General features: G+C 55.3%; 3 protein-coding genes and 1 non-coding gene across 9 annotated transcripts; all 4 read left to right on the top strand.

Moving 5' to 3' along the window:
• Positions 1 to 1589: 1589 nt before the first annotated feature.
• Positions 1590 to 1693, top strand: LOC117999688. The gene has a single exon (XR_004676302.1). It is a non-coding gene; the product is annotated as a U6 spliceosomal RNA (small nuclear RNA).
• Positions 1694 to 3379: 1686 nt separating this feature from the next.
• ZP3 (zona pellucida glycoprotein 3) lies at positions 3380 to 11146 on the top strand. Its single transcript, XM_034988147.1, has 8 exons — positions 3380 to 3715; positions 5400 to 5518; positions 7150 to 7253; positions 7327 to 7504; positions 7601 to 7718; positions 10166 to 10257; positions 10432 to 10574; positions 10913 to 11146. The coding sequence occupies exons 1-8, from the start codon at positions 3410 to 3412 to the stop codon at positions 11131 to 11133; spliced, it is 1281 nt and encodes a 426-aa protein (XP_034844038.1). The 5' UTR covers positions 3380 to 3409; the 3' UTR covers positions 11134 to 11146.
• An 8905-nt stretch (positions 11147 to 20051) lies between these two features.
• DTX2 (deltex E3 ubiquitin ligase 2) lies at positions 20052 to 57097 on the top strand. Of its 6 annotated transcripts, none has more exons than XM_034988592.1 (11): positions 20145 to 20230; positions 21384 to 21548; positions 32904 to 33260; positions 35535 to 36171; positions 42821 to 42921; positions 47511 to 47651; positions 50541 to 50614; positions 52051 to 52209; positions 52822 to 52983; positions 54186 to 54275; positions 55371 to 57097. In XM_034988592.1, exons 3-11 carry the CDS (start codon positions 32993 to 32995, stop codon positions 55596 to 55598), a joined length of 1860 nt encoding a protein of 619 aa, XP_034844483.1. In that variant the 5' UTR covers positions 20145 to 20230; positions 21384 to 21548; positions 32904 to 32992; the 3' UTR covers positions 55599 to 57097. The 6 variants fall into 6 exon arrangements, with proteins under 6 accessions (XP_034844480.1, XP_034844483.1, XP_034844484.1 ...); XM_034988593.1 differs by lacking the exon at positions 20145 to 20230 and adding an exon at positions 20397 to 20471; XM_034988589.1 differs by lacking the exon at positions 21384 to 21548 and having other exon boundaries at positions 20052 to 20230.
• A 196-nt stretch (positions 57098 to 57293) lies between these two features.
• UPK3B (uroplakin 3B) lies at positions 57294 to 61643 on the top strand. Its single transcript, XM_034988595.1, is given in 7 exon segments — positions 57294 to 58031; positions 58033 to 58125; positions 58127 to 58316; positions 58560 to 58797; positions 60093 to 60172; positions 60648 to 60777; positions 61247 to 61643. Coding segments are annotated over 7 exon segments (996 nt in total). The 5' UTR covers positions 57294 to 57926; the 3' UTR covers positions 61407 to 61643.
• The last annotated feature ends 6670 nt before the right edge of the window (positions 61644 to 68313 follow it).

Raw genomic sequence — 68313 nt, 5'->3', positions numbered from 1 at the left:
TATCCTGAAGCCTTCTAGGAGGGGTTAGTCCCAGGGCACAGAGGGAGAGGGGATGGATCCCAAGGCTTCAAGGAGGCCCTCATTTGCAGTGCCCAGCCCAGCCCACCCTATTTCCAGCACAGTCCACAAACACAGCTGTGGGCTACAAGCACGGAGAGGCCCCTTCCCCAGAGGGCCCCCACTCCTAAGACAGAGTGTCTCCAACTAGCTGTTCTTTGGGGCCGCGGGCCCCAGCTGGCTCCCTCCCTCTGGACCTGGTAGGTAGGTTAAAAAGAAAACCACAGGCCCAAAAAGGCATCACTTGTGTTAAGGCCCCAAGTCAGTAAACCAAGATTTAATACCTAACCTAACTGTAGTTTCAACCCCTCAGAAATGTAACCTTTTTTTTTTTTAAAGATTTTATTTATTCACTTGAGACACAGATACAGAGAGAGAGCACGAGCAGGGGGAGAGGCCGGGGGAGAGAGAGAAGCAGGCTCCCTGCTGAGCCAGAAGCCCGAAGTGGGGCTCGATCCCAGGACCCTAGGATCATGACCTGAGCCAAAGGCAGACGCTTAACCGACTGAGCCACCCAGGTGCCCCGAAATGTAACCTTTTTAAAATATATTTATTTATTTATTTTTAAGACTTATTTATTTATTTTAGAGACAGTGAGAGAGACCGCAAGTGGGGGGGGGGCAGAGGGAGAGAGAGAGAATCTCAGGCAGACCTGAGTTGCAATCAAGAGTCAGACACCTAACTGACTGAGCCACCCAGGCACCCCAGAAATGTAACCTTTAACCAGCCAAATAGGAATTTCCTGCTCTAGGGTCAGCCCTAGGAAGTTTACTGAAAGATCCCTTCCATTCCCCTTAGGAGGGCGAACTTGCCTAAAACAATGAATTCTTTCTAATAATTTCCTTTGTTCTACTCCCTCTCTATTTTTAATTTTTTTAAGACTTTAATTATTTATTTGAGAGAAAGAGCAAGAGCTCGAGCATGAGCAGGGGAAGAGGCAGAGGGACAAGCAGACTCCCCACTGACCGCAGAGCCTAACTCAGAACTCAATTCCAGGACCCTGATATCATGACCCAAGCCAAAGTCAGACACTTAGCCCACTGAGCCACCCAGGTGCCCCTCCCTCTCTATTTTTAAAAAAACTTTCATTTCCTGTGGCCCTTTGGGGTTCCCCTTTACCTGTTAGATGGTGTGCTGCCTGATTCATGAACCAAATAATAAAGCCAATTAGCTCTTTCCTGGGTTGGGACGCCTGGCTGGTTCAGTCAGTGGAGCCTGTGATTTTTGATCTTGGGGTTGTGAGTTTGAGCCCCACGTTGGGTATGGACATTACTTAAATATAAAATCTTTGGGGCACCCAGGTGGCTCAGTCGGTTAAGCATCCGACTCGGTTTCGGCTCAGGTCATGATCTCATGGGTGGTGGGATCCAGCCCCTCATCAATCTCCACACTCAGAGGGGAATCCGCTTGAGATTCTCTCTCCCTCTGCCCCTCCCCTCGCCTCCACACGCGCGCATGATTACGAGTGCTCTCTTTCGCATAAATAAATCAATCTTTAAGAAATAAAATAAAAAATAAAATAAAATCTTTAAGTGCTTGCTTCAGCAGCACATATACTAAAATTGGAATAATACAGAGATTAGCATGGCCCCTGCACAAGGATGACATGAAAATTCGTGAAGCATTCCATGTTTAAAAAAAAAATTAGGGACGCCTGGGTGGCTCAGTCGGTTAAGCGTCTGCCTTCGGCTCAGGTCATGACCCCAGGGTCCTGGGATCGAGTCCCGCATCGGGCTCCCTGCTCCGCGGGGAGCCTGCTTCTCCCTCAGCCTCTGTCTCTCTCTCTGTGTCTCTCATGAATAAAAAAAAAAAAAAAAAAAATCTAAAAAAAAAATTAAAATCTTTAATAAATAAATAAAATTTACTGGGTTGAATTTTTTTTATCTAACACAGGGAACCCAGAGGGAAGGGTTTCCCACAGGGGTGGGCCACCCAGGTGAGCTTAGAGCTGCTTCTCTGAGCTGGCTGCCTCCACCCCCCACACCACCCCCCACCCACCCCTGTTGGTTAAGTCAAAGGAAGTTGTGGGGGTAATCTCTTCCCTCCACTTATTTATTTTCCCACAAGTAAACTAGAGTACATATTAAAAAAATATACCCTCCCCCCGCAAAAAAACCCACCAAGGGACTGTTCAAGCAACTTAAATCTATGGTTTGATTACTTCAGAAGCAAGCATTTGCAAGTGAGTCCACATTCTGTCCCTAGGAATTAGGTGCCATTAATTTTTTTTATTTTTTTATTTTTTAAAATTTATTTATTTGACAGAGAGAGCACAAGTAGGCAGAGTGGCAGGCAGAGGGAAAGGGAGAAGCAGGCTCTCCGCCGAGCAGGGAGCCTGATGCGGGGCTCGATCCCAGGACCCCGGGATCATGACCTGAGCCGGAGGCAGCCGCTTAACCGACTGAGCCACCCAGGCGCCCCTCTTTATTTTTAAGTACTCTTCACACCCAACGTAGGCTCGAACTCAAGACCCCAAGATCAAGAGTTGCACACTCCACCAACTGAGCCAGCCAGGCGCCCTGGTGCTGTTAATTTTTGTAGTTCGCCTCCCCTGCTTCCTGGCAGAGTAAATGTAAATGTCGACCCTGCCAATCCTTCTTCACCCTCTCCCACCAGGACTGGTACAGTAGCCACCTGACCCTCCTCTCTGGTCCTACCCCTTCCCAGCCAGAGACCCCCAGACCGCCCACCCACCTCCCCAGCCCCCTAAACTGTCACTCTTACCCCCCGGGGAACCGAGGCTCCAGCACCTCTGAGCTCCTGGGCTTTTCTCCCAAGCCCGCCCAATCCCCTCTCTTCCCCTCTGTTCACACGGCCACCTCTACCTAAACTGACCTCCCCTCCTACCTCCCATAAAATTGGGCAATGACCCCTAAAATTCCCTGGTCTCCTAATGAGGCCTCCTTCTGTTTTCTCACTTGGAATGACCTCCCTGCCTCCCCTGATCCATCCTCCTCACCCTCCAATCAAATTCTTTCTCCCCATCTCCCCCACAGACCTGGGCCCGCTCTTAACTCCCTCGCTGGGCCAGCAAAGGGCTGACACATGGGAGTGGGGGTAGAGAAGGGGCAAGACGGTATGACTGAATGGGCTGCCCGCCCATGCTTGTCAGATTTACCTCGAACACAAATCACTTGGGAAGAGAGCAAAACACCAGATTCTGACTCGGTAGGTCTGGGGTGGGGCGGAGAGTCTGCAGGTCTAACAAGCTCCCAGGTGATGCGAAGCTGCTAGATCGGGGACTGGCCCACTGATTGGTTGGGGAGCCCAGGTGCAGGTGGCATCATCCGGGGTATAAGACCGCTGGGTGGTGGCTACACAGGGGTTACCAGTGCGAGTGACTGGAGGAGCCATGGGGCTGAGCCATGGGCTCTTCATCTGCTTTCTGCTCTTGGGAGGCGTGGAGCTGTGCTACCCCCAGACCACTTCTCTGGGTGAGACCTACTACTCATTGCCATCTAGGCCCCCCGTGGTGGTGGAGTGTCTGGAGGCCCAGCTGGTGGTCACTGTCAGCAAAAACCTTTTTGGTACTGGGAAGCTCGTCAGACCTGCAGACCTCACCCTGGGCCCAGAGAACTGTGAACCCCTGGTCTCTATGGACACAGATGATGTGGTCAGGTTTGAGGTCGGGCTGCATGAGTGTGGCAACGGGATGCAGGTGAGACTTGGCCCCCTTGGTGGCCACGGGGAGTGTGGATGCAGGGCCAGGGAGAGGTGGGGCTGGGCCAGAGCCCTTTCACTTGCTGGGGACAGGGAGCAACTGAGGCCTGAAGCCTGGGATTGGCAACTTGGGGTGGTTGAAAGTGCTTGCCTCTGGTTGCCGGAATCAGGTAGACAGGGTGGAGTCCAGAGATGGCTCTGCACTCTGGGCCAGAGAGGGCATTCCCCACTCTGATTCCTGAGGGTTTGTGAACCCCTGGAGGGCATCCAGGAGAGATGTGGCTTTGAGGGAGGGGGCAAAGGGCTTCATGATCACCTCTGTGTTAACTTCAAGGCACAAACGGGATCCCTGGGGGTAGTCCCAAGTAGGGGGGGTGGGGACACTTAATGTGGGAGGCAGGTACCGAAGAGCTAAGTAATTCAGGCTACAAGGAGGGGATTCCAGCAAGGCAGGGCTGGACTGGGCACAGGACCCCTAGCTGGTCCATGGTTCCTTGGACTACTTCCTGTCACCCCACAGCCCATCTTCTCCTTTGTCCTGGGCTCTTGCCCACCAGGCCCTGGACTCACGGCTCAGCTTGGCTAGGGTGGGGGCAAGCTCAGTAAGCACCTGGAGCCTTCCTGGGGCTTTAATCTTCCATGCTGCCCCCCACCCCCGGGGCTTACCCTGAGGCCTCCTCTCCCTTGTTTCCCCAGGAAGAGGACAGCGAGCCCAGAGAACCCAAAGAGTTATTTGAGGAATCATTCTAGTTGAGTAACTCCCAAACTTTGGGCATTAGAACCGCCCGGCGAGCATTTAAAAATCCTGATTCCCTTTTCCTGTGCTAAATCAGATGGGCTGTGGGAGCCAACTAGCAGCATCCTTAAGGCCCCCGGGTGACTCCAATAGGCACAACCTGGCCGTGCCCTTTTCCGGGGTGGGGTTCACAATCCTGCCTGATAAGAATCACCTGGGGCCAGGCCCTGTGCTGTCCCACCAGCTGCAATTGGTTTAATGCCCTGAAATTCTGAACTTCTGAACAGGGCGACCCACAAATGTTGCTGCTGGTCCATCTGGGGCCCTAGCTAGTAGAAAGCTAGGACTCTCTCCTAAAGATGCAGTGGTTCGGGCATGGCCAGGCAGCAGCTCGGTCTCCTCCCGGGTGGCCCCTTGGAAGATGCAAGTATCCGGTAGCACCTGCCTGAGCTCTTCCTGCCTCTGGCAACCACTGACCCAGTATCCCCTTCCGTGATGTGGGTATGAGAAGAAGAGAAGGGAGGGCAAGTTGAGTCTTAACTGCTATGGCCATGAATTAAACTTCTTGGAACCTTCTGGGTTCAAGGTGGCTCTCTAGGTCCCAGGCCTTCCCTGCCCCCCCTTCCACCCCCAGAAGGAAACGGTGTTGGGATGGGGGTGGCAGCCTGAGAAGGGGAGCACATATCCAACACCCCTGGTCGCTGGGCACCACTTGGGGCCTGACACAGAGCTGATCCAGACCCCCTGCGGTGGTGTCACAATTTCAGGGGGGGGGCGGGAAACGGAGGTTCGAGGGTGGTACCTGTTCAGGCTTTCGCATGGGTCATCAGGAGGGTGGGCTTTGAGTCCAGGGTCTGGGTTCTCCCCGCCTCAGGTGGGCTGCCCTCCCTGCACCCTTTCGTGGGCAGGTGATGCTGTTGGGGTTAATCCCTCCCGTTCCGTTCAGGTGACGGACAGTGCTCTGGTGTACAGCACCTTCCTGCTCCACAGCCCCCGCCCTGCGGGAAACCTGTCCATCCTCCGGACTAACCGCGCCGAGGTTCCCATCGAGTGCCGCTATCCCAGGTCAGTGTGGCACAGGGCGTGTTGCTGCGCCTGGTGCAGAGGCCCCTCCCAGCATGCTCCGGCAGCTTGGTGGCTCGAAGTTGTGCGTACTTAGGTTGAGGTCACCGCCCTCCACTCCAGCGGGGAGTGGGGAGGCCGCTGAGTCTGCCCTGAGCCTCTGAAATGCATCGGGGCCGCAGCTGTCTCTCGGTGGAAGCTGCAGGGCTGCCCAGCCCAGGCCCGCCTTGAAGTTCGGAAAAACTCCGTGCAGGGGGAGGTTCTAGGCTTGGGCTAGCACAGCCTGCTCTTGGCCTCTGGCTTCCCCCGCAATGTGCACGCAGGTGGGGGAGACCCCTCAAGCCTTAGCACCAAACACGTGCCTGTGACCTTGGGCACTGGCGCGTGAGGAGGGGGTAACTATGGCTCATAATGACAAGGCCACAGTGCCGGGTCCTGTGTGGCTCCGCTGAATGCAGAGTGCACAGGCTGGGAGGAGGTAAGGGAGGTACCATGAAGGTATGGGCCTGGGTGGGGGGCGGTTCATGGTAGAGGCTCCCAGAACAAGATCCTGGGAGGGTGCCTCTAGGACGGGTGGGACTGAGACGGTCTGGGCAGAGCCACACACTCCCCAGGGGAGTGCAACGTACCACTAAGAGGGGCGCAGCCCAGGGGTCTGGAGCCCAGGGCCTGGTCAAGAAAGGGAAGGGGGAACAAAAAAGGGAAGGGAGACGGGGGGTTCTAAAGGCCCAACCAGATCCAGAGAAGGGGCGCAGGCTCACACCTTAGCGGGCGCCCCTCCCTAGAACCAAGCTGAATGGGTAAGGACGGGTTTCTCAACCCAGAAGGGCCTCGGGCAGATGGAATCGGTGAGACCAGCTGTGATGGTGTAGAATGAGTTCTGACCCACGGCAGCAGGGGTGGAGGGAGCCTGGAGCCTGAGCTGGTTGGGTGGCGGAAGATGGAAGAGCCAAGGGCAGGAAGGCCAGCCGCCCCTGTACTTGCTCCAGAGGCTGAAGCCCTCCTGGAACCATGGCTGCCTTGCTTTAGAAGATCTCTGCCTGGGACTGACCTGAGAATGTGGGCTTGCCTGGCCCGATGGCGGCAGGTGGTGCAGGTGGGCCTGCCCCAGGCTGGGATGCTCTATCCTAGCTCCAGTTCTCCCATGCATCACCGACACAGCCTCTCCCATGAGACCCGGTGAGGTCGGCAGGGCAGACCTCTGGAGACCTCCTACTGCTTCCAAGGACCTTCCCGTCCTGGTATAGGCCCAGACAGTCTCTGAGGCCCCTCAAGAACCAGAGGGGGTGCAGAGAGGGCTGGCTGCCTCAGGCCCAAAATCTGAGCCTCTGGGGTTAACCCTGATAAGCCCATCTGGGTCTAGAGACCAAACTGCGAACTCGGGTGTATCCCATTTTCATGCCTCAGCAATGTCCTCACAGCTAGAGGGAGGGGCCCACTCACAGATGTGGGGTTTGGGAGGGTCAAGGGGGAGGCTCAGACTTCGGGTGTCTGTTCAGTGGCCTTAGACTCACCACCTGGCTGGGCCCCAGCTGGGGTCTCTGCTGTGAGATAGGAACGAGAGACCCAACCCCTCCACTGAAGCCAGGTGGGATGAGCTCAGGACAGGTGTAGACAGCTGGTCTGCTCCATAGGCACAGCAACGTGAGCAGCCAGGCCGTCCTGCCCACCTGGGTGCCCTTTAGGACCACGATGCTCTCAGAGGAGAAGCTGGTTTTCTCTCTCCGCCTGATGGAGGGTAAGCAAGGAGGGCTTGGGTGGGTGCTGGCAGGGAGAGCTCGGGTGGTCTCACCCCTGACTGTGCCTTTCAGAGGACTGGGGCTCCGAGAAGCGGTCCCCCACCTTCCAGCTGGGAGACCTCGCCCACCTCCAGGCCGAAGTTCACACTGGTAGCCACGTGCCACTGCGGCTGTTCGTGGACCACTGCGTGGCCACGCTGACACCCACCCGGAACGCCTCCCCTCATCACACCATCGTGGACTTCCACGGGTGAGGGCTGGGCCACCTCTCTAGGGAGCCCTTGTAACTACCTGACCTCCACCACCTTTCTCAGCCCCTGACTCCATTGTCCACTCCTCTTCAAAGCTGTCTTGTGGATGGTCTCTCCGATGCCTCTTCTGCCTTCAAAAGCCCCAGACCCAGGCCAGAGACTCTGCAGTTCACAGTAGACATGTTCCACTTTGCTAATGACTCCAGAAACACGGTAATTGACCTTTAAAAAATAACTAGGGGGCACCTGGCTGGCTAAGTCAGTGGAGCGTGTGACACTTGGTCTCAGTGTGGAGCCTACTTCGGGGGTGGGGGAACTTGGAATAAGATTGAACTATAGGGTCAGGCTGACCAGGCTTACTGTCTGCTGTGGGTCACCAGGTATCTCCTTAAGCAACTTGATAGCTCTGTCCCTATCCCAAAACTCTGTGAATTCAGCTGATAAAGCCATGGCCTCTAGTGAGATCTTTAGGGAAGAAGCATGGGTAGCACAAACCCTTAGAGGTAGGTAGGAAGCCCATGACAGGTGGAGAGAATCCAGGGTCTTAGAAATAGAACCAACCAGGGGTAGAGCTGATGGCTCAGATGAGAGGAGGACCACCCACTGTGGCATCTGGTGGCCAGGTCACTAACCTGGTCTTTGCCACAGTGGGCAGGGCCAGAAGCCAGATGAAGGGTTGAATAAAGGGGTTGACAAAAACAGGTGTCACCCTTCCTGGAAGTTTTCTGGAAGGGCAAGAAAAGCAGGTATGAATTTCTCTTCCTACAGGGTAGGCTCTTGAACTTGATCCTAGGCTAGACTGGGGACTTTTTGAAGCTTGAGTGCATCAGCAGCATCTGGAGGGTTTATTGATCTAGGTTGGGCCCCATCCCCAGGATTTGGTTTTAGTAGGTCTAGAAGAGAGCCCAGCCTCTGCATTGCTAACCAGAAAGTGCTGGTAGAATTTTACAAATAAAAAATAGATCTTAAGTTTGCTGAACTAGGAGCAGGGGATGCAAAGTTTGGAATAGCTGCTCAGGAAGGGATTGTAGCAGGGATTTTTTTTTTTTAATTTTGGCTCTATGCTAATCACCTGGAAAGGTCCTATAATCCCCTATCTTTTCACTTAATTGGGATGGGGACAGCATCTCTTTTCTAACATTTTATCATGGAAATTCTCCTGTGATGAAAGAATTTCACAGCAAATACCTATATACCTATCATCTAGATTTCTACCATTAGACTAGTGAATGAATGACCATAAAATATGGTCTTTTTTACTTGGAAATCATCAAAAGCTACTTCAGCTCCTAGGGGGCTCTAATAAACAGCTGGGTTTACAAACCACTAAACCAAAGGCTCCTATGGCTGAGGGGCATTAAGGGGTTAGCACAGTGAATTTGTAGATGACACTGGAGCTACCTCCCCATGCCCAGCAGTTCTGTTCTGAGAACAGGAAGCTTGATACAGACTGGTCAATAAAAGGAGGGGTGTGAATCAAGGCTATTGGTGAGATGCCCTGAAGCTCCAGATGGGTCAGATGGGGCTGCGGATAAAGAACAGACTGAGAAAGGGTCCTGATCACCCAGATCAGTGACCTTGTGGGTCCTAGGGTAGAGGATCCTAGTTGGGGTAGGGAGTGCCACTGACCCTCAGAGGTGACCTGGTTGGGGGGGGGGAGAAAGGGATAAGGCTTCATACAGGTGGTGGTTATCAGCGCAGGTGCAACCTGAGCTGCTATCTGCCCCTCTAGGGATTTTGGGGGGGGTTGGGGGGGGTTGCGGACCAGAGACCAGAGGATGCTGCTGATCAGTGGAAGGTAGCCTGAGTTCTGGGAAGATTCTCCCTTAACAGTAAATGGGGTGGTTTGGCTGACCCTGTCCAAGGCACAGAGAAGTAAACCTTTTATTCAAGAGGAACAGAACCATTGTAGAGTCTTGGGCCCCAGTTAACATGAGAAAATGTACTGGGAAGAAGCTTGAGGATAAAAGCAGTGCTATCCTGAAATAGGGATTCTAAGGGATCCCAGAGCTCTCCTCTGCTGGGGCAGATAGAAGGCTGGTGGCCTGGGGCGCCTGGCTGGCTCAGTCAGCGGAGCATGTGACTCTTGATCTCGGGGTTGTGAGTTCAAGCCTCACATTGGGTGTAGAGATTACTTTAAGATCTTTAAAAAGAAAAAAGCCGCTGGCTAGAAGTGTATCCTCCCTTGTTTAAATTGGCTTCCCTGCTGGTGCACTCAGCCACTAGGTGGTGGCCAAGGTTTATGGCTCTGCAAAAGGCTTCAGAGAAGGTGGTAGAACTTCTACGCCCTTGTAGGGTTGGCAGGAGTTGCCAAAGCACTACCTGGAGTATGAAGGGGGGGCCTCTGCCTGGGGGTGCATCTGCCGAGTGGACCAGGGCTGACGTGAACCCTGGCTTCGTATCAAAATTTCCCCGATCCCAGGTGGCACGGTGGTAAGGGATTGGAGAGTTTGGGAAAGATTGGTGGGGGGTGGGGGGGGTATAAAGCTGGTGGGTTACAGTCTAGAATCTGATCTGCCACTTCAAGTCTTGGCTGACTTCACCTCTGACCCTCTACTATCTCTAAAATGAACTCCAAGGGTTCAGGTTAAAGAACTGGCTTACTCAAGTCCCTGGTACAGCTTAGAATTCCACCTCGTAACACCTGCTCTTACTTCTAGATCTATATCACTTGTCATCTGAAGGTCACTCCGGCTGACCAAGTCCCGGACCAGCTAAACAAAGCCTGTTCCTTCATCAAGTCTACCAAGAGGTGAGGGAACAGGTTAGACATGGCTGGGGCAGAAAGCCATGTCACCGGCCTCCCTGGGGTCCGTTCCCCTAGGATGTATACCAGCAGCAGGCTGGTTCCTGAGGGTAACACGGCCATCTGATCTTCTGGTCTTCTTCCCCGCACCCCCCCTTCCCCCCACCCCGACCTGCTCAGGTGGTACCCTGTAGAAGGCACTGCTGACGTCTGTCACTGTTGTAACAAAGGCAGCTGTGGCCTTCCAGGCCGTTCCAGGAGGCTGTCCCACCTAGAGAGAGGGCAGCGCAAGTCTGCTTCCCGAGCCCGAAGTCGAAGGCACGGTAGGTGTTAGGACCCCTCCAGGGCTCTTGCCCTTCCCTCCGTCTAGGGTACGTGCTGTCCCTGCAGGGTGACATTCCTCTTTGGTCTCCCACTCAAGGCTGCTCACCGCTGGGGGAATGCGGTTTTGGGCTTTCTTACATAGAAGACTTGGGGGCTAATAGGGGACTCTAAACCCCCACTCCAGCATCAGCCAGGGGCTCAGAGTAGGGCGTGATCAGGACTGTGGGGGAGATAACGCAGCTTCTAGAACAAAACCTGGTTAAATCTGAAATAGAGCAAAACCATCGGACCCCTGGTGCGGGACTAAGGTGACCCTTAGGTATCCTGTGTCTTTCAGTGACCGAAGAAGCAGAGATCACCGTGGGGCCTCTGATCTTCCTGGGAAAGGCTGGTGATCGTGGTGTGGAGGGGTCCACCTCTCCTCACACCTCTGTGATGCTGGGCTTAGGCCTGGCCACGGTGGTATCCCTGACTCTGGCTACCGTGGGCCTGGTCCTTGCCCGGAGGCACCGTACTGCTTCTCGCTTGGTGATATGCCCTGTGTCTGTTCCCCAATAAAAGAAGAAAGTGAGCTCTGGGGTGTGGCGCAGTGATGTCATATAGGGGTGAGGGGGAAGAGGGGGCAGACGGGAGAACAGTGCTGTGGGCTCAAGGAGCACCCTCCAGCATGGACTACTGCATCTCTAGCGTGGGGTGGTCTGTCCACAGCAGAGAGGCCAGACTGGGTTATGAAGGCAAGCCTGCATTTTCCTGGCTCTGGGCAACACGGCCTTCCTGGGAGAGGGGCTCATCTTCCCAGGCCACCATCCTCCCATGTCTCCAAGGAGGCCAAGATGTCAGCTATTGGGGGCAAAAAAGCAGGGTGGGCCCTGCCAGCCCCGCTTCTGGGCTAGCAGAGGGTCTGGTGTGTCTCTGGACCCGGTGCATCTGAAATCGGGGTGGGGGCAGGGAGGAAAGGATGGGGTCGGCTTCTCTAGGGGGCAGTAGACTTGAGGCCCAGAGGTGACCGGGTCCAGGGCGGAGGTCTGGACAGTGGTCACCCTGGGCCTGAGGCTGCTGTAGGGGAGCACGTCTGGGGTGTAGGGTGAGTGGGAGTGTGCTATGGCCAAGTCACCAACTCAGAGGTAGGCTCCTCAGAAGGGCTGAGCCCTGCTTGAAGCTTCCTGTCACTGGGGGGAGCTGCTTTCCCCCTCTGATAGAGCTGTCTTCCTCTCCTAAGCCCCAGGGGTGCCCAAGCAGCTTGTGACCCCCTCTCCAGGGCAGGGGGTCCCCCGCTCCCTCTGACAGCTGTGACACCCCCCCTCCCCCCAGGGGGCTGTGGCCCTTAGCTGGCTCCAACCTCACCCCAGACCCCAACGCCTCCTCCTGATTGGGTGAAGTTCCCCTTCACTGGGAATCCCAGGCTTGCCAGTTACTTTCTGTGAGCCTGAGGCTCCTCATGGGCAAAATGGGGCTGGTACCGGTTGGGCGGGCTTGTTGGACATAAATGGGATTGGAACCAGAAGGAGCTTAATTGTTGCATCTGGAATGGCTCCCTCCCTGCAGCCTGGGGCCTGGCTGAGGGCAGAGGCTTGGATGTGTTGACAGAGGCCTAGAGACAAATGTCTAAAGTACATTCAGGGGGCGCCTGGATGGCTCAGTTAAATGTCTGCCTTCGGCTCGGGTCATGATCTCAGCGTTCTGGGATCAAGCCCCGCATCAGGCTCCCTGCTCAGTGAGGAGCCTTCTTCCTCTCCCTCTGCCACTCCCCCTGCTTGCGCTCTCTTGCGCTTTGTCAAATAAAATTCTTTAAGTACATTCAGAGCAAGGTTTTGATTCTGGGTCTGCCTCGGTTCTTGCCCCTCTAAGGGTGGTCTGTGAACACTATTAGCATCACCTGGGGACTTGTGGAAAGGCAGAATTTGGGGCCCCATCCCAGCTCTAATCTGCATTTTAAAATCTCCAGGTGATTCAGGTGTGTTAAGGTGCCCTGGGCTAGGGGATTTGCAGCAAGAAGGAATCGCCCCCCCCGCCCCCACGCCAAGCAGGTCTGGCTGTGCTGTGGGCGGGAGTAAAAGGCTGGAGATAGGAGGGGTGGGCTTCCTGGAGCTGGTGATCCTGGAGCAAATCCTTGAAGAACCAGCAGGTCCTGGCTGGACAAAAAGGGAAAGGTGGGTGTGGAGGGAGGAAAGGAAGAGAGAACACTTTCTCCTGGAAGAATGGAGGGCCTGGGTGCCTAGAAGAGATGGGGTGGGTAGGGAGGGATGGAGGCCTCCTACCAGTTAGTCATTAACAATGTGAAAAGGAGCCACGGAATGGACAGTCTGTGTCAAGAAGACCCAGAGGAACAGCAGAACATGGCCTGGAGGCAGAATCAGCCTGGCTCCCTGCCTCTGCTGGCCTGGCAGTTCCCCCCATCTGTGAGGTATGCTGTCCAGAGACTGAGTGGAGTGCTTGATGGCCGCCTGGCTCATGCAGCAGGCCTCGGGGGGCCAGAGGGCCTGTGTCTCATCCCACCCAGCTCTACTCCTCACCGAGCCTGTTTCCTCCTCAGCATCATCACCTTTCAGATGGAGTTCTCCACTCTTCAGGGTTCTTGGGAAGAGTAACGCTGTACTTGGGGTCCAATGAAGGGGCTTAGGACAAGTCTCCCCAAAGTGTGTGGCTCGGCCTACAGCTCAAGGTAGGCCACATGCCAATGGAGACCCAACAGCTCAAGAGAAATTTTTGCCCCTCCCTTAACTAGAAGTATTGAATTTGGGGGGAGAGTGTCTTTCCCAGAATGGGAGTTTTTGCCACCAATTTTATCTGAGTGATCCATGGGGCGGGGGGGGGGGGGGGGGGAAACATCTGATTTTTTTTTTTTTTTTTTAAGATTTTTGTCAGCGCAAGCAGGGGAAGCGGCAGGCAGAGGGAGAATCAGGCTCCCCGCTTAGCAAGGAGCCCGGTGCTGGACTCGATCCCAGGACCCTGGGATCATGACCTGAGCAGAAGGCAGATGCTTAACCTACTGAGCGACCCAGGAGTCCCCAAACATCTGTGATTCTTGCCATTTGAATTGCCTTACATGGCCTACCCCCTTCCTTAGCTCAGGATGGCCTATATATTTCATGTCAGCTTTGTCTTTGGGAACGCACATACATGAACGGTTCATGACCCACAAAATTCGATCTGATTTTTGTCCTGTTAATCTGTCTCATGTTAACCTGTAATTTACCCATGTGAGTTTGCACCTCGGGAAGTCAAACTGCACCAGGTGGAGCAAATACGGAGATCACGGGGAATGGCTTCCAATACGCAGTGACCGATAAAGAGAGGGTTGGACGGGTTCCTTTTGTTTAGGGGTAGGATGACTAGATGAGGAAGCCTTGTCTTCCTGTGCAGAGGTGGGCATAAGGTGGTGCATGTGCCCGAAGGAAACATGCCTAGACCTACCTTGTAAGTTACATAAATGAGGCTGGGTGGAGATTTTAGTGCTCTAATGAGGTAAAAGTGATTGTGGATCATTCCAGAGGTCACTCCGTGGTCCATCACAGGTGTGAGGTTTCCACTCAGGGGTCTAGCTGGTGACAAAATTCTTTAGCCAGAGAGACTTTCTGGAGGAGAGAGAATTTTCACTCCCCACCACCCTCGTGTGTGGGGACAGAAGCGCTCCATAAGCTACGGCTACTTCCAGGACACGCCGCAGGGACTGTCCCCGCAACAACCACCCATCCTGTTATCTGCTCTCCTCTTTCGGGGGCTTGCAACATCCTGGGAACTCCTCTCATTCAACTTCTGCTGTCTTCAGCGGGAACAGGAAGTGGCTATATCTGGTGTGGGGAGGAAGTGTGACTAGAATGTGACCCTGGATGTTAGCCCCAGCTGGTTCCAGACGGGCCTCTGCACTGCGTGAAGCTGGCCTCCTTGGGAAGGGCCAGAGAGGCCACCTCCAGCAGTGAGGGCAGAGGGCCCCGCCTTGTAGACTCCACTGGAAGTTTGGGGGAAGTGAGGGAGATAGCCAGCAGCTGAGGGTTGTCTGGATTTCCATTGCTTACAGCCACCTGTTTCCCTGGTGTTTGGGGCAGCTTCTTATTACATGCTATGAAACTCTTGGTGGATCAGCACTTCATGGGTTTAAAACTTTGCCTTTGTGCTTCCTGGTGGCCAAGGGAAAAAGGGGGAGGCGGTGGTTAAAAAGGACAATGCGGGGCTGGGGGAGTAAAATCATGATCGCCCAAATACAAAATGAAAATGTGTCAAAGGTCTTGTTGTAACTCCTTCCTTGAGGGAAACCGCAGGATGTTAGAACTGGTTCAAAGGAGAATCCGAAGACTTACATAAAGGTAATCAGGAATGCAGAAATGAATTTGCTGATAGATGCAAACTTGGCTTCCTCCAAAGGGCAGAAATCAATTTCATCTCCACAGACAGACGGGAATCCTTGCAATCATTTGCATTACTACTGGCTTTCTACAATATACAGAATTGCAAAATATGTTAGGGGTGCCTGGGTGGCTCAATCGGATAAGAGTCTGCCTTTGGCTCGGGTGGTGATATCGGGGTCCTGGGATCAAGCCTTGAGTTCGGCTCCCTTCTGAGCAGGGAGTCTGCTTCTCCCTCTCCCTCTCCCCTTCTCCTCCCACCCCCTCCCCGTGCTCTCTCTCTCTCAAATCTTTGTTTTTTTAAAGATTTTATTTGAGAGAGAGAGAGAACACAAGTGGGGAGGGGGGGAGGGAGAAGCAGACTCCCCACTGAGTGGGAAGCCCGACATGGGGCTCAATCCTGGGACTCCAGGATCATGACCTGAGCCAAAGGCCGACGCCCAACCGACTGAGCCACCCAGGTGCCCCTCTCTCAAATCTTTAAAGAAAAAAAACTTAGTCAAAGACTAGGCAAGGCAGACTTTTATAGAACCAGATAATCTGGAAGGTTGCTAGAAGACATCCAGTTATCTTTTTGCCCATGTCTGAGACACTTTTGCCTGATAGGTGTTAGATTTACCAGGTATTTTTAGCAAGAGATTCTAAGCAGCTCCTAGGGACTAATGAAACTAAGGTTCAGGGGGAGGCTGGATACTACCAGGAAGATAACTCTGTCTCTCGGGGGGCCTCTTGCCCTTAGCCTTTAGGCTAGGAAACCTGGCTTGTCCACACGCCACACTGAGCCCTCTCTTGAGCAACTCCGGATCCCAAACCAGGATGCCAGAGTATTAATTTACAATGAGAACAACTGGGGTGGAGGGCATAGGTCGAGTGAGATTGCCTAGTGTTAAAACAAACTTCTCGGATGAATTAGCTGTGAGTACACATCAGTTATTTCAGACTTGCAGCAAGGGAACCAGCAAAAAGGACAAGCCAGTTCAAAACGTGTTCCAAGGGGCCGGAACTTACATAAGATAACGCTTTTAGGGGCTTTGCTCCTGGGGCTGCAAAGCCATCATGCTTTTGTTGGCTGTGTAGGTCACACCTGGGTCCTGAGTGGGCACCGTTGCCCAGAGATGCCAGGTGCTGTCTATTAATCAGAAATAATGAGCAAGGCAGCTGTGGCTTCTAATCAGACAATCCCTCCAGAGTGTCAGATGGAGGCCAATTAGCCGAGGCACCAAGCAACAAAATCCTGCCTTTCCAAGCAAAACATCAGAAAGTGCTCGAGCCCCTTAGTGGAGAGGCTGGGCCCCCGGGTCTAGCCTTTTCCCAGATTTACATTGATCTTTTCTTGCTCCCGGGTGAGCTGGGGCCGGTTCCAGGATCAGAACCTTCAGAAGCAGTAAACCTTGGCACCTGGAGTGGAGTCTAAGGACTTCTCGGAAAAAAATTAAGTTTCTTTGGCCACCATCGCTCCCCATTCCGTGGCCAACAGCCACATTCTTTCTTGGGCCACGTCATTCATTCTCAGTTGCTAGGGAGCCTTCTGAGGCCTGAGGTCGGCACAAACTCCAGCCTTTGAGACATTAAAAAAAACAAAACAAAACAAAAAACCAACAAAGCTTCCCTTCTGGGCAGAAGATTTTGTTAGGACAGAGGGTCAATGCCAGGGATGTGGCAGTTCCTTTCACTCCTAGGAGCACTTCGTGCCAGGCATACCTAACCCGCCCTACTGTGTGTGTGTGTGTGTGTGTATGGGTGGGGGGGCATTCTCACATTTTTCAAACCAACAACACAAAGAGGTGCACATTCTCTATGCTCTGCAAGTTCCTTTTTTCTTTTTCAAAGATTTTATTTATTTGACAGAGAGAGACACAGCGAGAGAGGGAACACAAGCATGGGGAGGGGCAGAGGGAGAGGGAGAAGCAGGCTTCCCACGGAGCAGGGAGCCCGATGAGGGGCTCGATCCCAGGACACTGGGATCATGACCTGAGCCGAAGGCAGACACTTATCGGCTGAGCCACCCAGGCGCCCGGTGCAAGTTCTTTTTTTACTTAATGATAGATCTTGGCCACTGCTCCATTAGCTCCTGTGAATCTTCCTCATTCTTCCTACTAGTGTTCCGAGGTCATTTAACCAGCTCCTTTCTGCTGGGCAGATGCTTCCGATTCTTTGCCACATACATTGGTTTATTTATTATTATTTTTTAAAGATTTTATTTATTTGAGAGAGAGAGACAGCGAGAGAGGGAAAACAAGCAGGGGGAGTGGGAAAGGGAGAAGCAGGCTTCCCGCTGAGCAGGGAGCCCGATGTGGGGCTCGATCCCAGGACCCTGGGATCATGACCTGAGCCAAAGGCAGACACTTATCGGCTGAGCCACCCAGGCACCCCCATACATTGGTGTAAAGTTCAGTTTGCAAGTGGCCGATCCTCTTTCCCTCCTTTCAGCTCCCTCAGGGGCGTCCTGCTGCAGCGTCAGAACACAGCACACTCACTCTCTCCTGCCTAAAAATTTAAAGTCCATCTCCCCCCCGCCATTCTCCTTCTTGCTGCTGCCCTATTTCTCTTCCTTTCACGACGAAAACTCTTTATTTTTCCCAAATAAAAATAGTCTTTCTTTTCAGGTTATAAAAAAGGAAACTATTCATTGGGACACACTCAAATGATGCAAGAAGAGTACAAAGAAAGTGAAATCACCTGCTATCCTGCTCGTCAGATGTTACTGTGTTGACCAGTGTCCTTCCAGGCACCCACAGCCACGGGCCACCTTATGTAAGTCGCCTCATTCCACACATGTGGGTTTACCCTCTTCCGCCCCATGCCCGGATGTGTGGAACACGAAGGTGGTTCTTGGAAGAGCGGTCTGCACTCCCAGACTGCAAAACCTTCACAACCACAGACATCTATGTGCATCTGTGTGCTCGAGCCCCTGCTTCTCTATGGAAACCACTTTGGTCACCAGTGGCCTCACTGTAGCGAAGTTGGAATTTTGGGGCATTTCCTGAAGACTGCAAGATGAGAGAGCCCGGAACTGGGAGGCAGGGGCCCTGGGTTCTGGGATAGGCACCCCTCCCAGCAGACCTCTAGGAAGTGTCTGTTGGGCCTCTAGGAAGTGTCTGTCACCACTGAGCACCACCTTCATGGGACACTCCTCTTGATTCTCTGCCACCATGCTCGCCCCGGGCTCCCCCAGTCCGGCCTCCTTTCCAGACACTTCTATCTCCTCTGTTCTTCAAAAGTCAGTGTTCCTTAGCCCTGGACTCCCCTTTTCTTATCTTCTGTGGTCTTTCCAGGTCATCTCAGTCTCGTTGCCTGTGATTCCCAAATCCCTATGTCTACCCAGATGTCTGGATTTGCTCGCCTTCCTACCTCACGCTCAACTTGTTGACTGAAATCCCCTCCTCCCCGCTTTCTAGTGTCTTCTACCTCATGGGAAGGCACTCCATGCACCCAGACTTCCAGGCTGTGTCCTACTTCCCGCCTCTGTGAAACTTCTCCACCCTGGCCTTCCCCCTGGCTCCCACACTGGCCCCCAACCTGGGCAGCCCCATCAAGCCTCCCTCAGAGCTCCAGCTCCTGCTCTCCGAGTTTAGATGTCCTCCCCTTTCCAGAGCCTAGGTTCCAGAACCTTTCCAGCCCAGCCTGCCACTATTGTTCTGTTTGAGCCTGTAGGTGTGTGTGAGTGCAGTGGGATTTTAAGGACAATAACTATCACTCAAGCATTTCACTGAGGAAAAAGGAAGCACTTAAGAGAACACCTTTTGAGGGTTGAAAGGCTTTTCTAATGCTTCAGACCATTTCATCTGCACCACCCTCCCCGCCCCCACCACTCCCCAGCGAGGCCAGTGATATGGGGCTGCTCAAGTCTGGAGTTAGACACAGCTTAGAAAGTCACCCTTCATTTCTAGAAAGAGGGCTGGCATCATTGGGAGAACCTAACTTTGGCGCTTCTCCAGACTCAAGGCCTATATCCTCTAAGTCAGGTTCTAGGTCATGAAGAGTCCTGGCCTAGGGTCCCAGAAGAGGGCCCACCACAGGCACTCCTTCCCCTGCTTCATCAACTTTGGGTTGATTAGTCCCCCTCTCTGGGCCTCAGCTTTCTTTTCTATAAAATAAAGTTTTGAACTGAGTGATGGGGGGAGGTGGGAGGTGTCTCTTTCTTAAATCCCTGATGAAGTATGAGTGACATTAGATTATGTAAAGACACTCAACTAGAGTCCCAGATTCAGAGAACTCCGAACCCTGTGAAACTGTGTGCAAGATTGTATGTGTGACCTGCATGTACATGTGTGTGAACATTTCTATCTGAGCGTATTTTGGGAATAGCTTTCTTTAGCTCTGTAAAGGAGGTCTGTGATCCCAAAAGAGTAGTCACCAACCTGGTTCAGGCCTTCTATGTGGACTACAGCAACAGCCTCCAAACTGGTCTCCCCACTCCTTTCTCTGTCCTTTAAACCTATCCTCCACCTACCACACAGGGTATCCTTCTAAAGTGCAATGCTGACTGTCATTCCCTTGCTTGAATCTTTCTACTGGCTCCCATTGCCTAAATTCCTTGCATGGGCATTTAAAGACAATCATAATCTTACCCAGCCTGCTGTCCACCCTAATCTATTTTCTCCTGTCCTCAGCCCCTCCGTGTACCCTCCTGCCCTGGCCACAGGGAACGTTTCACTGCTTCCTGAATGCATCAAGCACTTTCACATCTCTCTTCCTTTGCAAGAGCTTCCCTGTACTCCATCTGGCAAACCCCTGTGTGTGCTTTAAAATCCAACTCAGGCATCCGACCCCTTTGTGATGTCTCCCTGACACCTCCCCCAAATTAACCACACCCTCTGTGCTCCAAGTCCTGTGCTTAAACTCACATTCATCCCCCTGTACTGTATTTACGTGTTTGAGTGTCTGTCTCCCCAAGTAGATATGAAGCTCTCGCAGGAGAGAAACCACGTTTCTGACTCACGTTTTAATCCCCAGGACCCAGCACAGGGCCTGGCACCACATATGTACGGGTAAACACGATCTAAAAGTAAATAAGTAAATGAAGAAGTAAGTCAGTGAGTGAGCGGACTAAGAAGGAAGAATAGATACACCCGAACAGGTGCGTGTCGGGTTGGGTCCCGCCCCACCCCCAACCCACGGAACTACCTTTCCCAGAAGGCCCCGCGTCCTGGGCATGCGCAGCGGAGTGCTAGGAAGCTGCGACGCCGAGTTTCACTCTGGCTACCTCCTCAGAGTCGGAGCTTCAGTCGGAGCGGTGCCCAGGCCGAACCCGAGCTGTAGCCCGAGTGCGGCGGTGCCTTCAGCCTGCCCCCTCGCCTTCCTCAGCTTCGGTGAGAGGGGCGGGCAGGCCACCTGCCTGTCGCCAGGGCTGGGGTCCCGGGGACGCGGGGGAGACCGAGCCGAGCTGGGACCGGAAGGGGGCGGGCGTGGGAGTGAGGGAGGGCTGGGCCGGGCCGGGGAAGAGCCCGGGGGTGAGGTCCGGGGGGATTGGGAGGACTGGCCGCCGGGCTGGGGCAGCCGCAGGCGGGAGTTGGGGAAATGAGACGCGCCGGCAGCTTGGGACAGGACTGGGTGCGAGGGTGAACGCCGGGTGGAAGCCGAAGGGCTAGCAGGGGGAGGGGCGCAGACCCTGGGAGTTTGGGGCGGTCGCGAGGAGGGTACCCCTTCCCGCAGGAGCGGGCCGAGGCGGCGGGGATATTGCCACCGGGCTCTGTGGTTCGGGGTGTGGCTTCGGCTGGGCTCTGCCTTCAGGTGGACGACTCGCTGGAGCCCGGGGCTGTACTTTTAAAGAGTTTGTCCCCTAACTCTGCTTCCCTCGCCTCAAGTAGGGGTCGCCCTCCCGGAAACCCCTGTTTCCTGGGGCCCTGTGTTACTTTTGAGGGGTGCATAATGTGTGTTGAAGAGGATTTAGAAGACGCTCTTTTCTGAAGCTGTTCTTTCGTACCCCCCCTCCCCCTCAAGCCAGCCTGGTTCCACTTCTCTACGTGCCAGTAACAATGGAAATAGTGTGTGCACAGGCGCTTGGACGTTAAGAATTAACTCAGAATATTTCTGCCTGCCATCCTAACTCCTCTAGTAGAGTTCTATAAGGTGGACTTTCTGGTCGCCAAAATCAGGCTTTACCATCCGGGTAACTGTAACTAGGCCTCTTGTTCGTTTGCTGTGTGACCTTGGCCAAACTTTTACCCTCTCTGGTGTGCTAATTTTCGTGGTTACTTACACTGCAGACTGGCTTATGAAGTCCGGTTAGGCCTTTCCATGAAAGAGCTGAAGTTTTTGTTTTTTTCCTCCCACCATCCCCTTGATTATTGAGCGGGTAGAGGGAGACTGTTGTACCTTCTGCCCTGCCCAGGCTGTTGGAAAATAAATCTGGTGATTTCCAGTCCCCGGCCGCAGTGCACAGACCCAACATCTGTGCATTCGTTTTCACTGACCGCTGTTTCTCCATTTAAAACCTGATCATCTTTTTCCTTGTTGGTGAAGGTGCCCTGGAATTTGCGTTGCTGAGTCAGCAAGGCTTTCCGATTTGCTCCATTTTTGTTGTTTGCGTTTTATATCAAGATGGGAACTCAAACAAGTCATTCCTCCTAAGGATCTAGTGTCTCCGTCAAGAAGGGACAGTTTGTGCCAGCTCTCCAGAGGGAAAAGGTAAGAGCCACAGGGACTTCTCATTGCTGCCTTCTGGACCTGGTTTTCAGCGGAGATGGAGACTGGGGAGCATGGAATTTAAGGTCTCCGGAATGAAAGTCAGCCTTGGGAGTCGATTGTTGATTGCCAACTGTCTCAAATAGAGTCAAGTGCTTTCTTGTCAAGGGCTTCTCCTGTTTAACCAGTCTTAGAGGATGCTTTCCACTTAAGGCATGCTTTACGCGGTGAAGGACACAAGTCATGATTTCAGCATCTGAACTGGGAATTTTTATTTCTTTTGTTGCACGAACAAAACTGGGTGCCTTCTTTGTGTCAAGCCCCGTGCTCAGTGGTGGGGCACCCCGATGAGCGACAAGAGCTCTGTCACCTGGGAGCTCATCATTTGGTGGAACAGACAGACAAACCATAGATAGTGGCAAGGCATTGTCGGTGTGCTATGTGTTGAGGCGGGAGGAATCACAGGGCAGAGCCCCAGCCCCCTGCCCCCCTAACCCCATTTGTGCAGGAAGGGATCGGAGGGCGGGTCAGCAAGCTTCTGGAAGAGGATAACTAAGGTGAGTTGTGAAGGGGTAGGACTTGAAAAGGAGGGGAGAAGCCGGGCAGAGGAGTCGGCATCTGCAGAGTCCAGAAGTTACCTGGTGCGCCTGGGCCACTGTAAGTAGCTCTGTGTGACCAGGGCAGCAAGGGATGGGTGTGGGGTAGAGGAGCCTGGTGAGGTAGGCAGAGGGCTGCGTTTGGAGGGTTTTGTGGGCCATGCCAAGGCTCTGGGGAGCAGGATTTTAGCAGAAGAATTCCAGGAGGGCATTTTAAACGAGCACACTGGCTGGAAGTATGGGATGGATTAGACGGGATTATGCTCTTTGTGACTTATTTCCTTACACCACACCAGTTTCTGATGGGGGTGGGGGTTAGACATGAGATTGTTGCCCCCAGTTTGCTCATGGCCTCCTTGAAGAGATAGAATGGACATAGAGAACTGTAAAGGGCAGGCAAGGGCTGTGGAAGTTGCTAAGAGGGTGTTTTCTTTCAGTTGGGCACCTTGAGGCATCATGGAGGTGCTGTTTAAACTGGGTCTTGAAAGTATGGGTAAGGTGAGGATGTGTGGCGAGGTGGGTGGGATTCTGCATGGAGCCGGGGCATGGAGGTGGGAAAACTGGATGTATATGGGGGGAGCAGTTGTCGCTTAAACTCTTGGGTATGGGCCGGGGAAGGGGAGGCATAGAGGAAAAGAAGGTATTGAAGGCAAGTGCGCTGGCAAATTCTGTTGATAGGGAGGGACCAGATTGTGATGGGTTTTCAGTGTCAACCCAAGGAACTTGAAATGTATTCGGGAACTATGCTTCGGGAGGCTCAATCTTGCACGTGCCTCTCGGGTGGACCAGGAGAAACAGAGTTGGAGAAGCCAGTTGGAAGAGAACACTTACCAGGGTGAGAGAGGCACAAAGGTCCCAAGCGGATGCTGGCAGCGGGTGTGAGGAGGTGAGGAGGGAGGAGAAAGTGAGCCATGGCAGCTGCGTCGCTGTGGGGGGAAGGTGGTGAAGAGCTAGAAACCCAGGTTTTTCTCCTAAGTGCCTGGGGACAGGGCATCCACTGGGGAAGCAGAATTAGGAAGGAAGGTGAGTCTGGATTCAAACATACGGAAGGTGCCGAAGAGACCCAACAGGAATGGGGCCATGGGCCCCACAGAAACCATGTGCCAGGGCTAGTGCTTGGCGCTTGGGGTAAGATGTGTTTGTTTTAATGTTTACCTCGGGTAAACACAGAGCTAGGTTAATACACACTCATCACTGTTGATGCGTGGCTTGCTTTTATTTATTGCCTACGTGATTTTTAATGAATGTCGTAAGCTCCTGCATTCCAGTCACCCAAAACAAAAGCTTGAAAGGAAAGTACACGTGTAATCGTTTGATCTTTCTCCCCATCCTGAGATAACCATTATCCCCTCACTTTCATGTAGTTTTATTGTACCTATGTGTTTCTTTTCTTTTTTTTTTTTTAAAGATTTTATTTATTGGGCGCCTGGGTGGCTCAGTTGGTTAAGCGACTGCCTTCGGCTCGGGTCATGATCCTGGAGTCCCGGGATCGAGTCCCGCATCGGGCTCTCTGCTCGGCAGGGAGTCTGCTTCTCCCCCTGACCCTCCCCACTCTCATGCTCTATCTCATTCTCTCTCTCAAATAAATAAATAAAATCTTTAAAAAAAAAAAAAAGATTTTATTTATTTATTAGAGAGAATAGCGAGAGTAGGAACACAAGCAGGGGGAGTGGGAGAGGGAGAAGCAGGCTTCCTGCCAAGCAGGGAGCCCGATGTGGGACTCGATCCCAGGACCCTGGGATCATGACCCGAGCCGAAGGCAGACGCTTAACGACTGAGCCACCCAGGCGCCCTGTACCTATGTGTTTCTAAGGAAAGTAAAAAAATATTGCTAAGATTTATCCGTATTATTGCATGTCATCTGGTTCATTTGTTTTCACTGCTGAATAATCTGTGGAGTGAACACGCCACAGTTCATGCATCTAATCTTCCACTGATGGGCACTTAGTTGTTTCCAGATTTCTGCGGTTGAAAATGTGCTGCTCTGGACATTTCCATACACATCTGCAGTACATGTGCAAGAGGTTTTCTTGGGTATGAACTTAGGGGTGATATTTTGCTGGGTTATAGGGTAAATAAAGGTGCCGCTTTCATAGATCTAGCCAGACTGTTTTCTGAAGTGGTTGTACCGGTGGATGGGACTTAGCTGCTCCACATTCTTGCCATCACTCACTATAGGCAGACTTTATTTTTGCCGATTGAATGGGTATAAAATGGGATCATTGGGGTTGTGATTTCTGTGTTCCTGAGCCCTGACATTGAATGTCTCTTCATAAGCTCATTGGCATGTTTCCTGTGAAATATTTGTTCATGATTTTTGCCAACGTTTTATTATTTACTGATTGTAACAGTTCTTTATAGATTCTTGATTTTGATCCTTTGTTCATATTGTGAATATTTTCTTCTAGCTTGTACTCTATTTAAGACATCTTTTGTTGAACCATTCTTAATTTTAACATAGTGAGATTTTGTTTGTTGTTGTTTGTTGTTGATGTTGTTTTTTATAGTCAGTGTTCTATGTCTTGTTTAAAACATCTTTTCCTGACCTCAGTCCTTGCCTCTAAGGAGCCTGTGCCCTCGTGGAGGGCCAGGTTAGATAATTGCACTCAGATGTTATGTGGACATTGATTGTTAGAAGTGGCCACTTCTGCCTGTGGGTATCTGCCGAGGGCAGAGGCACTTCCCTACGTTTTGAAAGAGAAATGGATTCAGAGAAGTATTTCTCGCAGAGAAGTAGTTCCAGGATGGTGGGAGCGTGGTGACGGGTGTTGGGGGAGCTGTAGACTAACCACTCCAGTTAGTTTGCACGTCGTCTGTGGCTGTTTTCACACTCTCCGTGGCAGAGTTGCGTAGATGCTGCAGACGCCCTATGTTCTGCAAAGCCTAAAATATGTGCTCTTTTGTCCCCTTAGAGGAAAAGTTTGCTGACTCCTGCCAGGGGAGTCGTGGTAACTGTGGTAACCTGACGAATGTGTCCCAGCCACCACAGTGGTTCAACTAGTTGTTGCTGGTTGGTTAATGAATCTCGGTCAGCGCTGCAAATGTTGCCAATTTTTCTGCTTTCCAGAAGCTGGAAACCTGGATTTTTTTTTTTTAAAAAGATTTTATTTATTTATGAGAGAGAATGAGAGAGAGAGAGCACATGAGAGGGGGGAGGGTCAGAGGGAGAAGCAGACCCCCCGCTGAGCAGGGAGCCCAGATGCGGGACTCAATCCCGGGACTCCAGGATCATGACCTGAGCCGAAGGCAGTCGCTTAACCAACTGAGCCACCCAGGCGCCCTGGATTTTTTTTTAATGGTGAATATTCCAATTTTTAAACAACAGCTCAGTTAAAAAAAAAAAACAAAACCTAAGAACTGTGTTGGCCAGGAAAAACCTAGCCGGCAGGCCGATGTGTCCAGCATCAGCATACCCCTTCTGTCTTGGACTCTGGAAACAGATTTGGGTTTCCTTAGACCTGTGGATTTTTGGGGCGCCTGGGTGGCCCAGTTGTTAAGCGTCAGCCTTCGGCTCAGATCATGATCCCAGGGTCCTGGGATCGAGCCCCGCATCAGGCTCCCTGCTCAGCCGGAAGCCTGCTTCTCCCTATCCCACTCCCCCTGCTTGTGTTCCCTCTCTGGCAATATCTCTCTCTGTCAAATAAATAAATAAAATCTTAAAAAAAGAAAAAAAAAGATCTGTGGAATCTTGGGCAGGTTGCTTATCTTTTGCCTCCTGTCCTCATCTGTAAAGTCAGGCGAAGACCTGCGCCCAGGACTGTGAGGCTTAAACGTTTAAGAACCTGTGGAAGGGACGCCTGGGTGGCTCAGTCGGTTAGGCGTCTGCCTTCGGCTCAGGTCATGATCCCAGGGTCCTGGGATCGAGTCCCGCATCGGGCTCCCTGCTCCGCGGGGAGCCTGCTTCTCCCTCTGTCTCTCTCTCTGTCTCTCATGAATAAATAAATAAAATCTTAAAAAAAAAACCCCAAAAACCTGTGGAAGGTGCTCAGTGCGTGGTGCCTTATAAGCCCTAGGTTGGTGGCCATCGCTGTTACTGCTTCCACTGCTCCCCCATTTTGACCCCCTGGGGAGGCCTGGGGACCAGGGCACATTGCTTCTGGCAGAGAAGGAGCAACATAGCGGTTCTTGGTGCTGGTGGAGGAGGTTGCCTACAGGGAATCAAAGATTGCTAGGGCCTGCCCCCTGGCCACCCTGTGGCTTGCTGGCTATTTATTTATTTATTTATTTATTTATTGAGAGGGTGAGCATGAGCAGGGGGAAGGGGCTAAGGGAGAGAGAGAATCCCAAGCAGGCCCCCTCCCGCCCCTGCTTCAGCACAGAGCCTGAGGTGGGGCACGATCTCATGACCCTGAGATCATGACCGGAGCTGAAATCAAGAGTTGAACACTCAACTACAGGGCCCCACCCTGTGGCCTACTGAGCCCTGTTTGGAAGGTTCTGCTCTGACCTGCCCCTGGAGGGCTCAGGCGGGCACCCACTAGAAGAGGAGTTGTCCCTTCCCTTCCAGCAGCCCCGTGTGTAGGGGACAGATCATGTATGAGTGTCCTTCCATCTCTCAGAAACCTGGTAAGTTCTGGGTGGCACCAGCTTGAGCCATCTGTTTTCGAGACAGAAGCCCCATCTTGCAGTGCCTGCCTATAGTTCAGGCGCATGGATGGTCTGTTTTATGCCTTTTCTTGGGACTCAGAGATGGGGATGTGTCTTGGCAAAGAGGTGCCATGGTACTTTGAGGAGGTCTGTTGTTTGCAAAACCGCACTGGGGTAGTTAGCAGCCATTTAAAGTAATGATGCTAAGTGACAGTGGTGGTTTGGTTTATGTTTATGGTCTTTTAAAAGTGCTGGGCATTTTAAAGAGATGTGTTGCTGATAACGGAAATAATACTTTTTCACTTTAGAAAATGTGAAGAGTTCAGGTAGGTAAGGAGGTCGAACCAGAGGCCTCCTACGGTTTCTCTAGTCGAAAGGCAGCTGGTGTGAACACTTCTGTAGGTTTCTGTTGAGTTTCCTCTATACTTCTCTTACCGGGTCAAAATAGTGCTGTGGCAGATATCTTTATGTCTCTATCTCCTTAGGTAAATTATTGGGTCAAAGCAAGTAAACATTTCTAAACCACTCCGTACATATTACCACATCTTTCTGGAAAGGGTTTATCGTTCCCAGGGGTAGGAGGACTCCATATACTCCTGCCAGCACCAAGTATTGAAATTAAGCTTTATTTTGTTTTTTTATTTTATTTTTTTAACTATTTTGATAGGCAAAAAAATAATGTTCCATTGTTTTAAATTTGCATTAAAAACAACATTTCTGGTCAGGTAGGACATTTCTTTGCCATGTTTGTATGCAGGATTGGCCTTTGCCGGGTCTGTGGGAAGGCTTCCTGCCAGGGCCAGGGTGGTTGGCTGTGCTGTCCTGAGGTCTTGGAAGGTCACGCTCCTCGTGTCAGCTGGTGGGTGTGGAGTTTCAGGCCGAGCTTCTTGGAAAGGCCCCAAAGGAGAGGTGGCTTAGGAAATAAGCCTGGGCTCACTGGGTTCCCATCCATGCCCCTCAGAACTCTTGCGCTCTGCAGAACAGCATCCTGGGCTTCTGGAGAAGTTGGCACGGAGGCCATTTCTTTGTCAGAAAGAGCACGTTCCTGCGTTTTACATACCAGTGAGCAGCCTGCGATCCCATTTGCAAATAGGTTCTGGTAATCATCAGGGGCCGGAAAATCCATCCAACTGCCTGAGTGGTAGAGCCTACAGAAGGGATGGTGATTGTTCCAAAGTCACGAGGGTGGAGTGTACTTGCACGTGTGTGTGTGCATGTGTGTATGTGTGTGTGCGCGCACCTTCTGACCGCTGTCTCCATCTCCCCTCGGGACGATGGAGGGTGGGGGCCGGTCCCTGTCCCTGCGTGGACCGAAGGGTGAACCGCTGAGCCCAGGCATGCACGAAGCCAGTACTTATTTCAGTAGGCTTTGGAGGGATGAAACAGGGTCCTCACATGTTGGTAAGGTGATGATCACAGTCTGAGCACCGCCTTAGAAACCACACTCCGGGACCTCTTCCCAGAGGCCGCAACCTTCATGGGATCCGCTTCTGTGGTTCCCGCACCTGGAGGCCCACAGTTAGGCAAGATGATTTGCACTCAGATTCTTGTGCCAGCTCAGATCTTGTTCTAAAGCTCTTCTAAATCCTCTGTGGATAGAAAGACTCTGGGACACATGTAACTTTTTTCTTTTGTGTGAAAATGCCTCCCTGGTAGGACAGCAGCAATCCTCTGTGCCCCATGGCGCAGCGCTGTGGGCAGGATTTGCAGGTAAATCCCGCAAGAGAATGCGAAGGAAAGCAGGAAGGTTTTTCTCATGGTCGAAGTTGTTGATATTTTTTAAAATGTAACTTTGGGCTCATCCTAAGAAGTAGTATGACCATTGTGGAACATCTGCAGGTACAGAAAGAGGTATACAAAACAGAACCGTAACTCCATCACTCCTGTTAACATTTCAGAGTTGTGGGGCGCCTGGGTGGCTCAGTCGGTTAAGCGTCTGCCTTCGGCTCAGGTCATGATCCCAGGGTCCTGGGATCGAGCCCCGCATCGGGCTCCCTGTTCCGCGGGAAGCCTGCTTCTCCCTCTCCCACTCCCCCTGCTTGTGTTCCCTCTCTCACTGTCTCTCTCTGTCAAATAAATAAATAAAATCCTAAAAAAAAAAAAAAAAAAGAACATTTCAGAGTTGTTCCTTGCAGCCTTTTTTTCCCCTTCCTTCCAGCCTTTCTACATTTTTAAAAGATTTTTATTTATTTATTTATTTGACAGAGAATGAGCGAGAAAGAGTGAGTGTACAAGCAGGGGGAGCAGCAGAGGGAGAGGGAGAAGCAGGTTTCCTGCTGAGCAGGGAGCCCAATGCAGGCCTCGATCCCAGGACCCTGGAATCAGGACACGCTTGGTGCCTGTCTGCTGTGTGCCCGAAGGCAGATGCTTAACCGACTGAGCCACCCAGGTGCCCTTAGCCTTTTTAAAAATTTTTTTAAGTTTATTTTTAGTAATCTCTACACCCAGCGTGGGGTCGAACTCACGACCCCGAGATCAGGTGTTGCACACTCTTCTGACTGAACCAGCCAGGTGCCCCAGTTCTTAATTTCTTTTGGCCTCAGTTCTCTCCCCTATAAAATGGGGGACAATGCCTACCTTCAAGGGCATTTGAGGGTTGAGAGAGCCTGAAGGACCAGAGCGCCCCACAGTAGGTGCCCAGTAAATGACACACCGTCCTGCCTAACAGCGGAGCGGGTGCTGTTCCGTATCCTGTATTTCGTGTTTGTCATGAGCATTATCAGAGGTCCATAGGCCTTTTGTAAACATCTTTCAGGACTTGTATTCCATCATTGGGATATACTGTAACTTCCTTAAGAATTCCCTTATTGTAGGTGTTTAGTTCCAGATTGAGGCTTTTTTCCCATGGCCAATTATAGTAATTATTATTTTCATAATTAAGAACACCCTCAACAGCCCCTGTCGTTAAGAGCCGAAACAAATTAGGTTTTTGAACTACAGCTTCATGATGGCTGAGGTGGTTGCAGAGAATGGGCTCCTTGACACAGCCCTTGTGTGCGTGTAATTGCCGTGTTCAAGTGGAACACCAGTGGGTCTGGCTTCAAATGTGCCCCAGGCCCCGGGAGCAGGAGGTTCTCCTCTCTTTTGTCTGCTGGAGTTTGAGACCCTCTGGGATATTAGGCATTTGAAGTGCTGAAGCCCCAGCTTTGGGTTAGCTCCAGCTCCGCCCTCAGGGAGTTCCTGTTCCAGTGGGGAGACAGACAGTGAAACCAATAAATGCAGTCTTTCGTGTTTGAAGCCCTGGGGGGTGGAGTCAGTGCTTTTCTGCAGAGGGTGTGGGTCAGAGGGCTCAGGAGAGGGGGGTTGCTGCGGCTGAGTCTGGAAAGATGGGCACGTTCGCTTGGGTTCTTTGGTGGAGAGAGGACTGGAGTCTGGACACGTGTAGCAGCAGGATCAACAGGTAGGAGGCAGTAGGCAATGGCTTTGAACGTTCTGGCACTTGCTAGAATTGGTTGTGTCTGGACCTAAGGAGGAGGCCGCGTGTTATGACGGGGGACAGCGGCTGTGTGCCATGTCGTCTTCCTCTCTGGGTCTCCAGTACCCCAACAGTGCCTGGATGAGGGTGGACCCTTGGTGTGTGGAGGCCAAATGCTTTCGTGAAGAACCTCAGCTGCAGTTCTAGCCCGTATCTCGCAGGCTGTTTGGCAGAGCTCTGCGAGTTGGTTCGTCTGGGGATGTGCAGACATGCTGGAACATACCACGTGTGCTGATATCCAGGAGGCCTCCGCTGCCTGCGAGATGAGTGATGCCTGCCAGGAGGTGCCAGGAGGAAAGTCTGGGCTCAGGATTAATTGGCTCTGAAACCAGTCCTGTGATTTGTACCTGGATGTGGTTACAGAGACTTCTAATTGCAATCACTGAGCTAATAAGCCAGCCGGCCCAAGGGCATCCCAGGTCTGATCCTCCAGAGTGGGATGTGTGCTTTTGTTGGAGCAGCGAGCAGCTCGGGGACAGCCCCGGCACCCGCAGGTGGCTCCCAGTTCCCGCAGGCCTGACTCCTCCATCGCCCGCGTCCTCATGCTGTGTGTGTAGCTCAGTGCCGCCCTGGGCCACCGCTCCTCCCCCAGACTTGAAGGGTGGGGATGTAGGTCTTGGGGTAGCAGGGGCTGGGCCAGAGCAGGGAAGGCGAAGGAGGACAGGCTTGGCGGCTAACTGCTGTGTGCCTGGCGCTGCGCTGGGTGCTCTGTACAGAGCTCTCGGAACACCAGTGAAAAGCACTGAGAACAGGCGTTAGTATCATCATTTTCAGGTGGGAGAAAGCAAACTTGGAGAGCTCAGGTACCTCCGTCAAGATGATACAGCGAGGGGCGCCTGGGTGGCTCAGTCGTTAAGCGCCTGCCTTCGGCTCAGGTCATGGTCCCAGGGTCCTGGGATCGAGCCCCACATCGGGCTCCCTGCTCCATAGGAAGCCTGCTTCTCCCTCTCCCACTTCCCCTGCTTGTGTTCCCTCTCTTGCTGTATCTCTCTCTGTCAAATAAATAAAATCTTTAAAAAAAAAAAAAAAAAAGATGATACAGCGAGTAGAGTAAGCCTGTGCCTGTTCATTTTCATGCACTGCTCCAGATCTGCCTGCCTTGTGGGGCAGGTGTCTTGAGTCTTCTCGAAACCTTGGTGGTGCAGTGCTGTCTCAGGGACAGGAACCTTATTACCAGCTGTGTAAGCAAGTCACCGCCACTCTCTGGGCCTCGGTTTCCTCATCTGCAAAATGGGGAGACAGTTCAGCGTCTGTACATGAGGGGTTTGTGTAGAAATCAGAGCAGACAGTGTGACTGGGAACCCTGGGCCCTGGGGGACGTGCTGTAACAGTTGAGGGTGCTCAGGACTCGGGATGGAGTCTCCTCTCTCCTCCCTCCTTTCTCAGCGGGGCCTGAGAGTGGAGCCCAAGGTAGAGTCGGGCTGAGCTTTCCTGTCCAGGAAATGGGCATTAGCACTGGGTTGATGGGTTTGCTCTCTGCTGTCACTTAGCAGTGTTTGTGTGCCCTTCAATAAGACCTTGACCTCTTTTGAGCCTTGTCATAAAGTGGAAGTACCGCCTTGTGGGTCTGTTAGGCATACGTGAAACAAGTCTATTTGGCGTTTGTCACTAAATTGGTCCTGTTCCTCTGGTACTCTGGGGGCCTGACACGGTACAGTGCCTTCACAGTGTAGTGCTCTTCTCCAAACAGCTGCAGGCTACTTCCCATGCAGCTGTGTTTTGAACTAATATGTATATAACACTTAGGACAGGCCTCTGCTGGGGCTGGCGATATAACTGTGGACAAGGCAGACTCCCAGCTTGGTGCTGTCTGGAGGGGCAGTAAGATCTGGAACGTCATCCTACCCATACGGGCATCAGAGTTCTGGTCGGTGCTGCAAGGGAGAAGCTCACATGATGGGCAGCCAGGGAAAGCCTCCCTGAACCACGCAGCCTGGGCCTCAAGGCTGAGTAGAGTTGACAAGGGAGGAGGATGGGCTGGGGTGGCCGGGAGAGGAACGTCTCAGGAGATGGATGCAAACCCTCTGGGCCTGACCAGTGGTCATCGAGGTCCAGACTGGGGTGCGGAGAGGCCGGGCTTCAGCATCTGTGAGATTTTAATGTTTATCTAGGGTACCCTTCGTGGCTAATGATGCCTCCTGGAGCAGCCTGGAGACCTGGGCGGAGCTAGGACTAAGCTTTGAGTCCCAGCTCTGCCGTTGACCCTCTGGGTGTCCTTGAGCCCTCCCTCTCCCCAGTCCTTTCGGAGACACAGGTTTTTCCCATCTGTAGCATAGCAGGTGTCTCACAAACAAATCCGCTTTGGAAACAGTAGAGTCTCCACCACATAGTGTAAGTGAGGGGTCACCACGGCCTCAGTGCACGAGGGGTTTGGGCTTATTCATGAAAACACAGGATAAAAGGATATACTCAATAGTTAGGTCACAGGGAAATGATCGGTAAAAAGAAGCTGGGCTGGTGATTAGCACCCAGGACTCACTCCGCTGAGTCTCCCTGAACATTCGCAGAGGCAGGTAGGATGCTTGATTGACTGAATTCTTCCTGGCTGCCTGAGCAAAGAGACAGGATCAGGTACTAGACTCACAAGGCTCTTAAGGTATGAGGGGAAAAGGTAATTGTGGAAAAGTAGACATTTTTTCCCCTCTGAGGCCGACTCTCGGGGACGCTCTGTGCGTTGGTAACTGTTTGTCCTGTTTACAGGTCTTCTGGAAGCACTGGGCAATGACCCCGAGACTCCAGCCCAGAGTGGTCTGAAACCGTTCGGCAAAGCAGAGGGAGACCTGGGGAAGATGGCCATGGCCCCAAGCCCTTCCCTGGCGCAGGTGTACGCCAGCCCCGTGGCGGTGGCTGTGTGGGAATGGCAGGACGGGCTGGGCACCTGGCACCCCTACAGTGCCACCGTCTGCAGCTACATCGAGCAGCAGTTCGTCCAGCAGAAAGGCCAGCGCTTCGGGGTGGGGAGCCTGGCCCACAGCATCCCCTTAGGCCAGGCTGACCCCTCGCTGGCCCCTTACATCATTGACCTCCCCAGCTGGACCCAGTTCCGCCAGGACACTGGTAAGACACTTCCTGCCTCTCGTACGTGTCGGATCGCCCGCGTTGGGGTTATGTATAGCAGTGACTCTCAGAGCTTCGTCCTGTCCCTGAAACGCGCTCAGTTGGGAGGCAGGTGCTGTGAGTGGTCCGGATACCACAGTATGAGATGTACCTCTCAGTAGTAGGGAGTGTCTTGAGAGCACAATGCAGGGGCCCTTCCAGCCCGTTTCCCCTTGTTTCCCAAACCCAAAATGCCTGCTTCCACCTGCAGAGATTGGAGGGTCTTGCGGACAGGCCAGCATGGAAGTAGTGTGCTAGTAATGAGGGCCTGGTGATGCGTCCTGCCTCCGCTGCACGTGTCTGTCTGACCTGGTTACACAGGTTACTGCACTCTCCCACGTGCTCATGTGTGGGTTTTTGTGTGTTTTAATCAGTATTACTGAGAATGGAACCATCAGCTTCCTCCTGGAGCTGTCCCTGTCCCTCTAACCCAGGGGTTCTCAACTGGAGGTGTTTTTTCCCCCCAGGACATTTGACAGTGTTTGGAGACATTTTTGATGGTCACAAACGTGGGGCAGGGAGCCACTGGCTCTGGTCAGTAGAGGCCAGGGATGCTGCAAAAACGCACAGGACTGGCCCCTGTGCCAAAGAATTCTGGGCCCAGGATGTCACTGGTGCTGGGACTGAGAAACGCTGCTCTGATCCCTACGGCAGGGTCCTCGGGTGTGTGAGGGCTAAGGCTTCCAATCAGTTGGATGCAGAGGGAATCCCTGCCTTCCTGATGTTTGCAGTCCACTGAGCAAGGCAGCAAACAAGATACATAATGTGGAAATTATGTATTGAATTAGGTCGCAGTGAGTGTTAATCAGGCAATGAAACCGTCAAGTGTTGGGAGAGATCAAAGTTTGAACTCAGGTGGCCAGGTCACCAGGAAGAAACGAAGACAGACCCGAGGGAGGGGCAGGTTGTCCCTTGAAGGGACTTTGGCTTTTATTCTGAAAGGGGGAGCGGTGGGAGAGGAGTGCTGTAATCTGATTTGGAGGTGAAGAGCATCCCTCTGGCTGCCACGGAGGCAAGGGTGGAGGTCAGGAGACCGGCAGAAGCGAATTGCGGCGATCATCTTTTGGCAGGTGCTATGGAAACATGGCCCAAGTTTGTTTTCTTCTTTTTCTCTCTAATCTTCAGGTTCGGCTTATTAAGAATATACGCTAACCACAGGGTGTTTCCCAGTAGTTGTCACTTGAGAAGTCAAAGGGAATGGTACATCCATGTAAGGGATTTATGTAACTACGAATAATGAGTTTTATAAAGTTTAAGAGATGTAAGAAATACTCCCTCATACGAGAGCACAGCCCGAAAAGTTTTCAGTGTGATCGTCAGCTCCCTAAGTGTACGTGCGTAGGAGCCCAGATGGGAGGAAATGCATATGGCAATATAAGCTGTGTGGTTGGTCTTGATCGTTGGATTATGGACGGTTTAATTTTCTTTATATTTTTTAGTTGTTTTTTTTTTTTTAAGTGGAGCTACATATTTTTCATCGCTAGAAATATTTTGAAAAAGCTTGCAGTCTGAGCGACAGCTGTTCTTTGACCCAAGTTCCCAGGATAGGAGCATAGGTCCCCCTCTGCCACTAGATCCCTGTGGGCCCAATTTCTTGCTTCTTTTTTTTTTTTTAGATTTTATTTTATTTATTTATTTTTTTTAAAGATTTTATTTATTTATTTGAGAGAGAGAGAGTGAGAGAGAGCACGAGAGGGAGGAGGGTCAGAGGGAGAAGCAGACTCCCCGCCGAGCGGGGAGCCCGATGCGGGACTCGATCCCGGGACTCCAGGATCATGACCTGAGCCGAAGGCAGTCGCTTAACCAACTGAGCCACCCAGGCGCCCTAGATTTTATTTATTTGAGGGAGCACACGTTTGAGCGAGCACGAGGTTGGGGGGAGGGGCAGAGGGAGAGGGAGAAGCAGAACCCCCGCTGAGCAGGGAGCCCAACTCGGGGCTCGATCCCAGGACCCTGAGATCCTGACCTGAGCTGAAGGCAGATGCTCAACCGAGCCACCCAGGCGCTCCCCCCTCCCCCACCTAGTTTCTTTACCTAGAGGGAGCTTTCTGCCCTTTCTACCCAAAATTTGGAAAGCATAACTGGTGTCAGTCTTAAGGTCAAATAGCAGCATGACCCTATGCACACTGCGACCGTGTTGATTTATTTTGGTTGTAGAAAGAGAATTTTTAAGCTCCTTCCATTTTGGGGGGCTAGCAGATTCACCATTTATGTGTCTGCCTTCTTTTCGAACAGGCACCATGCGGGCTGTGCGGAGACACCTGTTCCCCCAGCACTCAGCCCCCGGCCGGGGCATCGTCTGGGAATGGCTGAGTGACGATGGTTCCTGGACGGCTTATGAAGCCAGTGTTTGTGACTTCCTGGAGCAGCAGGTGGCCAGGGGCAACCAGCTTGTGGACTTGGCTCCCCTGGGGTACAACTATACCGTCAACTACGCCACCCACACGCAGACCAACAAGACTTCGAGCTTCTGCCGCAGCGTGCGGCGCCAAGCAGGACCCCCGTACCCGGTGACCTCCATCATTGCTCCGCCAGGCCACACGGGAGTCGCCTGCTCTTGCCATCAGTGCCTCAGTGGCGGTGGAACTGGCCCGGTGTCAGGCCGCTACCGCCACTCCATGACCAACCTCCCCGCGTACCCTGTCCCCCAGCCCCCCCACAGGACCGCCATTGTCTTTGGGGCCCACCAGGCCTTTGCCCCATACAACAAGCCCTCGCTCTCTGGGGCTAGGTCTGCACCCAGGCTGAACGCCACCAACCCCTGGGGTGGGGCGCCACCCTCCCTGGGGAGCCAGCCCCTCTACCACTCCAGCCTCTCCCACCTGGGACCGCAGCACCAGCCCCCAGGATTGTCCACAGCCAGTGGAGCCAGGTATCTCGTGTTACTGGGGATCCGTTTGTCCTCCGTGCGCCGTGTCAGCAGGCTTGGGTTTCTGCTCTTACTTAGCTGGGAAGACACGCCCACGTACCTGCAGGCCTGGGCCCTGCCTCCTTGGCTGTTCTGCTGTGGCGTCTGGTGCCAGGTGCGGGCCTTCCACAGCCTTGCCTTGCACGGAGCCTACCTGAGCTCCGGTACCTGAATGCTGGTAGTTGCCTCATGGGTTCGAAACAGCAGTGCCTTCGTTCACTCAGAAGAGCCAGGCTCTCTGTAGAGCAGGTAAAGGCCTTTGAGCCGCATAGCTCTGCTGTGTACCTGAGGATGCATCACTGACTTCTCTGTGCCGGGCACTGAAGACACAAGAGGTGGAAGGTTTAGTCTCCTCCCACTCGGCCAGGGGAAGGCCCTGAGCCCAGTTTGGGAGCTTAACAGTTGGTTGAGGAGAGAGCAAAATGCTGTGTGTGGCGGGTGGCAACAGGTGGCTTCCACGCTGGTGCGGTCAGCCCAGTGACTTGTAGAGCTCTCTGCGCCTGGAGGAGGATGGTGAGATGGGCCCCACCTGGACCCCGGAGGGCACCGACTAGTCAGGGGAGCCCTGGAGTGGCCAGTGGGGGGTGTTCCTGGGGTGCCCGGGGACCTGTCGCTGACGAGGGGACTCGTCAGGATGCGTTATTGAAGGCGTTGGGCTTCTGAATGTTAGCCGGGATGGGGGCTGGTTTCTGGGAGGGTGACCGGTGACTGGACATGTGGGCCTGTCGCGGGCCTGTGGCTGCCCTGCCCCTCTGTTTGGGTTGGACTGATGTCGGCCTCTAGCGTTTTTTTTTTTTTTTAAGATTTTTATTTATTTATTTGACAGAGACACAGCGAGAGAGGGAACACAAGCAGGGGGCGTGGGAGAGGGAGAAGCAGGCTCCCCGTGGAGCAGGGAGCCCGATGCGGGGCTCGATCCCAGGACCCTGAGATCATGACCTGAGCCGAAGGCAGATGCCCAACGACTGAGCCACCCAGGCGCTCCGGCCTCTAGCATTTTTTTAAAGCTGGGCTTCAGAGGACCCTGCCAGCTTCTATAAGACACGGCGGCGGCTGCCATTCACTGAGTGCACGTAGCTGGGCTGTGTGAGTGATTTCAGTCATCCTTGTAAGGCCACCTGATAGGTGGTGTCCTCAGCTTACAGGTGAGCACGCTGAGGTTGGCAGGACCGCCAGCAAGTGGCCGAGCTGGGAGTCAGCCCAGGCCTCAGAGCAGGCCGTGAGGGACACATGGAGATCTTGAAGCTCTCTTAAAAGGCGGAGTGAGGGGAAGGCAGAGACGTCCTGAGGGATGAGTGTGGAGGAGTCCGTAGACAGGAGGGGGATGGGTCAGGGCATCTTCCTGGGCATCTTCTCCTTCAGAGATTGGGGGGGCGGGCATGTGAACCTGAGGTCTTTCTGGGAATGGGGCGACCGGAGCTTTCACTTGGCCTTCTCCCTGGATTTTCGCAAAGGCGTTAGCAAGCAGGGCTCTGTGCTGTCTCAGCCCCACCCAGTGTTCTGTGAGGCCCCCTCCAGTATGTGGGTCAGAATCTTTCAGAGAAAAGTATGCTGTCTGCTAGCCCAGAATGGTTATCAGCAGGGCTAGAGCTTCTTTTCTACTGGGTCAGTTTTGCTGAGCCTCCTAGGGCTTCTTAAGGTCTTACAAATTATTTTGAGGCACATTTCTAGATAGTTCTAGAGCTGGGATTCTGGGATGGAGCCAGGTGATTTAATTAATGGGCTTTGTTGCTCTCTCCTGGTCCGGCGCTCCCATTGGTCTCCCCTGCTACTCCTCTGGCACCCCCTCCCCCGCCTGAGGGCCTGAGGGCCTGAGGGCCTGAGGGCCTGAGGGCCTGCCAGAGTGGGTCCTACTGGTACAGGCCCGGCAGGTCACAGTAGGGAGGGCGGCTGGGCCAGACGCTGTTGTCGTTGCTTCTGGGCTATGCGTGTTACTGCTTGCCCTGCTTGCCTTGGTTGTAAGCCAGGAAGGGAGCCAGGCCACCTGGCTCTGGTAGCTGAAACTGCCTCAAAGGGGCCTGCCTCACGAGGTGGGTGTTGTTCATCTTTATCTCCTCCAGCTTTTCAGGAGCTGGGAGAGGCACGGTTCACTCTCATGGGCCTATCCCCCCCCCTGTTTTGAAAAACAGGGTTTCGGGGTGCCTGGGTGGCTCAGTCGTTAAGCGTCTGCCTTCGGCTCAGGTCATGATCCCAGTGTCCTGGGATCGAGCCCCGCATCGGGCTCCCTGCTCTGTGGGAAGCCTGCTTCTCCCTCTCCCACTCCCCCTGCTTGTGTTCCCTCTCTCGCTATGTCTCTCTCTGTCAAATAAATAAAATATTAAAAAAAAAAAAAAAGAAAAACAGGGTTTCCCCATGCCTTATTTGTAGGGCGGCCCTTTTCAGTTAACCCCTTTCTGATGGGTGTTGTAGAGCCTGGAGGGGGCTTAATGAATACCTGGCCTCTTGACCCAGCAGAGCCAGGAGAAGCGAAAACACTTGTCACCTTGGTCTGCCTAGGGGCTGTGGTATGGTTCTCCAGGCTGAATGAATGTCAACTGTGTTAGGTGGAAATTTCCCAGAGGGCGTCAGGGCTGGTGGCACCATGGGCTGGGGAAGTCTGGGAACCCGCTGTCTTCACTGGTAGCCACTGGAAGGAACATGCGAGTGAGCGAAGTCAGAATTTGTGGAACCCATGTGGTTTTTATTTTGGAACCCGTGCGGTTTCAGATCGCTTCTTTTATCAACATGGGTAAAACCTTGGCTGTTGGACTTCCCTGTGCCCTCGGAGGCTTTCTGAGTAGACAGTAATGCACTGAGCTGCCGGGTTGAAGAAAATTTCCTGGTAGCTGAACTTTATCCCTTTAAGCACCAAAACTTGTGTTTTAATGATGTTGGACTGAAAGCTTTCCAAAATGTGTCATGCATACTCTTTTCTTTAGTAGAGGGTGTGGTGGCTTAATATTTTGATGACTTGAGGTGATGATGGTGACGGGCAGTCTGTTGCAGCTTTGGCGTGGCTAGGCCTCGGGGCTGCTTGACCCTGCCCTGAGTGATTCTAGGATGTGGCCTCCCAGTTTGCTTCCATCTGGTCTGTTCTTGCTGCTGCTGTTCTCCCAGCCGCTAAAAGCACGCCCTCCTGCTATCTGCCTGGCTTGCATGCTCGGACTCCTGGGCCCCCGGGCGGAGGTGGGGTGGGAGTGGGGGTGGGGGGGCTTCCTCCTGACTGGCTCTAGGCCTTTGGGTCAGCTCTGTTCCCTTCCCATGTCTGTCCTTTGCTCTCCTAAGATTAAGGAGTTGGCCTGGGAAGTCTGAAGTTTCCTTTTGCTCTACTGTTGTGGTTTTTGGGATTTCCGTGGGGGCCCTGCGGGAAGGTGCCTGGTGGCCCTTCAGCTTTCCTATATATCCCCTTGACCCCTCTGAGAGCAGGGTAACAGTGGACATTTGTATTGGGCTGCAGATTAAGCCTCATAACCACCCAGGGGGCCTTTTGGAATTATTCTCATCTTACGGATAGAGAAATTGAAGCTCAGAAAGGGGACTTGACCTGCCGAGGACATGCTGCTTGAAGCCAGAGGGTGTGCTGGGGGGGCGGGGGGCTCTAGACCCCACATCTAGTGCTCCTTGTACAGCACCTCCTGTCAGGGCTTGCTCGTTGGTGCTGGGTAGCTGGCCTGTAGGGAGCTGGTGGAAGGCTTTGTGTTTCCTTGCTCCAGCTTCCCAGCTCTGCCCCTTGCCTGGGACTGTCACATATGTCTTCGTAGAATACTGGAAGCCCTCACGTCTCATGTTCTGAGCTCCATCTGGAAGCTCCTGGAGATAGTTCCAGACAGGAAAGCCAGGTTGGGGCTAGTAGGTAGACCCACGAACAGGAGGCTGTGACTGGAAGGATTCTCATAAGGGCACTCCTTGGGGCGAATAGTGCCCATGTTGGGGAACATTCTGCCCGTCTGGGACCTTTGAGGATGGTGGAGGGGGATCGGTGACCTCCGAGGTTCCGTCCACCCTGAGAGTCCCCATCTTGGGAACCGTTGGGTCCTTTTACTGCTCTCATCACTGCAGGGAAACATCTGGGGGAGGAACTGGGATGAGTGATAGGGGAAGTGGCAACAGTGTGAGACCCACAGAACTTAGTCACAGTTCCTGGCCCCAGTTCCAGGGTGAGCTTCCCAGTGGGAGCCTTAATGGCCTGTCTGCTTTCTGCTCCAGGTCTTGGTGGTGGAACCTAAGGCCTACTCCTTCAGATATGTGCCTCTCCCCAGCAAAGGAGGACCCAACTTCTGGGACCCCCTCTGGGCCAGCGATAAATAGCCCACTAACTTGGGGGAGTTGTCGAGCCAAGCTTCAGCTTTCCGGCTTCCTGGCTGAGGGCTCAAGCTCCGTGTCCCCTGTAGAGCTGGCTTGGGAGATGAAGGATGCCTGGAAGGGCTCTGTCTTCTGGAACTCCTTCACTTCTAGAACCTGAGAATTGCAAAGACCGTCAGAGATTATCTACTTTCCTTTTAAAAACCAAAGTGGAGAGACAGGCTTAGGAAAGGGGGAGGTGGTTGCTCTGACTTAAACAGTTTAGTGGGGCCAAAAGCTTAGTTAGCCCAGGTGTTCTGAGCACCCAGCTCTTCCATGGCATTATCAGAGCTCTCCAGGGCCATGTCCCTTGTTCTCTCCGGCTTGAGAATACCCGAGGAGGGCAAGTGTCACACGGGTGATTCTCTTTGGGGAGAACGACCCGGAAATGAAAACAAAACCACCTCTTTCCTCAAATACTGACCGGAGCGCTTGCTGTGCTCCCAATCCCGTGCAGGGGGGCCCTGGCAGCTTCAGCACCCAGCTGAGTGTGAGGTTTTGGTTTGGATCAGAACTGGCCAGCTCCCTGTAGTTTCTACCAGCAGGATCTGTGCCCCCGGGGCTGGTGGTGAGGAAGCATCTGGGGCAGTTTCCAGAAGCATTCACCATAAACCAGGCAGATTGTTGGTTTGCTGGCAGCCGCAGGGTCGTACAGTAGATCGGAGCTGTCCATCACTTCCTGAGCACCTTCCCCGCTCCAGGCTAGGCCCAGTGGAACAGACTAATGCAGCCCGGCCCTGTCCTTGCGGAGCTCCGGTGTAGGGACTATGCGAAAGGGTTTCATAACCCTTCTGGTGTCACCATCCTTAACATGGGCAGGGATGGACCGGAAGACACAGGAATTAGGGTGGCAGGTCGGCGGCGGAGGGGGGGTGTTTGCCAGGCATCTCAGGCCATCTACAGCAACCATTCTCCATTGAGGGGGGGGCTTCCCCCAAAAAACAGTGGCATAGATTTGTTATCACTTGAAAAATATAATGGCTTAAAACCAAATGAATGACCCAAACATAGTTACTGTGGGAAGGAAGACTCTTATTTAAAAAGACAAAAACCCTTAATTTTGAACTAATTTTAGATTTACAGAAAAGTTACAAAAATCGTACAGAGAGTTTCCATCACACTCTTCCTTGACTTATCTTGTGAAGCCAGACAATTGCCATCATGGGGGCATTACTGTTAACCAAGGACTTTTCTCAATTTTCACTTTGTCCACTGCTGCTCCAGTTCTGTCCCAGGATCTTGTAGGATCCTGTCTCACATCCAGTTGTCTCCTCCCCATCCTCCCTTCAGTAGGAGTTCCTCCGTCTTTATTGTCCATAACCTTGACACTTTTGAAGAGTTACTTTGTCCAATGTCCCTTAATTTGGGCTTGTCGGTTGCTTTCTCATGCTTTAGGTTATGCAGTTTTGGCAGGAACCACAAAAGTTGTGTTATGTCCTCAGGGCACCATCTCTTGGGGTTGCTGGTATTGATTGGTCATATTACTGGTGATACTGGTCTGGAGTGTGTGTTAGAGTGGTTTCTGACGGATTTCCCCTCTCTAGGTACCGTAGAGCCCTCATTCTGACAAAGCTAGTGAGCTCAAAATTCTTTTAGGATTGTCTTCAGAATCTGAATTGCCCAGGAAAACCTTTCTTTTTTTTTTTTTTTTTAAGATTTTATTTATTTATTTGAGAGAGAGCGAGCACACATGAGAGGGGGGAGGGTCAGAGGGAGAAGCAGACTCCCTGCCGAGCAGGGAGCCCGGTGTGGGACTCGGTCCAGGGACTCCAGGATCATGACCTGAGCCGAAGGCAGTCGCTTAACCAACTGAGCCACCCAGGCGCCCCAGGAAAACCTTTCTTTTTTGACGCTTAAGGCTTCCTTCTTGATCACTTGTAAACTGCTGAGTCTCACCCCAGCACTGTTCTTTCCCATCACGGCTCTGACCCCGCCTGCCAATGCTCCCCCACCTCTTCGCCTGGCTTGGAGTTTGGCTCTCCCTACTTGATTTTGGCCTGGGTGGTGGGCCAGGCTCTGGGCTTCACATTCTCAGTATTCAGCTTCTCTAGGTTAGTTTGGGTCTGAGCGTGGTGAAATTCAGATTTCTTTGCTCCTCTTTCCAGATATCAGGGTCTTTAATAAAAAACAAAACAACCCACAAAACCCAGAAGTCCTCGCTCACACGGAGGTGGCCATGCAAAGTGAAGTTGTGAAGGGGCCCCAGCAGCACCAGTGTTTTCGCATCTTGGGCTGGCTCTGGTTTCTGCTAAGTTGGCTCCTACATTCAGCTTTGTTCTCTCTTCTCCCAAAGTGCCTCCCTCCCCAGTGGTCCTGCGAGCAGCCCTGGGAGCATCCCCGCCGCGGTGCCCATGCAGATGCCGAAGCCCAGCCGGGTCCAGCAAGCCCTCGCAGGTAGGCACCTTGCTGGGTCGTGGGTTCCAGAACAGGCTGTGTCTGGCAGGACAGGACATAAAGGCGGTGGGAGAATGCGTGGGCCGGGGAGGAGACTGTGGGGTGGGGGTCTTGTTACCCTCTCTGTTCTCACGGAAAGCCACAGCGGCTCCGGGGGTGGGGGGGCAGTGCCTCTTTTCCGTGATGGGGTACCCTTAGTGAGTGAGCCTGTCTCTCAGGGGGCGGCCTGCCTGATGACAGTGGGTACCCTGGTGTGGACCTTTCCCCATCTTTGAAATTTCCACATCACTTTTTTTTTTAATAAAGATTTTATTTATTTATTTGACAGAGAGCGGGAGAGAGAGTGAGAGAGAGCATAAGCAGGGGGAGGGGCAGAGGGAGAGGGAAAAGCAGGCTCCCCACTGAGCAGGGAGCCCGATGTGGGGCTTGATCCCAGGACCCTGGGATCATGACCTGAGCCACAGGCAGACGCTTAACCAACTGAGCCACCCAGGCGCCCCTCCATGTCACTTTAATTATGGTCTGAGTCACTTGTCTGTCCTGAAATGCTTTACATATTTCCCTGAAGGGGCCATCTGGGGAACTCAGCTGTTTTGGCTGGAGTTATGCTTTGAATAAGTGGCTTTGTGTCCACCTCGATCTTTTGTTAACCATACACCTTTGAACTGTTTTTAAAATTCCTTTTATAGGTTAGGGAGTTACTGAAAATTACTTTCTAATGAGTGGGAAAGGCAAAGTGTCATAGATAGGGCAAATGTAGTGAGGTTGAAGCAGGAGAATAAGATAACCCAAGTCTGTGTGTTAAGTGAGTCACTGTAATAGCACAGGGGGGTTCGAGGGGACAGGCCTGGAGCAGGGAGGCCCATGCAGAGCCCGACTCCATGGCTCAGGGGAGCTAGCCAAGGGCCTGACTCGGGCCTCGGCAGTGGTGGAGGTAAAAGCTTCTGACTTGGTGACTAGGTGGGTCGAGAGAGAGAAGGAATGGAATGAGGCCCGGTGTGTGGCTGTTGACGTTACTGAGGCACTAAGGAGGGGTTTTGCGTGTATGTTTCTTCATTTCTTCCCAGTAACAGCTCTGCGAGGTAGGAACTTTTATTCCTTATTTTATACTTGAGGAAACTGAGCCTCAGAGAGTTATAGAAACTTCTCAAGATCAGCTGGCCAGCCCTTGGCAGAGCTGGGACTCAGCCCCAAGCATTCTGGGCCCCAGAACCTAGGTCCTCAGCAGTTACACTGTGCCACTCCCCAGTCCGGTGGGAACACGGAGAGGGGCGGGGTGGGGATTGGGCACTGCTGGGTCATAGCTGGGTGGAGCTGTCCTGGAGGCAGTGGGCATTTAGATGTGCAGCTCAGAAGAGCAATCTAGGGTGGAATGGGGTGACCTCTGCCCCTCATGGGGGGATGTATGAGGTTACAGAGACTGCGGGTGGGATGCTGGGAAGAGCCCTGGAAGGAGATGGAAGGACCAGTCAGAGAGATGGGAGAAGATGGGAGAGTGGGGCCCCCTGGAACCTGCTTCAGCTGCTCAGCCATCAGCCCTGTGCCGGGGCAGAGAGAACAGTGAGCAGACATGTTGGCGATTGCAAAGTTCCCACCCAGTTGAGGTCTTCATGTGGTACCAGCCGAGTCAGAGCCGTGCGTGCATGCATGGGGTGGTGATCTTACTGGAGAAAGGTTGTGGGTGACCAGGCGTGGCCGGCACAAGGCTGAGCTCCATTCAGCTCTGTAATCGCTAAGGCTAAAATACAGATGCTATAAAAACCTTTCTAAATGCAGCTCAGAAGTGTTCTGGGGCTTGAGTTGCACTTGCTCCCTTTCCTATGCTCCTGAGGATGAGGACCCTTTAGTCTGCATCCCAGAGTGTCCTTAGTGTCCCCCATGCCCTTGGCTCTCAGATCAATCCTGGAGGTAGGCGGGTCTTTTAACCTCCATTTTATTCATTGGGGAAATTCGGGGATCTCGGACCCAGCCAGCAAGGAGTGGAGACTGGAGCTCATGGCCAGATGCCACCTCCTCTGAACACAGGCTCTGCCTTGCACCTGCCGGTGGGACCCTAGTCTGAGGTGCCAGGGAAAGCGAGATCCCGAGCCAGCCCCCAGGAAGTAGGGTCTGGAGAATGTCTTCTTTCCCCGGGCCACATTAACAGATTCGGGAATACTCAGGCCGCCGTTGAGGGACGTAGGGTTTTGCAGGTAGGTTTACAAAGCAGTGGTCATGCTGTGGAAGGACTGGGTACCCTCTGCGCGGGCAGAGGAAGGCCACGGAGGAGCCACCTCCTGTCAGGCCAGCAGTGCCTCAGGTGACAGCTTCCCTGGCCGCGGTCGGGCCCAGCCCTCTCCTCGGAGTGTCTGTGTTTCACGCTGCTGTGGCGCCCCCAGGGCCGAGCAGCCAGGGCCGAGTGGAGCTGGGACCCCGCTCGGTCAGGCCGGTCGGAGGACGGGGGGACCGGAGCCCCTGTGTCCGAAAGGAGATGTCTGCACATCTGACCGCTGCAGGGGCTGCTCTCTCTCTGGGGGTCTGGCGAAGAAGTGGGCACCCTCTCAGATAATTGGGGGAGCTGTGGCCGTGCGAGCTGTTACAGTTACTTGGGGATGTTGGGAGTTTGGGGGGCTGTCCCTGAGCCCTGCTGTTAGGAAGTTGTGATGGCCCACTCATGGCGTCCCCCACCCCCCGCAACCCATCCTGTCCAGTGGGTGTTGCTTTTGCGAAGTGTAGGTGTGGGGTGATTTTCACACTTTCCCGCAAGAAGGCCGACGCACGGAGCAGGGGCTCCTGCTCTGCAGGCTTCTAAGTTGAGACTTCTGTGTCTGTGACTTGAATTCAGGGGAGGGGTCCTGCATCGATGAGGGCAGAAGCGTTTGTGCTGGCCTCACAGAGGCCACCCGGCAGCATTCAGGGGGATCTTAGTTCCCCAGCAGACAGGTGCTGTGCGCCTCCTGTGACCGGGCCCTGCCCTCGGTGCTCGGTGCAGGGAAGACAGCAGTCATAACACCCAGACACGAGTCCTTTCTCGTAGTAAGAACGCTAAGCAGGGTAAAGGAGACACAGATGGAGGGGGATGGGGCCCTTTTAGATGGGGTGGTCAGGGAAGGGCTGCCTCGTAGGTGACGCTTGGAGAGAGGTCTGGTTGAAGTGGAGCAGAGAGTGTTTGGGGAGGAGGTCATGGTCAGTGCAAAGGCGCAGGGTTCTACTAAGGCATTGTTCCCGTCCCCTCCGTCCCCTCCATCATTGTGCCCCTGCCCCTCTCCCATGCCTGCTTGTCATTCGGTCTGCCTGACATCTAGTTCAGACCTACTTTGGAGCTCGGGAGCAACCAACCTCAAGACGCTGGTGGTATCGCATTGCCTGATGAGTGAGTGCCCGGGGTGCAGCTTTGGTCTTCCGATGTGCGCTTTGGTGTCTCTTGCGAGTGGCCGCCACAGCGCCCCCTCCCACCTCCGCTGTGCTGTCCAGGCTGCTGGCTGGCCTCTGCTTCTGTCCCCGACTGGGCACGTTTGCCACATGAGTCTTTGTTCTTCGAGGCCACGGTGGCTGGCCCATCCAGGATCTCCCGCTTCCTGCCCCAGGCTGCCCTCGGTACCCAGCCCCTGAGCCTGATTCTGAGTGCTTGGAAAGTCTCCCTCGGGGAGCCCAGAGCTCACTTGCCCTGTGGAGGAGGTGTTACTGAGCTAGACAGAGGGCAGGGAGGATTGGGTGGGTGCTGTGGACAGCAAGGCAGGCTGAAGGTGTGGCAGGAATAGGGGCTCCCACGGGAGGACATGCTGGGTTCCCGGGAAGTATGGGTCCTCAGGGAGCGCCAAGGGAGCGGCATGGGGTGCGGGTCCAGCTACAGTGTGTGTGGAACACCAGGCTGAGGAGTGAGGCCTTCCCCCTGTGGGGGTGCCCACGGTGCTACCCTCCAGGACAGAGGAGGCTGTTTGAGCCTTGACTGAGGGCGCTAGAGAAGGAAGCCACGGCCCGGGACCATTGCTGCTCCAGAGGATCGGCCACGGGCCATGGGGAGGCCTCAGTCGGGGAGCAGGCCTAGGGCCAGCATTCCTGCTCACCCACCCTAGCAATGGCACTGGAAGCATCTAGAGGGGCCAGATGGGGCGTGGAAAGCAGATAGCACCCCACTGGAGGCAAGGTGACCAGGAGCCCAGAGGGCACGGCTGGGGGGAGCACGGGGTCGGGGACTGTGAGCATGAGACCCTGTCCGTGTCTCCATAGCTTGCCCGTGCCCTTCCATGTCACCCCTCTGCCCTCCTTCTTGCGCCTGGCAGAAGGGAGATCCCACCCGGAATGGCATCCTGCCCTCCTGAAGCAAACGGCCTCGCCCTGCCCCTTCCCCGCATGCTGTGAGTGTGGGCCAGTTGGTGGCTTGTACAGGTACCTGTGGAGCTCTGACGAGCTGGGCATTTCTCTGGTTCCTGGCCTGGAGCTTAGCTGCCTCGAGCCTCCAGCAGCCGATTCCTCGGGAAGATCGGTGGGTCCTGCTGGCCGTTCACAGTGCCACCTGGACTCAGCCGGGGTTTGTGGATGTCACATGCCGAATGACTCCTTCTAACGTTTCTCCCCTCTCTGCATGTCTGATCTTGCACCCCGTGTAGGCATGACGAGTATTCTGATGTCAGCCATTGGACTCCCTGTGTGTCTTAGCCGCGCACCCCAGCCCGCCAGCCCTCCCGCCTCCTGTCTGGCCTCTAAAAGTCACAGCTCAGTTAAGAGATTGAGGAAAATGTCCATGAAAGGTAGTTCCTGCTCACAAATACTCTCTGGCCTCTGCTAAGCCTCCGAGTCTTGCTGCCTCTGACTCTCCTGCATCGATCACTCTTCTCTGACCCCCACGGCCCTTCTCCGCTTCCTTTACCCCCAGGGGAGGGCCTCAGTGGCCCTTTTGCCTGCCCTCGGTGCAGAGGTGGGCCCCAAAAGCCACTTGCCGCTGAAAACCCAGAGTTCAGAAGCTCCTGTCTTCCTGGCACAGGTGGAGTGTGAGGGCCCTGTTCTTGAGGACTCTGTGACTCTATAAACAGAAGCATGGGGTGAGGCCAGCTCAGGATGGGGTGACTCTGTCCCTCCCAGCAGGGCCAGCGTGCGTCTCAGGAAAGGCCCCCAGCCCTATCTGGCCACCACGAAGGGCTACTTCAGAGGAGTCCCCCAATGGTGCTGCACTGCCCATCACATGGCTGGGGAGGAAGGGGTTTCAGAACCATGGAAGGTGCTGTGGGTTTTAACCAGACTTACGTGAAGGGGCCTGTGGGTAGTAAGTTCTAAACCTGCCATTTCGAAAGCTTATGCCTCTGTCATTGGGCTGGAGACGCACAGACTGCTGAAAGCCCGGTGACCTTCAGCGTGGTGTGGTGAGCGAGGGAGCACGGCTCTGGCGCAGCCAGCCTGGGTTCCAGTCTTGGTTCTGGCTTCATGTCTCACACCTGTTCTCCATTCACGAGCCGGCACCTAGTACTTACTAGCAGGTCGGTCGTGGGAGGAATAGGAAATGCACACATGAGGCGCCCGGCATGTAGTCACAGGGGTGCTCTGATCATGCCCACCGCCTATCTAACCCCAACCCCGCACGTGTCAGGGGGGCCCAGCGAGTGGCAGGGCTTTGCACCGATCCCGGCAGCCAGGCAGGCCAGGCCCGGAGCTTCCTGAGACACTCAGACTGGCCCAGGAAGAATGCAGGCTCTCGGCAGACACTCTGACCTTCCTTCCTGGGCTCAGATGTCCCTTTCTTGGGGGTGGTGGTCACCTGGCTGGCCCCTTAAGAGAAGTGTGGCTCGTGGAAAGCTACCTTGGGTTCTAAAAGGCCACCCGGGCAAGGGCGAGTAGCGGGGAAATGAGATGCTGAGCCAGGCCTCAGCAGAGGTGGGCCCAAGGCTGGTCCTGGCAGATGGGGTCCTGGGGTCCCTATGCTTTTCTAAAATGCTCCTCTCCTCACTCTGAGTCCCAGCAGCTACCAGGACGGCTACCAGAGCTGGCGGTCACTGTGCTCTGGCCTGGCCTTCTCACCAGTGACCAGTCTGGGGCCCAGAAATCTGTGTGTGTCTGTAGGTGTTGGGGGGACGGTGCGTGCGCGTGTGCGCATGTGTGTGTGTACGCGTGTGACGTGTGTGTGGGTGCGTGTGGAATGTGTTGGGGGACATTTGTGTGTGTGTGGTATGTGTGTGAAGGGGTAGAGGTACATTTGTGTGGAGGTGTGTGTGCGTGAGGGGGTTGGAGGGGATGCTTGTGAGGGTGTGTGGGCTGCGTGTGTGTGTGAGGGGGTTGGAGGGGATGCTTGTGAGGGTATGTGTGTGTTTTGGGGGGGTGGGGGATATGTGTGTGTGGGGGAGTGTGGGGAGTGTGTGTGAGGGGTGGAGGTACATTGGTGTGGGGGGTGTGAGGGGGTTGGGGGGACGTTTGTGTGTTGGTGGGGTGGTATTCCTTGGTCCGTAGCTGCCTCTCTCAACAGTCAAACAGTTCGGGTCAGGATGAGGTCTCCATTTTGAGGTGAGGGAGCTGAGGTTCAGGTGGTGTGCTTTGGTCCCAGCGTGACAGCCAGAACCAAACCTGACGTTGCCTGCTCCCAGCCTCTGCTCCCCTCCTAGCTGTCGCCTGGCCTTCTCTGGTTTCGAGGGCGCTTGGCTGGGGAGCGCCCTCACCTGGTGGCTCTGAGCTTGGGTGCAGACCAGGGCCCCTCTAGTGTCAGAGGCTAGGAGCGGGACCTGCCCAACGACCTGGAGGCAGGAAGAAGAGCTGTCCCCGGCTGCACTAGTCTTCCCGGGTCCTCCTTTCTGCTCCTGCACAGCTTTGCTGCCATTCTCTGTCATTCTGCCGCTGCCTCTGGCTGAAGCCCCGGACCTGGCCAGTTCTCTCCCCGGCTGGGAGAGTTTCTCGTTTAGGGGTCGTGGCGGGGGGCCCATGTGGGGCCGGGCTCAGTGTTGTTGTAGGCACAGGGCCGCACCTCCCAGCTTCGTGCACGTGGGGGGTCTTGAGAGGAGTGGGGTGGCCGGGGCGCCCTTCCTGCTGCGTCCCAGCTCCTTCCCGGACTTGTGTCGCTGAGACCCCATGGTCCAGGGCCAGGCAAGAGAAAACCGTGGTTTGTCATGACCGTATCCATGTGGCATTGTCTGCAGTTGGCGTGCACACAGATGCCCGCCGGGCAGGCGCCCGCTGCACGTCCAACTCCTGGAACTTCTCTTGCCTTGGCTTTCTCACGGGAGTAATGGAGGTTGAGCGAAACAGCACTGTTGGAACACGCTCCAGAGTGGTTTGTTGTAGAAGCTGCTGTTCGACTTTCTGTGTGTCCTCGGAAGAGCCTGGGTCTAGCCTTCTGACCGAATATGCGTGGGGATGTGGTGGAGGCCCGCACATGGCTCTTGACGGCTGGGACCTCCGGTCTCCGGTCCTCGTCCGCCGCCTCCAGGGCTCCTGGGGCCGGGCCTCCAGCGGGCGGTCCGGATAGGGCTCTGCCAGGCCGAGCTCCGAGCATCTGCAGTGGTGCCGCGTCTCCTCTTGCACGCTCACCCCTCGCACCTCGGCCCCTCTCAGTGTCCCTCCCGGCAGCTTGGGCCTCTCCCTTGTCCTCCTTCCTCTCTAGATTCAGCGTCTCCAGTTCGTACTTCTTGGAACACTGCTAATCTTCTTCTCTCTTATAGGAGGGACTCCAAAGCCAGAGCCAGAACAGGTGATAAAAAAGTATACGGAAGAGCTGAAAACGGCCCCAGATGAGGTACGTGTCGCCGGAGCCATGCTGCTTCTGGTTTGGTTTGGAGATGAGGGTTGGCTCCAGAGGAGAAGCTTACCAGCCTTTTCGTGCTGGGAGGGTGCTTCCCAAGGTGCCTCTGAGTGCCGGCCGTCGTCCAGGTACTTGGGCTTGATCTCCCAGCCTCCTGGAGGAGGCAGGCCTTACCAAGGGGAGGTGGCCTGGCTTCAGAGGCCCAAATTCTGATCTGAGCTTTGCCGCTCACGAGCTGTGGTCCTGAGCAAGGCTCCTACACAGGCCTCTGCGTAGCCCTCTGCCTGGGCCATCCTGGAGACAAGGGGTGGGAGAGCCTGCCCCACTCCCCAAGGACTGAGCTGGGGAAAAGCGTGGCTTTGTCCCCTTGGAAGTCCTGCCCCTCTGGCTATGGGGAGAGCCGGTCAGCCTTGCTGTCATTACGGGGCCTGCCAGACCCTCATAGCAGCTTCGGTAGGACCCGAGCCTCTGTGCTGACCGCGTTTTGAGGGTTGCTGTGCCGCTGGTCTCTGATTTGAATGGAGAGTCCCAAGGACTCTGGGGGCACGGGGCGGGGGGTCCTGGGTTAAAGGGCAGTCGTGCCAGTACAGACCCAAGGCCTCCACCCCACCTCTTTCTCCCGCAGCTCTGGCTGGTAAAGGTACCAGTAACCTGGGGGTCGTCCCCATGTCCCCCACCCTCCCTCCAGAGCTGTCTGTGCTCCCATTGGACAGCACACAAATCTGTGTCCTTGCCTTTGCCCTTGCAGGCTCCCCACCCCCCCCCCCCCCCCCCGCATAACTGGGCTGCTCTGTACCAGCCTCCTGGCCTCCAGGCAGCTGTGATCATGCTGGTAGCCTCACCTTAAAACCCTTCGGCAGGGTCTCCTGCCATGGGAGACAAAGCCCCGCTCCTCAGCTTGGCCGTCAGAACCTCAGGGACCTGGTCCTGACCCGCCTGTCTCTTTTACACCCTACTCACCCCTGCCCCCTGCGGCCGCCACCACCCTTCCCAAACTAGGCTGCTTTCTGCTTCAGAACATTCTCTTCCCTTTCCCTGCCATGCCCGTTCCCGTCCTTGTTCCACCTTGTCCTTTTTCCCTTGTGACAGCCAGCTTTGAGGTCCTCTCCTCTCAGTTTCCTGCCCTCTTGTTTCCCTTCTCCCGGCCCGTGTCTGCTGCTGTCTTCAGCCTATGCTTCTTTCACTGCCAAGGCCTCCGTGCCCCTCTGCTCGTGGCCGCCTGTCGTCCCCTCTCCTGTGGCGAGTCCTCTAAGGGCACGGATCCTGGTGCCTCATCTGTCTTCCCCACCTCTGGGACAACTGACTACACGAATGACTGCCCATAATCCTGGCATTTCAGCAGATGACGGCCTTTTCCTGTTAAGACCCTCCACCCCCCTTGCGGCGCAGCGGGCTGTTGGTGAGCGTGCCCTGTGCTGGTCTCCCTCCAGGACTGCATCATCTGTATGGAGAAACTGTCTGTGGTGTCCGGCTACAGCGATGTGACCGACAGCAAGACCATTGGGCCCATGGCCGTGGGCCACCTTGCCAAGTGCAGCCATGCCTTCCACTTGCTGTGTCTGCTGGCCATGTACTGCAACGGGAACAAGGTGCCTGCGCGTCCGCCCCCCGCATGTGCCCACAGTCCTGCCCTAGTCCTGCCCTGGTCCTGCCGCGGCTGAGCAGGGGACCGCTGCTGTCCTGCGGGGAGCCTGGGACGCTCTCGGAGGCAGACTCGCGATGTCTGCAGGCCTGGGCCCTCAGCAGGGTAGAGCTTGGCCGCTGCAGGCCTGACGGCAAGTGACACCGGGCTGCTGTCCTTCAGTGGCTCTTAGCCGGAACGGACAGAGGTCCGGAGGACAGACAGAAGGACCTGGGTCACGCGTCAGACCTCGTGGCCTGGCGTGGCGTCTCCCGCCCGCAGCATCCCTGGGCCGCCCTGTACCAGCCAGGGTGCCGGCACCAGCATTTGCTAGGTCACGGGGTTTTCGTTTGGTCTGAAACCCGTTCGACCGTGGAGACTGTTGTGCACCAACCTGGTTTGCCTACTCGATGCTGGTCTCCCAGTACCTCGCCCCCATGTCGACCGTCTTTCCAGGGAAGCCGTTGGGGTCGTGAGGGAGTGGGGGGGACAAGCTAGGGACCTGCTGTGGGGCATGGGGCCGTGCTAGGCACTCTCTCAGGGCCACCGGCTCAGTCCGTGGTGCTTTGCTTTGTCTCAGGACGGAAGTTTGCAGTGTCCTTCCTGCAAGACCATCTACGGGGAGAAAACTGGGACCCAGCCCCGGGGGAAGATGGAGGTGTTCAAGTTCCAGGTATCCCTACCCGGCCATGAGGACTGCGGAACAATACTCATAGTTTACAACATTCCTCACGGCATCCAGGTAAGGGGCACGAGAGGAGCCTCCTGGGATCGTTCTAGAATTGGTCCCTCTCACTCTGGGGCAGTCTTCTTCCTACGCCACCCCTCTCCCAGTGGTCTGATCTCTGGGGCACTCAGGAGGCCCTAGCCTCCTGATTTCAGGCTCCCAGGAACCAGGAGGCACCAGCGTCTGGGGAGGGAACAAGCTTTTAGGGCTGTGGAAGCAAAGAGGTGGCCTTCAGCCCTTTCCTGATGCAGGGAGGGCATCCTGGAGGTGGAGACATCGTAGCTGGACTTGTACTGGGCAGAAGGCCAAGTGTATGAAGCAGGAAGAATGCTCGTGTTGAGGGGCTGAATAACGGGGGATCCCACAGGGCAGGGAGGTGCCAACAGTGAGGGCAGTTGCTCTTGAGAGGCCAGCTCAGTGGCCAGATCCAGGCCTGCCTTGGGTGTGGTGGGGCCGGCTCTAATGTCAAGAACAAGACGGGAACCTGAGCAGAAGATCCCAGGGTCCCAATAGAGACCCAGATAGGAGCCCTGGGCCTTTCGGCCTCCTGTTTGGGCCAGGGCTGACCTCAGAACTGGTGACAGGTGGGCAAGGTACCGGGCAGTGGAGACCAGGACCCAGAGGGGCCCGTCTGTGACAGGTGGGGTGTCCCTGTTTTGTTCAACCACATGCTTTTTCCTGGTTTTCCTCTGCTGCTTCTCAGGGGGTCATAGTGAATTTTAAAAACATTCCCGACAGCCTTAGAGCCACAGAGCGGGGGGCGGGGAGCGGAGGGGGAGGTTTGGAGGTGTATGTGATGTGCCTCTGAGTGGCAGAGGGCCTTCCACCGTTCTAGCCCCCTCCCCTCCCGTCCTGTTTGCTGCCCCTCTGCCAGGCCCCGCTGTGGCCCCGTCTCAAGCAAGGGGTGAGGGCATCAGGAAGGAGGCCCTGCCATCTCGACCACAGAGCCCGGAGGGGCACCAGCGGGGTGGGAGCATGTGCCCCGGCCTTTGATGAGTTCTGGTCTCATCAGTTAGCAGGAGTGTCTGTGCCAGACCGAGCGGCATGGCGTCAGGGAAGGCCGTGTCATGTCCTGTCTCTGAGGGGTGGGATCTGAGACATGGATTTATTTGGTCCCAAGTGCAGGAGTAGCCCTGGCCGGGGAGGCAGAGGGTGGGCTGGGCTGCTGGGCCCCTCTCAGGACGCTCCCACACCTGGTGTCTGCGTTCCTCCTGCAGGGCCCAGAGCACCCCAACCCCGGGAAGCCATTCACCGCCAGGGGGTTTCCCCGCCAGTGCTACCTTCCAGACAACGCCCAGGGCCGCAAGGTGAGGAAGGGGCCCCCCGGCTGGTAGGCCTGTGCCTGGCTGCTTGTGGCCAGTTCGAGCAGGTGGGGTGGGGAAGGGCCCAGCCTGGTGGCCATACCTGCTCTGCTCTGCTCACCTTCTTCTTCTGGGGCTGGCTGGGGTGCTGGCCCCTCCTTCCCAGGGTCTGCTGTGCATTAGGCATGCTCCCCCAGGAGAGATGACTGGAGGGGAGGCCTCTTTCATCAACCTCTCGGGCCAGGTCACCTGGTCTTCAGTCAGGTTAGCGTGACGAGATCAGTGGGGTGGGGGCGGGGGTTGGGGGGACAGGAAAGGACTGGGTGACTGGGACGGCCCGCAGAGCTACCTCTGCACTGAGGCTAGGGAGAGCATTCCTGGCAGCCAGAGCAGCTCGTGAGTGGCAGCAGGTGGACCGGGCTGGAGGCTGGGAAGTCTGGGGAGGACCAGAGCCCCTTGTGGGGGCAGTGGGGCATCGGGCACCCCTAGGCCGCCCTGGGTGTTGCTGGTTGGAGGTTTGAAAAAGCTACCTCTGGCTGCTGGGAGCCTGGCCGGCAGGTACTGGGTGTGGGGGAGCAGAGAGGCGCGGGCTCCCTTGGGAGGGAGAGGCCGACTTGGAAGTAGGGTCGAGTTAGACCGGCCCCAGGTATGGCTTGAGCAGCGGATGGCGGCGCCCTCTGAGGTGTGGGGTCCTCTTGGGCGGTGAGGTCAGCAGGTAGAGTTCTGTGAGAGGAATTAGGACTGGAGCCAGAGGCCAGGGACCCCCACCGATGGGGCTCCAGGCCCGGGACTGTGGGTGGGCTCACTTAGGAGAGCGGCCCGGCCCCGGTCCTGCCGGCGGTCACAGTACAGGTTGGAGAGAGAGGGCTTCGCGCGCCTTGGTTCGCCCCACCCACGGCTGGCACAGGGTGGGTGGCCGCTGTGCCCATCCTGGCCCCCACTGCTGGGGCAGGTCAGACCCGGGAAGGGGCACGAGCAGTGGATGCCAGCAGCTGTCAACCGGCCCCGGCGCCCCGCTGCTCCAGGGTGAAAAACCCGTGCCCAGGCCTGCGCTCGCTCACCAGGCCCTCCCTCCCCCTCCCTCTCCCTCCCCCACGGCAGGTCCTGGAGCTGCTGAAGGTGGCCTGGAAGAGGCGACTTATCTTCACAGTAGGGACGTCCAGCACCACGGGAGAGACGGACACAGTGGTGTGGAACGAGATCCACCACAAGACAGAGATGGACCGCAATGTGACAGGCCACGGCTACCCTGACCCCAACTACCTGCAGAATGTGCTGGCCGAGCTGGCTGCCCAGGGGGTGACCGAGGACTGCCTGGAGCAGCAGTGACCCCCGCAGCCTGGCCGGCCCCAGCCCCGCCCCGCCTGCCTCCGGCAGCCAGCCACCCTCTCCCCACACTGCCGGCTGGGCTGTCCCTGGGATGGGCAGGTAGGAAGGTGCCTTTCCTCCGAGGCTGCAGTGTTTGTCGGGGCCTGCCTTCCGCCCCCCTCCTCCCCTCCAGGCCTGGATCTGTGTGGGAGTTGGGCAAGCCTGGGGAGTTGTGCTGTGGGGGCTTCAGATACAGCTACCTCAGAGCGTGGGGCCCTGCCCTTTGCGGGCTGCTTTGGGTCCATAGTGCCGGGGGCCTGGCGTGGGGCGAGGCGAGACTGCCCCATCGTAGCCAGGGCAGGCGTGGGTTCCAGGTCAGCTTCTCATACCTCAGATGTTCCGTTTGCAATAAATGCCCTATAGCCAAAGTCAGCAGGCCCTGGTGTGTTTGTTGGCGGAGAGGCTGTGCGTGGGTGTGTGCGTGTGCGTGCATCCTGCTGCATCCGAGCAGGAGGGAGCCGAAGACTGCCCGTTCGACCCGCGTTCCCCAGTGACCAAGCTGTGGTGAGGCCTGGGAGCCCGCCCCCTGACCTGGGCTGCTGCCCCGTCCCCACTCCAGTTCTCCTTGCCAAGTGTGGTCCAGCGACTCTGCCAGGCCCGCCGTCCCATTTACTCCCCGAGTAAGATGCTGCTTGCCGTGGCGGGTGCTGCTGGCTTCCAGGTTCTGGATGAGGGAACAAGTTCAAGGATGCAGTGACTGGCCCAGGGTCCCAGGCTCGCAGTAGAGCTGGGCCTGGAATGGGGCCAGGGCTGGTCTGACCCCATCCTCGAAGTTCTAATTCTTCTCAACTCTCTTAGGAGGATCAAATACCCCAGCCTGCCATCTGTCTGGGGGCAGTGACTGTGGCCCGGGACTACAGGGACACCGGCCACATCCTGAGTGGGCCAGGGGTGCTTTTGCCTCCATAAGCCCTTTTTCTCCGTAAGAAAAAAAAATTAAATTCTGTTTTATGTGTTGGTGTAAAGATGAGTATATTATATATTAAAGCATTTTTCTTCCACCTAAAAGTTTGGGGTTTTGGGGGCGCCTGGCTGACTCAGTCAATAGAGCATGTGACTGACTCTTGCGTTCGAGCCCTATGTTGGGTGTAGAGATTGCTTAAAAATAAAATCTTAAAAAAAAGTAGTTACCCTATGACTCGGCGATTCCACCCCTAGGCATTTATCCAAGAACAGAAAACAGGTCCACACAAAACTTGTACGTGAACACTCGTGGCAACATTATTCATAACAGCCAAAAAGTGGGAACAGCCCAACTGTCCGCTGAGGGGCCAGGAAACAAAATGCCCGGTCTCCATACAGTGGAGGGAAAGTTCTGGAGCGAGGCCGGCCACACGCTACATCATGGATGAACCTGGACAACAGAATGCTAAGTGAAAGAAGCCAGCCCCAGCTCGCCACTTGTGTGATTCTGGCGATGTGAAATGTTCAGTACAGGGAAGTCCGCAGAGGCTGAGAGTAGATGGTTGCCGGGGGAGCGGGGAATGGGGAGTGACTTATCATGGGTACAGCGTGTCCTCTCGGGGTGATGCACATGTTCTGAACTTAGTGGTGATGTTTGCACAACCTTGTGAAAACCCACTGTGCTGTACATTTTAAAAGGATGAATTTTATGTGCATTATCTTTTTTTTTTTAATTATATCTTAACAAAAAAATAGAACCAAAAGGAGTAAAGTACGTGGGAGACTTGTCGGCTGTCAAAGGTCCTTTCTCTGGTTCCAGACGCCTGTTAGACAAGAATGTGGCCTTGTGGAGGGAGGGCAGGGCGCTGAGATGGCAGTAGGACCGGGGGGCTGTCCTGGGGCTGGAGCTGGACAGGTGGGCTGGGGCCTCTGCATCCTGCTCCCACTCTCTGGGTGGAGATGGAAGGCCAGAGGGAGGCTCCTGGCACCTGGGGTGCAGGAATCTCAGGATTCCTGAGCCCATGTTTCCAGAGACTGGGTCCTCTCCAGGGCAGGGAGGCTAGCTGGGGCCCCAATTCAGACATGGGACTCTGGTGGCCTGGCTGGCATCTGGGGATCTGGTGGCATCCCCTTCAGTCCTGCACTGGGGCCTGGCACTGGCCTGCCCCACCCTATAGCCCAGCCCAGCCCCCTCAGGGTAGGCCAGGCTGGTGGGAGAGGGTGGGGTGCATTTACATTTTCAGGTCTTTCCAGGCCTTGGCCAGCCTCTCAGCCTGACTAACCGGCTCCTCCAGGCTCAAGGTGCTGGGGCGGGGGTGTGGCAGGAGGTAGCCAGATCAGCCCCAGGCTGCGGATGTGGAAGAAAGCTGAGCTCGGGTGGCCATCATGGGGCTCCCCCAGAGGCAGCGTGGCCCATCGGTCCTGCTCCTCCTTGTGGGGGCACTGGTCTGGCCCCCATCCTGTATGAGCCTGGGTGAGTGGGGATCCTGGGATGAACTCACCCGGCTGGACCCAAGGGGCTGGGACACCCGCTGGGGTGATTGGATCCTGGGAGCCCTCCCCGCCGCCAACGGGGGAGGCGGGGAGCAGGTCCCAGGACCCTCATGCCTATCTCCGTGGCCACAGAGCTGATCCCCTACACGCCGCAGATAACAGCCTGGGACCTGGAAGGAAAGGTCACAGCCACCACGTTCTCCCTGGAGCAGCCTCGCTGTATCCTGGATGGGCATGCCAGCGTTGCCAACACCATCTGGCTGGTGGTGGCCTTCAGCAATGGTGTGTCACGGTGCGGGTCTGGGGCTGAGGAGAGCTGCCCAGTGGTGGACCAGGCGTTGTGCTTTATCCTGACGGGCTCTGAGAGGGTGACAAAGTAACCTGGTTTGTGCCTGGAGGGAGCTTCTGGGCCCTTGAGGCGTGGAGGAGCCAGGCGTGGGGGGCGGGGAGGGGCGGGTGGGGAGCCTTAGACCCAGCAAGGGGCTAGGCCCTCTAGCCCCATCTGTCTGTCCCTTTCTCCTGCAGCTTCCAGGGACTTCCAGAACCCGCAGACACGAGCTGAGATCCCAGCCTTCCCACGGCTGCTGACTGATGGCCACTATATGACGCTGCCCCTATCCCTGGACCAGCTGCCCTGTGAGGACCCCAAGGGTGGCAGCAGGGACGTCCCCCTGCTGCGGGTTGGCAGTGACCCCGGCTGCCTTGCTGACCTCCACCAGCCGCCCTACTGCAACAGCCCCCTCCCCAGCCCTGGACCTTACAGGTGGGTCACTCCACCTGGACTCTGGGACAGGGGCTGTGCTGGGGGAGAAGGGGTCTCGGGTTAGAGAGCTGCCCTTCCTAGCCTCTCCCCAGACCCTTCCCCTTCACAAGCTTTGGTTTATGCTTCTGTGGGGTCAAGGAGCAGCACTCATACCAGTTGGGGGGCAGGCAGAATATGGCCTCTCCAGGAGGCCTGCCCATGAGGAAGAAGTGGGCACCACAGGGCTGGTGGGGTCTCAGGCCCAGAGTTGGGAGATGGGGGGTGCTGGGCTGCAGCCACTAGTCCATGGGTAGATCTGGCAGGAATCTAAGCCCCAGGCTGAGTCCGGGCCCAAGCAGTGGGTATGAGGCAGGGAAGCAGGAAATAAGACCACCACCCACTTTCTCCAGTGAAGAAGCTGAGGCGCAGGGCACCATGGGCTTGTCAGGGTCATGGAGGGAGCCAGGGTGGGAGAGCAGGTGTCCATATGGGGTCTGGTCCCGATGTGCCCCAGAAGAGCCAGGCCCAGGGGTCCTCAGGGAGTCCAAGTCCGGCCGAGAGAACCAGCACGGGGTGCAGGGAAGGTGGGGCGTGGTGTGGGCTGGACCGGCGCTTCCATCCACAGCCTCCCTCTGCCCCTGTGTGGCCCCTGCCCTGACAGGACCACCCTCCCACCTCCCCCATGCCCACTTCCTGGCTCGGCCTCCTCTTACCTCCTGCCCCCATCCCTAGCAGCCACCGGAGCTGGCTGTCCTCGGTGCCAGCCTGCCTGGGTCCCTCCATGCTCAGACACTTTCCAGGGCTCCCCACCTGACGCAAAGATACAACCTCCCTGCGCGGCCTCTGGTGCCCTCAGTGCTCAGCCCGACCCCTCCCTGGGACCCCAGGCTCTGAGTGTGCCCTGACCACACCCCTCCCTCCCTGGCCCTTTGCTTAGGGTGCCCGAGCCTAGCGGGGGGCCTTCTATGGCTTCCTAAATGCCACTTGGCCAGCCGTTTTCTCTGGGAGGCCTGGGGCTCCCAGCTCCATCTGACCTGCTGAGCCACCCTGAGGCACTGTGTATGTGACATTTAGTGACTGGGGTCCCCTAAACCAGATGGGGTGTCTGGAGAGCAACGGCTCAGATGCACTGGGACTGATGGCAGAGGTCACTGTGGTCAGTGCAGTCTCAGAGGGCCCCCAGAGGGGGACCAGGCCACGGCTGGTCCCGATGTGCCCCAGAAGAGCCTGGCTCAGAACTGCCTGGAGCTTGGCCGCTGTGGGCGCCCTGCCCAGGGCAGCTGAGGCTCAGACTTCCCCCCTTCTCCTCCCTGCAGAGTGAAGTTCCTCCTGATGGACGCCAGGGGCTCACCCCTGGCCGAGACCAGGTGGTCCGACCCCATTGCTCTCCACCAAGGTAGCCCTAGGGGAGGGGGGTGCTCCGGCTCCAGTCTACCCCTGTGGACTCATCACCGCTCTGCCAAATGGTCATGCTCAGCCGTTCTCTCCCCCTGCTGCCATGAGACTGGGGGCCTGGAGGCACTGTGTCCAAGTCCAGCCCCTCCCCCAAACAGAAGCTCGTGCTGGGGAGGTGGGGCACCGGGTCAGCCTCATCGGCTCTGTCCATGCCCAAATGTTGGTCACCCCTCAGCTGCTCAGGTCCCAGCCCAGTTGTGGGCAGGTCAGTGGGGGGGCACATTGGCAGGAACAGCCTAGAAGGTGAGACCAAGGGGCTGGAGCCATGGGTGATACAGGTGGGCAGGGCCCAGATGCCCGGCTGAGATGAACGGGTAGGTGGACTCAGGAGGCTGTCAGGCCTTGAGTGTGCGCCTGGGTGGGGACGTGACTGCCCTGGGGTCCAGGGGCAGCCTCTGAGCAGCTGCTGTGTGCAGGGAAGGCGCCAGCCTCCATCGACACGTGGCCAGGGCGGCGCAGTGGTGACATGATCATCATCACCTCCATCCTCTGCTCTCTGGCCGGCCTCCTGCTCTTGGCCTTCCTGGCAGCGTCCACTGCGCGCCTGTGAGTGCTGACGGCCCCATGCGCCTCTCTCCCACCCCACAGAACCCCTTCCCTCTCCCTGGTCCCAGCACCTGGAAGCCCTCCTTGAACCTTGCAGTTTTGAGTTGGCGGTGCCCCTTCTAGGGATGTTCGGGGAATTTCGGTCCCAAGTCTCTCTCACCTGGAGGGCAGGGAGGTGGCCCAGCAGCTCCTCTGAAGACAGGTTCAGAAAAGGGGCCACCTCGCTCTGCCCTGCCTTTCAGTGTGTCCTTGGCCCCGGTCTTTCTCCTGCTGGGCCTTGTTTTCTCGCCAGCCAGCCCTCAGTCACTTCAGAGAACTGATACCAGGGTAGTGAGGACAACTACCTGGAGGAGGTGGGCCAGCAGCTGGTTCTAGAAGGAAGGAAAGGGAGAGGCTGCGGGAGGAGGCCCTGGCTTGGCAGTGGGCTCCACCCAGCAGGGACCTAGTGCCGCCTCCTCTCCCCATCCAGCTCCAGCCTGTGGTGGCCCGAGGAGGCCCTGGAGCAGCTGCGGATTGGCTCCTTCATGGGGAAGCGCTACATGACCCACCACATCCCACCCAGCGAGGTCCCCACCCTGCCTGTGGGCTGTGAGCCTGGCCTGGACCCCCTCCCCAGCCTCAGCCCCTAGCCTGGCCCACGTGGCTGGGGCGTGGCCACAGGGAGTGGGGGGCAAGGACCTGGGGCTCATTCCCAGCCCCTGCGCCCACACGCCCCTCCCGCATCGCACTTCCCCACCCTGCCCGCAGTCCCACTGATAGAGGAAAGATGTCAGTGTTCGTAGCCCACTGCCGAGAAGGAACTCTTGAGACGTCTTTGGTGCAAAAAGGTGGTTTTATTAAAGCACGGGGACGGGACCCATGGGCAGAAAGAGCTGCTCTGGGGTGGTGAGGAGTGGCCCATTACATATATACTTCCAAGCTGGGAGGGGGTTAGGGATAGCGTAAGTTTCTAAGGAATTTTGGAAGCAAGGTTTCCAGGATCCTGAGGGAGCTAGCTATTGTTAGGAAAGGGTCATTTATTACTGTCTAGTAAAAAGTGTCACGAGACCCTTCAGATGTATATCAGTGCATCATATGCTTGGAGAATGACTGCCAACATGTATCTTGGGGGTTTAGAGATAAAGGAAGTTTCCAAAGGAATTTTTCTGCGTTAAGTAGACTTACAGGGTTCTGGGGTCAAGCTAAGATTGCCTTTTGCCCTTAGTAAAGTGTCAACATCCAAGCAGCTGAGTCCCTAGAGGAATGTCACTCTGCTTGTTTCAAGGACTTGTCAGTGGTTGTTAAGTAGTAAGGAAATTTAATAATTTCTCTTCTGCCTTCGTTTCCCACATCACCACCACCAGCAGCCCTGACTTTGCCCTTCCTGTTCTGCCCTCCCCAGAGAGGGTCAGGGTCAGGCTAGCATGCAGCTCCCACTTCCATCCCCACCTCTGTTCTGCCTGGCCTCTTGCGGGAGAGGCTAGAGGTGATGTGCAGAGGCCGCCCTGACCAGAAGCTTCCAGGCTCCCGGGAGAGGGGTGCAGGGAGCCTTGCTCTGCCCTGTGCAGGGGACTGGGCCGGGCCCATCACGGTTTGTATGCGGCCTGAGCCTCCCTCTGTCTCTCTGCCCCACCTTCCAGTGGCTGGGCACTTCGGAGACGGGCCCTTTCTGAGGGTGGCCAGAAGGTCAGAGTGTAGACGCACATTGTGACCATCTGACCACTTCCAACACCACTGCACACACAGATGGCTTACTCGTTCCCACTCCACAAACATTTATTAAACACCTGCTGTATGCCACTGACCGTGTTAGACATAGGGCCTCAAGCAGAGCCAGTCCTGATCTTGGGGAACTCACTCACCACTCTGGACCTGAGATGACCACGTGTCCAGATGTGATCTGTTACTGTTAGGGCTGTCACGCCTTCAGCTTGTCACATGCTCTCGGGTTCGCGCTCCTTAGATGATCACCCCAACAGGCTCTCAGGTCTCTCAGGCGGGGAGCCCATCACCGGCTGTTCACAAGGCCGGTGGTTCCTGCTGTGGCCACACGGGGGTGCCGGTGCGCCGCAGCCGTCCGGCCCCGCGCACGCGCACTCCTATCCACAGAGCAGCCGGGCGCTGTGGGCTGGGGGCGGCGGCAGTGACCTGAAGCCGAAGAGCAGTGGCCACTCAGTGGGGTCCCGGAGGTCGGGGCCCCAGGCCTCATCTCGACCAAACCAGAGGGATGAGCAGTCACGCTCCTGCTTGAGGGCCTACTGTGTGCCGTCCAAACTGCACAACCGCCACCGGTTTCTAGCTGGAGAAACTGAGGCTCCGCGACTTGCCTCGCGCTCTGTGCCTGGTGCCGCGCCGCTCCTGGCTTCTCCGGCCTGACCCCGGGTCCCAGCATGCAGGCTCCGCTGGGGGGCGCCCGCTCTGGTTGGGGAGAGGAGCATCTGCACCAGGGACCGCCCTGAGCCTGTCCCTTTGACTGGTAGCCCTAACTGCACTTTGGGGGTGCCCCATCGCCTAATGAGCCCCAGGGAAACCCACCCTTGCATCTCAGGGCCAAGAGGCCAACCAACCACCAAGGCAGCTTCTGTGGCGTGAGCAGTGCTCCCTCCCAGGCGAACACTTCAGGGAGGTTTTGCTGTCAAAACCCATGAACCCCTGGTCCCTAGCGGTTTATCCGCCATCCTACCTGCACCCCCACCAGCCACAAGACCTCCTCCAAGTGCAGGCAGAAGCAGATTCAAATGTAGTCAAGAGCTCTGACTCCAGGGTCCTGGGTGACATCGGCCAGCCCCTTTGGGCAGCCACTTTTGAAATTCTGCTGCTGTGGAACTGAGGACCGTCTTGGCCTCTTGGAATCGGAGAAGGGTTAAAAGTGCCCCCCACCCTCACCAGCTATGTCCAGCAGAGCCCGCCTCCCACTGTCCTGTCCAGGCCTGGCTCCAACACCACAGGGAGTAGGACCTCTAGGCGCAGACACCCAGCTTGGGGCCTGCCCGGGGGTGGGGTATGGTGAGGAGGAAGAGGCTTTCCCTGGTGTTTGCTGAGTGAAAACATGAATGAGTCAGCCCAGGGCTGGACATCAGGCAGGAGCAGGAATTACCCCAGGCTTTTGTGTGTCCCAGGGCCTTCTTGTAGCTTATACTGATCCTAGACACAGCCCCAGCGATGTCCCATGTGTGCCCAGGGCTGCTGCTTGCTTCTGAACAGCACCCCGGAGCCCTGGGATGAGCTGTCCTCACCCCATCCGGCCATCTGAGCCTTGACGGGGGAGACAGGCTCCAGACAGACATTGCAGCACAATGGGTAAAGCATTGCCCGGGGGAAGAAAGTGACCCCACCTGCAGGTCAAGGGGGCTTCCCAAGGGTGACTTCTGAGATGAGTCCTGAGGGGCACATGGAAATGACTTAAGTAGCGGGGGGAGGAGGAAGGAAGAGAGAGGGAGAGAGTTGGGGAGACCAGGGGTAAACGGTCTCACCCTGCGGGGGCATGGATGCTGCCCAGGGGCTGGCAGCAGGGACGAGGGGTTGGGAGGCCAGGATGAGGGGGACTGGCCTGGTCTTCCAGGCACATGGAACCAGGCCTGAACGAGGGCGGACAAAGGGAGCTGGAGAGGAGGAGATGGATTCCAGAATATTCAGGAGGTGGCCTGAGGAACGGGGACTTCATAGATGAAGGAGATGCTCCAGGAGAGGCCATGCTTGGGTTTCTGATGGGGGGTGGGGGGTCACTGTGACTGCAAAATGGAGGTGCTTTATGTCCTGCAAGTGGTTCTATCCCCAGCCTGCCTCAGAGCAGACCCTCAGAAAAGGGGCTTCTGGGGATACCATCTTAGCAAATGGGTGAGTTCAGAAGAACATTAACAAGTTAATTTTACAAGGATGGAAGTCTACCCCGGGTCGGCGGGAGGCCATCCTGGGAGCCCTGCAGATGGTGGGTGTTCTGGCCCAGGGCTGTGGTGGCAGCCATGCCAGGGTGTCACAGAATCCACGTGGAGAAGGGGCAGCAGGATTGGTCGTGGCCCAGCACGGGCACCACCCCACTGGGCCTCCAGGGAGCCAAGACAGGGCATTCTGCCCCACAGTCATGCTCCAGAGGGTCACCAGCTGGACCCCACCCTGCGCAGGCCAGCCCATGACAGCCTTGAGCAGAGTGTGTAGTGACAGCCATGTTATGGTGAATCTTTTATTAAATAGCCTTTTAAATTTTCCCCAGAACCGTATTTGGAGAAGGGCCTCCAAATCCATTGGCCTGTAATATAATGGCTCAGTGGCTAAAAACAAGTTCATTGTTGAAAAAGGAAAAAACAGCAGTGATTGTGGGGGTGATGACTCACAGATGACTCATCAGACGAAAAACCAAAGGAATCAGGATGACAGCAGGTGGAAACCAGGGGCGAGGGAAGGGGGGGGCACCACCGCTCCGTCTCACCGTCTGGGTTCACTTTGTTCCTCTTTGCCTCTGAACCACGTGTTCCTGACCGTCATCCCTGCAATCCCCAGCCAGCCACCCCATCTCTAGCTGGTCTTTCCACATCAGTGTTCCTGACCCCCAAACCTATCCTCCTCCCAGTATCCAGAAGGACCAGATTAGGAACCTGATGGTGTCCACCTTTGCTCACTGCTTGCAGAGACTTCCTGCTGCGAGACCAGAATCTAGATTTGCCATCTCAGTTTCAAGGCCCCATCAATCCATCCCTTGCTCTCTCTATTCCAGCCACACAGGTGCCTGGTTAGCCCTCCTGCCACAGGGCCTTTGCACTTGCTTTCCCCCCACAGTGTAAAACACTTCTCCACTTCGCTCCTCAGCTCAGGAGCTTCCTCAGCTCCTGTGTCTCTTCTTCAGGAAAGTCCTTCCTGTCCCTTCAGCTCTCTTGGATCCCCGTTCTTTCCCTTCTCTGCACGTTTTCCATTTTGTAATTAGACATTTAAAAGAGTGAGTTTTGCATCTTTCCCACTGGACTGGAAACTCCAGGAGGACAGGGACTCTGTGTCTGGTTTGCTCACCATGGTGCCCCAGAGCTGGCACAGTGCCAGGTTCCCCGGCAGGTCTTTAATGGACACTTGTTGACTGCTTTATAAAAGGCAAATTCATCTTTACATTCTCTTTTTTTTTTTTTTTAAGATTTTATTTATTTATTTATTTGACAGAGAGCGAGACAGCGAGGGAGGGAACACAAGCAGGGGGAGTGGGAGAGGGAGAAGCAGGCTCCCCGCTGAGCAGGGAGCCCGATGCGGGGCTCGATCCCAGGACCCTGGGATCATGACCTGAGCCAAAGGCAGGCGCTTAAGGACTGAGCCACCTAGGCGGCCCTGCATTCTTTTAAAAAAATACCAGCTTCATTGAGATATAATTCAAATATGATGCGGGGTACCTACTTAAACTGTTCAGTTTGCTGATTTCTAGCATATTCACAGAGTTGCAAATCAGAACCAACTTCAGAACATTTTAATCATCTTGAAAGACACCATGACTGGCAAAATTTGGGGGGAAAAGAAAACAGAAGTCCTGACATTCATTTGCCTGTCATGGGTTCCATCACTCGCTGCTCCTCTCATTTGGATGAATCACTTCTTAATCATTTTTAACTGGGTACAACTACATTCCAGTGGTAGGAAAAGTGGGGTCTCTTTCACCCACCCAGGAAACCATCTCCACAGAGCCCAGGAAGCCCCCCACCCCCAGTGTGTTCTCAGCCACAAAGAGCAGGTACCAACCTTGGTGAGCTCAGTGGGGAAGGAATGTTCTGGAAGAGATTAGGAAGCTCCTGGAAACCCTGAGAGAGCCGGGATTGGAGATCACACTGGGAATCCCAGTGCAGAACAAACTGCATTCCTTGGAGTCCTACCATGGGAGCTTCTGGGCTGGTCATGTCTGGAAGCTGGGCATGGTGGCCTATGCCCTGGCTGGAAGGGCTAGCCTCGGCACCCACTCCTTTGTCTGGGGTGGGTGCATGACTGGTAGGCACCTAGCTGCATGGGAGCCTGGGCCATGCTGGCGTGCCTGGGTGTGGGTGAGGGGCTGACTGAGTTCTTGTGGAGGAGGGACGCATTTCTGTGATTCTCCAGGGCTGGCTCTGGGAGGACACAGAGCAGAAAGGCAGTGTCCCAGACATAAGAAGGCAGTGGCAGGAGCTAGACCATCTGAACGTGAGCCATTTATCACTCTAGGAAGGTGGCCGGGCCCCAGACAGCTGGGGAGTGTGCTTTATATTCACTGTAATAAAAGAATGTCATTAAATGCTGAGGGCTCTTCAGAGCTTTGTGGGGCTCTGTGACTGTCGGCCTTCTAGTAGGGCCCCCAGGGCCAATGTGGGGGAGCGCGCGGGCCTCTCCAGGGTCCAGCCCTTGGACTTGTCACACCTCACTCCTCACTCTGCAGTCTGCCTACCCCACCTGCTCGCTCCCTGGAAGGGAGAGGGGGGAGAGGTGTGGGGGCAGAGGGGGTAGTTCCTGGTGGGTACCCACTTCTGGGCAGGACAATGGACCCAGGGACCCAGCCTGGAGACCCTCCAGGTCATACAGAGGGCTCAGATCCAGTCCCTGTCCTTAGGGAGTGTCCCACACACAGGGGAGGCCCACCCACTGTGATAGACCAAATTGTGGAAAATTCTATGGAAGTTCTAACTCCTAGAGTGCCTCAGAATGCAACTGTATTTGGAGACAGGGTCTCTAAAGGGGGAATTAAGTTAAAGAGGGAGTTAAGTGAGGCCTTTAGAGTGGAACGTCATCCAATCCAACTAGCGTCTTGATAAAAGATGAGGACACGGTCACCAGGGATGAGCGCAGAGGAGAGACCGTGGGATCAGGCCACCATTGGGCAGCCGAGTGCATGCCAAGGAGAGAGGTCTCCAAAGAAACCAACCCTGCCCACTGGATCTTGCGCTTCCGGAGTGAGAAAACAGATACTCGCTGTTTAAGTAAGCTCCGGGCCCAACGTGGGGCTTGACCTCACAGCCCCCAGATCAAGAATGGCAGGCGCCCCGAGCCTTGTTTGAGCACCCCGGTCTGCGACATCGAGCTATGGCCTCCCGAGAGGACTGATCCACCCACCATACAGCAGAGTTGGCAAGAACATTCGCGGAGGTGGAAGGCATGGAGCCGGGGTCAGTGGGAGGTCATTTAACTGGAGCCAACAGGCGAGCTGAAGGCAGAAGCTTTTGTGCGCAGAGGCCTGGAGGTAGGACAGGGCCTGGGGGCCCACTGAGCAGGCTGAAGACTTCAGAATGGACTTGGGTGTAGGCTGGGGTCCACCTGCTCACTGTCCCTGGCCCAGCTTTCTAGGTGGCCTTCCCCCCCACCCACATAAACCAGAAGCCTCTATAGCCATGTCCTGTCCCTCTCCTTCCATCCCCCACACTAGTCCCAGACTGGATGCCCCTGACTCCTGAGGCAGAGACCCCAGTGCAAGACAGGGGTCCAGGGTTCTCCTTTCTGCCTTATTTGCTGGGGGACCCCCACCAGGAAGCCCTGCCCTGGCCTCAGTTTCTCCTCCACAAAACGAGTGAAGACCTCCAAGCTCTGTGGGTCAGACACTCCAGTCGTGGCTGCCCCGAAACCCCA

The sequence above is a fragment of the Mirounga leonina genome, unplaced genomic scaffold (genome assembly GCF_011800145.1).
Source record: "Mirounga leonina isolate KUSES-001 unplaced genomic scaffold, KU_Mleo_1.0 Mir_454, whole genome shotgun sequence".
Lineage (NCBI taxonomy): Eukaryota > Metazoa > Chordata > Mammalia > Carnivora > Phocidae > Mirounga > Mirounga leonina.
This window is presented reverse-complemented; position numbering and strand designations above follow the sequence as displayed.

Coding starts and splice junctions, on each gene's coding strand:
- DTX2 (XM_034988588.1), top strand. CDS start 29,945: ATGCAGTCTTTCGTGTTTGAAGCCCTGGGGGGTGGAGTCAGTGCTTTT. Junction 33,261..35,534: donor CCAGTTCCGCCAGGACACTG/GTAAGACACTTC, acceptor CTTTTCGAACAG/GCACCATGCGGGCTGTGCGG. Junction 52,984..54,185: donor ACATTCCTCACGGCATCCAG/GTAAGGGGCACG, acceptor TTCCTCCTGCAG/GGCCCAGAGCACCCCAACCC.
- ZP3 (XM_034988147.1), top strand. CDS start 3,410: ATGGGGCTGAGCCATGGGCTCTTCATCTGCTTTCTGCTCTTGGGAGGC. Junction 7,719..10,165: donor CTAATGACTCCAGAAACACG/GTAATTGACCTT, acceptor TCTTACTTCTAG/ATCTATATCACTTGTCATCT. Junction 10,258..10,431: donor TTCATCAAGTCTACCAAGAG/GTGAGGGAACAG, acceptor CGACCTGCTCAG/GTGGTACCCTGTAGAAGGCA.